The sequence below is a fragment of the Labrus mixtus genome, chromosome 18, assembly GCF_963584025.1.
Source record: "Labrus mixtus chromosome 18, fLabMix1.1, whole genome shotgun sequence".
Taxonomy (NCBI): domain Eukaryota; kingdom Metazoa; phylum Chordata; class Actinopteri; order Labriformes; family Labridae; genus Labrus; species Labrus mixtus.
In genome coordinates, this window is record NC_083629.1 from 661,122 (window position 1) to 733,210 (window position 72,089).

Sequence of the window (72,089 nt, forward strand, 5' to 3'; positions counted from 1 at the left end):
CAAACACGCTGCAAGTACAGAAACGAAACTTAAGTCAAAACACAAACAACCAGAAAACAACTGCAAACACAGAAACGCTGTAAGTTATTCCTTAAACTGAAGTGCTCCAGGCCTGTAGGGGCGCTGTGGATCTGTTTATTTCAGTTTATTTACGTGAGAGAGTAAGAGAGACAGCTAGGATCAGAAAGTTATGTTTAGATAGGGAAGTTGTATCGTTGAAAGACACAGAATAACTTCAATGTTACTGAAACGCGGAGATAAAGCGAGTCAGACCTGGATTTTGACATCGGGGACGAGAGCCGAGTGTGGGTCTGTGGCTGTTAGCCCCGGGATGCCTGGAGCGCTAGTGCTAGCTCTGGGGCTATGAGCTCCAGCTCCAACTCATCCGTCTGCACCCGCTTTCCCAGCCTGACACTTGAGGTCTTGTTGAGCGGTAGCTTTGCTAAGTTGGCTACCCGGCTACCGGCACCGTTGCCCAGCTTGAGTAGGCTACGGGACTTCCGTCTGCCAGGATTTTGAACTTGTCAGGCCCGGGGCAGAGGGCTCTCTGTGGATGAAGTGTCAGTGTTTGATGACAGGGAGAATGTTAAACTGTAGCAAAGAGATGAGTAGCAAGTTCAACCCGGAAAGCACAAAGTGTCAGGCTGGTAAATATGTCCTATCACAGGGGTATTCAGTGGGAGGAATGTGGAAAATAATGGAGCTTATAGACTTAGTGTATACTAGGTCTGATGTTTCTTCTTTGATGAGGGTAACTGTATAAGTGGGACAAAGTTAACTGTCACCTGTGTCCAGTTACTAAAGGTCAATGTGGGACCAAAACAGAAGAGTTGCTTCACAGAACAGCTGGGGGTCCATAGCTAATGTGTGAATGCAAACAGATGCATTTTTCACGGACTTTACCCGGAGTTTCTCCTCCAGACCCCTAGTATTTTATCCGTATTAGTATTTATGTCTGAACGTGGCAGCATATACTCCGGAGATTTCACCTCGAGCCAATAGAAAGAGAATGACGTTTATATAGTGACTGTTTAAAGTGTCTGCACGCGACCTCTACGATCTCCGTGCACGTAATTAAACGTCTGCATTCTGTTTTCTGTTCATCAGTATGTTGTTCTCCTCTCTTTTGTGGATGTTGTCATTCCATTGGATTACACATAGCATTGATAGAAAGGCTTCTCATGGACAACCAGCACTGATCAATAGTCAAATCATTATTCTGTCGACACAGATCCAACTTTAGAACAGAGGTGGATAATGTTGACTTTAAGATAAGCTTATCTGGATTTAAGTGCCATGTTGAAAACAGGTCAAACTTTAACCCTGATTTTTTAAAGATTTTTGCGCCTTTATTGGAGAGACAGGACAGTGGATAGAGTCGGAAATCAGGGAGAGAGAGAATGACATGTGGGAAAAGGAGCCACAGGTTGGACTTGAACCTTGGCTGGCCGCTCGGAGACACATGCACAAACCACTGCGCCACCAGCACCCCAGATTTTTTTATTTTAAAAGAAGGATTTTATTTCAACCCTGCTACCTTAACCTGCTTTTACATCAAGAGTTTATGGAAAACAGCTGCAGTGACCAAATTAGTTTAAATGATTCCTATGATTTCAGTGTCAGTTTCCATACAAACCTGCAATTATTTTTGGACAGAGCACTTGGGTTTGATGTTTTATTTTGAAAGTTTTCATGGGAAGTGCCATTCATGTTTTTTGCTGCCTTGCTGCTGCATAGGGAACCCAGTCTTCCAAATGAATCCGTCTTCTACCAGTAGGCAGGAGAGCTCAGCATGTGGCAAAAACAGGAGACGAGTGCCTGAGGGATCTATTTTATTTCCTCCTCAACCTCACCCCTTTTTTCATGTTTTTCTCTCAATCTGCACTGTGTGGCTTTAATTCAAGATCGGCTTTCATCCAATCCCCATGCCCCATATATTTCCCTTATTTAAATCACCAGTGACATATACTTCCCTGTAACTAAGTCACAGGGGACCCCAGACTCACATGTAGCATAATGAAGATGTGAAATGTGTGTCAGATTTTCTTCTTTACACATCTATCCTTGTGAGGACCAAATGTCCTCATTAAGACATCAAGGGGAGAAAAAAAGAAATCCTCGTAATTAGGAAAGTTTTCATGTTTTGACATATTGTTTTTGGGAGAATTAGGATCATGGGGAAACATTTGATTTATGTTGGGGTTATGATTAGGGAGATTAGGTTAGGCAGGAGTTGTGTTTTAATGCAACTGTAAATCTTAAAGGGAGGGTCAGTTAATTATAAGGCTGAATGTAAGTACGACATTAGCAGTGCAGAGCAATGAAATAGTATGGCAAGCCCTTTTAACATTAAAACAGTCTGGCTGACAAGTAGCAATTTAGTTTTCACTAGTGGAAATTACATTTTGACATGTTGAAATGTTAATTCAAGATATCTGTAAAACCATTTTTACACGTTACAAATATATTTCTACATGTAGAAACTGATTTGCAGATATCTTTAATTGAATTACAGATATCAGTAATTACTTTTTCACTAGTAAGAATAATTATTACAGATATCTACAATTTAATTTCCACATGTTGAATAGGGATTGTTACTAGTGGAAATGTAATTTCCCATTTCAGATATCAATAATTGCAGTTTCGGATATGTGGGCGTGACGGGCCATCATATTAGTAGTGTACCATACAGCCATTGGTCGACTTTTAAATAGTTCATGAATATTCAACAAATCTTAAAGAGGTTTGAAAATGCACCGCCATTGGCAGTGACGATCGCAGATGGCAGTGCTATTGGCTCGCGCTGTATGTGTTTTGAAGTGGAAGACCGTTATAGTTTACCTGACATTCGATGGGACAAGCATCTGGTAGGACCAAGGATGTCATTGTTACTCTGCAACAGCTCCTGTCTGGCTCGATTCGCCACATTAAAAATTCTGTCAAATGCAGAAACTGCGGTCTCAGTGTTTCCGTCTCGCTCCATTTTCAATCATCGTCTCCCAACTGTGTACATCAGATTCAGCGCGCTGCGTACGTGCGCGTAACAGGAGTGGAGTTGCCCAATGAACCAATCCTGAGAAGGCATCAGAGGCTGTAAATTAACATACTAATTTCGGATATGTGGTGTGTGATATGTCGTCCGAATTACCATATTCAATTTGGATATGTAACCTAATTACCATATTCATTTCGGATATGTCTGTACATAATTGAAGATATCTACAATGGCATTTTTACATGTGGAAATTAAATTTTTGATATCAACAATTACATTTTGACTAGTTAAAAAGAAAATTGTAGATATCTCTAATATAATTGTTACACGTAAGAATGTAATTACAGATATCTGGAATTGCATTCCAGATATCTGAAATGCAATTCCAGATATCTGTAATTACATTCTTACATGTAATAATTCCAGGTCAAGATATCAATAATGTAATTTTGACTAGTAAGAATTGCATTTTAGATATCTAGAATTAATTTATGATATCTGTAATGTTAGAATAATTGTAGATATCATAAATGGACTTTGTCACTAGTAAGAATAGAATTGTTGATATCAAGAATTAACATTTTTACTAGTGAGAATTGAGTTGTAGATATCATGAATTGGAATTGCGACATGTCAAAATGTCATTATGGATATGTCGACTTTGAATTACAACATGTAAAAATTGAATTACAGGTATTTGTAATTCAATTTGAATAGAAGTCAATGACACAAGTTGACTAGTTGTAATTAAGTTACAGATATCTACAATGACCATTTCCACTAGTGAAAAATTAATTGTAGGTATCTTTAATTAGAATTGTTACTAGTGAAAATGACATTGTGGATATGTCGGCTTGGAATTCTAACATGTCAAAAAGCAATTATTGATATCTACAATTGCTATTACCGCTAATACTTAAATGTTAAAAGGGCTTGCCATACTAGTAGAAGAAGAATTAGAAGCTGCATTTTACTTCACATCAAATCTGCTAAATCTTGATGGCCAAAAGGGTTTTGTCTCTACCTGTTATTAAACACTTGAAAAGACGAGGAAAATAGAGAAAAAAAAAACAGAAAAACGGTCAGCCTTGGCATAGTGACACTCCTACAGTATGGGGTCTTTGAGGCAGCTCCTTTAGGTGACCATAAGGATCCTCCATGTGACTGAGAGCAGACTTCTTTCAAAGTCTTTTTTTGTCAAGCATGTGAGAATTTGTACAAGTTATAATTCAGTATAAATGTGTTTTTGTGGTTTTGCATTATAAAAAAAAAACTTTAAATACTGGTATCAGTGATATAAATGTAGGCATATCATCTCACTCAACCATTTAGGTGACATATGTGTTTGTTGAAAAATCACAGGTAAAAAAGAAAAAAAAAAGGCAAATTTGGCCAAATGACTAGATGGCGCTGAATAAAGATCCTTTTGGGAGCCAGAAAAGCCTTTTTTTACTGAGCCAAGCCAAAAGATCTATCTCACCAAAAAGAGGCAGAAATCCAAACACTTTAAATCCTGGATTTGGCCTCATCAAACTGTCACACGAGTGGAATGGATCTTCTCTTTAACACTTTGCAAGAAAGCAAAGAAGTACATTGCCCAAACATGAAGACAGTAGGTCACTTCTTACAGCAACTAAAAAACACATTCTGGAAAAATATGGGAAAAGACACTAATGTATCAAAATATATGGACTCATATTTATTTTAGTACTTTAGGTACAGTGTTCTATAAAAAACCTGTTTATAATAGAGGTTGTCATTTTCTTTCAACAGTTGGATTGAGGACTTAATAAGGTCGAAGGAAGGTCCTCACAAGCATAGAAGAACCAAGGAACGTGTGTGTGTGTGTGTGTGTGTGTGTGTGTGTGTGTGTGTGTGTGTGTGTGTGTGTGTGTGTGTGTGTATGTGTGTGTGCTGCTGTGGGGAGGATGGCATATATATTGATTCCACAGTCTTCATTAGGATGTACCTGTGGGGCTCGTGTCTCTATGGGGTTCTGGCTAGACAAGCGAACACTCCTTTTCCCTCCCTGCGGTGAGAGGCTGGTTGGCCACTCCCCTCCTGTGCCTCCTGACACTTTGGACTGAGAAGGAGACTAAAATAGAAACAGTAAAGACAGAACCAGAGACCAAAGAGGAGCAGACACAGTTCTGGCATCTATAACAACCACGCTGAGGAAGAAATAAAGAATGACCTAAAATGTCTAGTGACTGCTCCATTATCCATCAGACTGCTATGACTCGCAAATATGTCCTAATGTCTTTGATGTATTGCTTCTCAGCTTCTGTGTTGTAAAATTTACTGTGATTACAATAACTTTTTATTTACTATGCTCCAAAAAAACATTTCATTTGAGGCACTGAACAATACTGGAACAGCCAAAGTTAAGACACTCCTTTGGTTTAGTTTTCAGATCTGAAATCAGTTTTCAGGAATTTGCAGGAAAACTATTTCTTTGAGTACAAGTTACCGGAAAAATAGTAACAAATCAGTTATTGTTTTTAATACTATTCTGATCACCTTTTCACAATTGCAGGCTCCCTGCCAAAAAGAAGAAGACGTTTTATTTGACTGATTGAAAATAATGACAGAGAGAAGGCTATAAATATAATCAACTTGCATTTTGACATTTGGGTTTGGTAAACAGGATATTTAATTCCACTGTAGTGATACCCCCAAGTGATTCAACACAGAACACCTGACATTTCAATTTGACTTGTTTTTTTCTAATCTAACTAGAAAGGTCAGATGAGGACACTGAATTTACTTTGAGACTGAGGAGGATACACAGCCGAATCTGGATGACAGTAAGTAAAACCTTCTGAAATAGAAGTCACTCTTACAGTCATCCTCATTTCCTCTGAATAAACAGTTCCTTTCTGTTTGCGTCTGGTCTCAGCAGACTCATTATTTGGGAGAGAAAAAAAAGGCATGAAGCTAATTAAGAAGCTAAAAAAAACATCTTGTATATATTTATTTATTGTGATATATGCCATCATTTTAAGTTGTCAAATAGGTGGTTATTAATGTGTGTACTGATTTCCATTACGGACTATTGGAAAAAATAGAAGAATATATTTTAAAAAGATATATAAGTGATACATGGTTCCAAACACTGGATGAGTCTGAATGTATGCCTGTCATTTTATGAGGGTAATAAGCAACATTAAAATCATCAATTCTGAGACAATGACTGTTGAACATAGTTTAAGAAAAAAGGCAGGGAATAAAAAATGTAGTATTTCTTTAGTGAATAAATAAAGCTGATGTAAAACAGCTTGAGGGAAAGTCGGCTGTAGGTCGATCTACAGGATTCTCTTCCACTGTCCCTTAGATACTTCTGTACCTCAGGGTAGCCACTCCAGCATCTGCCTGACATGGTAAGTATCACCTGTCCTCATGTATGGGCTGTGCAGAAAGGCAGAAACAACTGTGACAGAAGGTACACCATTTGGTTTCACCTCCAAATCTAGAAAAAAAAATACAACAATGCCATCTTGACTTCATCATGCCAAAGATTTTATTTGGCCAAATGAGCTCTGGGACACTGCTGGGTGTTTCATGTGAAGTGTCATAATGGTGCACACCATACATGGTTATCTGCTGGTATTAACAGGGAACACTTTGAGCACACCAGTGATGTGGACAGATCTGTTATAGCTCATAGGAACATTCCTTCTCTCGTGGTTACATCTTGTGGAAAGTGTCAATATGCATCACTGACTACATGCATCAAGGCTAAAAGTTGGCAAGTTACATAAAACTTCCCCTGTCAACAAGTCCATCTGCCCTCCATTTATGTAGAGGAGTGTCCCTAGCTGATTCCTGACCCCCTTCCTGCTGGTCTTGTAAGCGACAGGAGGGTTGCATAAGGCTTTCAGTGTTAGGTTGTGTGACAGCTTGCCTTTAATGTAAACAAGCAGCAGCTCCTCTCGGTGATGTGCTCTGCAGGGCTTCTGCTTCTGTCCAGTGGTCCCATTGTGTAGAGCCACTCTAAACGCTCAGGAATGTGATGTCATGCACAAAAGTAAATACAGACCAAATGTCTGGTTTGATTTGGCTTTTTTTTTATTTTTATCTTTATAATATGTCAAAAGTTATTTTACATTTAGAAATTGCTGTAATACAGGAGACTCTTTTTTAGATTTAGATCGAACCATGTGGTCAGCTTCTTCATGAAGAAATATTTTGACATTTTGGTATATATCAATTAATAAAACACCTCCAGATTAGTCAGGAACATGAAGGACCATGAAAACTGAAGATCAGTGTTCATATTTTAAGATGTAACAACACACTGGATATCACACTATTTCAAACAACAGTTAAAGTTAGCATTCAGCCACTTACTGTTATCATTATGATTAGGTAGTAGCTTACAGCTAATATTAAACCCTTTTCACACATATAGAAATCTCCTGAAAAACTCTGGAGATTAGTCTACCCAGAGGTTCTTTAGGCTATGTGTGAACGCAAACAGACGCATTTTTCACAGACTTTACCCGGAGTTTCTCCTCCAGACCCCTAGTATTTTATCCGTATTAGTATTTATGTCTGAACGTGGCAGCATATACTCCGGAGATTTCACCTCGAGCCAATAGAAAGAGAATGACGTTTATATAGTGACTGTCTGAAGTGTCTGCACGCGACCACTACAATCTCCGTGCACGCAATTAAACGTCTGCATTCTGTTTTCTGTTCGTCAGTATGTTGTTCTCCTCTCTTTTGTGGATGTTGTCATTCCATTGGATTACACATAGCATTGATAGAAAGACAAATATTCTCATTATAACATTGTGTAGCGGACTCTGTTGCTTCAGCCGCTACTTCCGTGTTGTTTTTTTACGTCAGCAGCCCTCCTGTGATTATCTAGATATTATCTGGAGTGCATATGTGTAAACTGCTTTACAGTTTCCTAGTTTTACACAACACAGTTGGAAGGGCTTCGTCCCCTATTAACTAATCAATCTATTTATCTATCAATCTTTATTTGTAACGTGCTTATTCATAATCTCAAGACACTATCCTTTGTTAGACTATTATTAAGACCCAACATTAGTCCACCATGAGCGCAGCACCATTCAGCAAGGTAACAGTAGCAGAGGTGACCAAAAACAGTAAAAGGTATTTGACACTGAGCGCTGAAAAAGCTGAACTGCATTGGTTTTGTAAAGAGAATGGGGTGAAGCCAGTGCAAAAAAAAAACGGCATTAGTGGACAAAGGCCCTTACTTTGAGATATGGCCACTTGCTTTTTCACTTTCAATTTTCAATATGACGTACAACCTGGGATACAGCAGTGAATATAAATGGTGACTTTTTAGATATGGTTAATAGTCAGCCAGTGAATTGAATTTATCTCTGAACAGAAACAGTTAGATGTCAAACAATCTGCTTAGGATACTCATCTCATTCACTTGTTGTATCTTGAAAAAAACAATAGTGCTAAAAATTCTCCTCATAAACATTTAAACATGTTCTCTATGTTTTATTAATGGTAGAATTTGCTATGGTCGTACAGCTTAAAATATCTCTTTTGTGCTACCTGTGGTTTGGTTTAGTTCTTCTCTTGCTCATTTTTAAGACTTAGATGCAGGATGTTGGAAGGTAGAAGATAAGTCTCTGGTTTGCATGCAGGAATATTAAGCAATTTATCACTGGCAGAGCACATTGTGAGAAAACAGCAGCTGCAAGTAACAATGCAACATCCATTTCTTTATCCTGTATTGTTGGAGGGGAATTGGTGACTGCCTCTAATAACATGCTGCTGGGTGTTCAACACAAGTAATACAACCATTTTACCACCAATATCCTGTAAATGAGAACACAGACTCAGTGGTCAGAGGATTAGGATTGAGGCCACAGAGCAATGAAAAGGTCATTAATGAAATGACATGAGGGCAAACAGGCTGATCTCATTGGTACAAAGATCATTTTCTGATAACTGGAACATTTAAAGAGTTTGAATATGTTTTAAGAAGAGACAGTGACAGATCTTTTCTTGATAACGCTACATTTCCTTTTCTACTGTAGCAAGGGAGATGAGTGTTTACTTGACTATTCATTATGCTGAGTTATGCTAGTCCCAGGATAATCTTGCAAAATTATTTTCTGTTTACGCCTCAGAGGAGCAATTATACAAAAAACAGAGATCATTCATCGTGAGCATCAAGTTAAATATTTTAATCCCTAATGCTGCACTTGTTTTGAAATAACTGAGAGATACCAACAGTGAGAGAAAGTGACAAGAGGCAAGGTGGGTGTTCGTGGGAGGCTGCACACTAACCACAGTGGTAGAAGTTGACTGCAAAGCACCAGAGGCATTAGCAAAAGGAGGTTAGCATGTTCAGATGTCAAGAAATGTTACCCCATAGTAAATTAATGCAAATTTACTCTATGGTCTGTTCTATTATGATCCCTCCTGTTGATAGCATGGCATGCAAGCTTTTTCTTTCCTCTCTGCCAGAAGGGTGAAACAATAAACTCTCTTAAGTAATGTAGGCCAGTTCTTGTGTGTTTGTGTATCCTCTTTCCAGGTCTCCATGGTGGAGAGGACATTGTGAAGTTCAGAGATAAATAGTTTGATGACATTGGAAAGTTACCTGACAGTCTCACTCTTCATATATGTTCTCAATCTCTCACCAATTTGACATCCTGATTTTCCATTCTTTAATTGTACCTGAAGGGATCCTCAAGACACACCACTCATGCAGATGAGAAAAGGGATACAAGGACAACATGCCCACAAGGAAAAATGAGGGACAAGAGAAGAGGCTGAATCTCCTAGAGAATGAAAATACAGATCCAAAACATCTGGAATGAGGAGGGATAAGATGTCCAGCGCAGAGAAGAAGCCTGATTTGTTTGGAAATAAAGGAAATAAAGAAATCGAGAGAGAGATATGGAAACAGATGGTGGTAAAGATGCTGTATCTTTCAGGAAGCTACAGTGATTGGTATTCTGGCTCTGTTGAGTGAGTCAGATCATTGGCAAAGCCCAGCATAAGAGCTGGCTCTTGGACCTCATTTTAATAGGCTAATTTTACTATTCTGTCTTGTATTAATTATCTAAAGTATGAAAGAAAATAAGATGGAGTCCTGCTCCCATTAGTTAGTTATGAAGTCATTGGAGTTATGATTTAAAGACCTAAACATTATTGACTGTTCTCTAAAACATATCTATTGCTTGTCTATTTTTTTAAAGGCTTTATATGTGACTTTTTGATCCAGCAGATGTCGCCCTTGAGCACCAGCATGAAACCAAAACAACTTGCGGTGCATTGCTGTGTTAGCATGCTAATGCTAGTGATCTTTATTATGCTCGTATCTTCACACTGCATGTAAATTTACCTGAAATGAGCGTGATCTAGAAACACAGTTAAGTAGTGAGTACAGTATGTTATTCTTCTTTTCTCTAGTCCCTCAATTAAACAACTTTTATACTCGAGGGGAGGAGTCAGCCGGCCGTGGTTGGGATAGGAAGCTCTGTATTTAATGATTTACTTTTCTTGTTTGTATTGTGTAAAATGGACAAAGTTTGCTAATACATTCTCCACAGAAACCTTATCAGGCAAAAATGTGTGAAAGTTGATCATTTAAGCGGGACATATTCTGAAAAATCCACTTGTACAGTGTTTCTGAACATATATCTGGGTAACCTGAGTGTCTACTGACCCACAAAATGTGAAATAAACCCATCCAGTCCTTTGTTTGTGGTCTGCATAAGTCTTACAACACAGAGAAAAATGCTCTGTTACAAATGTGCTCTTCTTGTGATGTCACAGTGGGATTCTGGTAAATAAAATCCCCTCCCCTCCTGTGTTGTCTCCGGCAGCCATGTTTTTCCCAGGGGGCACGCTGACGAGTTGCCATGGAAGCTCAAAACTGAACCTGTGTCGGTACAGGTCTGCACACCCCATGGGGTGAGGGGGGGCTCGTTGAATTTAAAGAGACACACACACACCAAAACGGAGCGTTCTGAGAGAGCTGGTTTATACAGGGTCACAAACCTCCTCTGGTGCTTGATTCATGTTATATTTTGACCAAAGCACAGAACAGACGTTTCATTTAGACCACAGGGGACTGTTTGAAAAGGTGGAGAAGGGGTATATTATGTCCTCTTTAATTAATGCAGCCATAAGTCCTTGCCTAATGAAAATCTGGAGGCCTTCCTCAGCACAGAAAGTAGTTGAAGTAACTTTTTAAAAAGTGATCTTAAAGCAGATTTTTCATATCATGTACAACATTCAACCCTATTATTTTAAATTAAGTGATGTTTTTTTCTCTCTCCAATAAATCACTATCAGCAAAGGCATTCACAATCCCTTTTTTTACCCTGAGCTTGGATTGTGAGTGAAACATAACAACATGTTGGTACGGTATACGTCAAGATATTATTCACCTCACTGAACAAACAGAGACAGCTCATTTAATATGTCTACAGGATGCCTCTTGCTCATTTGTCACATATGAGAGATGTGGGGAGTGCACAGCGGGCTTCTTAACCAGACAATTTAATAGAAGTTCATATGCAGATACCATGAAACACCACACAAGGTTATGCTAATTATCTTCAGTTTATGAACCCTGACAGTTATGACCTCACGATGCTCTCAAATGACTGCACAGCACAAATTAATGAGAAGCTAATTCTATTGATTGGAAATCTTCAAGCTGTTTCCAAAGTGCTCGGACTCATTGACTGACCCAATTCTTTTAGCAGCAAGAAGCTTTTGAGATTCTTTCTTAGCTTTCTTTTCCACACTGTGGGTTTTCCATTGTGGCATTTCACAGCCCTGCTGGTTTTTGCTATAGCCATCTAATTGAACCCTGCAATGCAAGGTAAATGTAATTAACTGCAATTACCACCTGGTAAGAGACTGTATGCCATGGGGACTTGGTTGAGAATCAGTGTATTAAAGAAACAGATCACTAAGCAAATGAACAAAATGCATACTAGACAGTTTTTCAATTAGGAAAGGAATGAAAAGGGCAAAGGGGTTTTTAAAACATGACAAAGGACCATGCAACAAAGCAGATTGTTGGGAAATTGCACAGTTGAGAGTTTAATGAGAAGATTGAGATCACTTTCATATTTGTCCTTTAATATGAAGAAACAGCAAAGAGATCATATCTTTACTCTGTGTCCGAAGCTATATGTCCCTAAAAAACATGTTAATCTACAATTTAGCTGGCTGTTTGTGTGTGTAAAACAAATAATATTCAGTGTGTTATTAGAGGTACTAGTTGGCATATATTATGTCAGCTCTGGACACAGCCATGCAGGCTACTTTTCCCACTGCTTCATCTTTGTGCTAAGCTAACTTCCCCTGTCTATAATTTCATGCAGCCTATAATCCAACGAGTGGAACCATCATTAATTTAATCTAACTTTCAGCAACAAAGAATTCTTACTTATTGTTCAGTTATTGTTACAGTGTTAAAGCAGACCCTGACTCAGAAATGTCCTCAAGGGACCAGAAAGCCCTATTAGCTCCTGCAGGATCTAACAGACAGAAGGATGAAAGTTAAGGGCCTCAAAGGTGATCGATAAAATGTTCAAATCAATTCTACGTGGCGTAGGGGATCCAGCAATGTGAAGCTATACCCCAGGGAGACACTGTGTTTTCTAAGTTGACTAGCCCAGACAGGTGTTAAGGGAGCTTTGATCAATACTGAAAACTCCACTTTGTGTACAATGTCTGTTTCCTGTTCTGCAGTCATATGTGTCTCCAGGGTCCTTATACGTATGTGTATATATGTGTTCAGGTTTTAAATGTAATCCAAGACTGATCACAAGACCACAAAGTAGTTTAACGGCCTCTCTGATTACCCTCTTCATTCATTTAATCTGGGGTAACAAATCCCACCATTGATTCTAATACTATAGGGAGAAAAATGAGTGCCAGAAGAGACCCTGGGGAAATTGATTATCCATCTAGTGAATGGTGAGCTGCTAAAGCATTGAGCTTCACAAGTGGAGTGGCTTTAGCTGTGCTACGTAATGTCCTAATTATAGCTAATGTCAACATACTCAATATGCCACATACATTTCTTTGATGTTAAATATTTAATCTCACTAGAATAAGCTGTTTCAATACATGACTTCTATGTAACATACTTGTAGTCATAGCAACACACAAAAGGGGTCCCTACATGATGTTTTATGCTTTTCCTGATTGTCTGAAATTCCCTCTTCACCTCAGCACACAAACAATATATTTTTCAGCTGGTGTTACTGCCAAAGTTAATTTCCTTTCCTCTGAATTGTGAGTTGCCATCATCTAAGCCCCAGATATAAGAAAAACCCAGACAGACAGACAAGACCACAGTGTAATCCGCAGAACACTGAGCCTCTAAATCACTGCCTCTTAAGATGAAAGCCTGCAGGATGCAGACTCAGGGCTGTAAACAAATCTATCCCTGTACTGCCTGCTGGCCTTACTAATACCACTTTTAAGTTAAATAGGGTTGCAGCTCCCTCCAGTGTAAAGTGATGGACAGAAGTGGAATTATTACCTATTAAAAACCTGCCGTGGGCCGAGGCATCATACCCAGTGCAGCCTAAAAACAAGTCAGTTGGATAAACATTCCAGAGTAATAACATTTTATGTCTTGAAGCTTTGTGCTTTTCTGCTTGATTCAGTCAGTTATACAAACTGATAACTGAGGGAATCTTTCTACTTTGGGAAGTCTAGCATGTTTCAAGCCATCATTTCGTATTTCCCCTCCTGGATTATGTCATTCTGTCCAATTGATGTGACCTGAAGTCTCACATCAGAGGCTTTGGGATTTTGATAAGTGCCTCCGATTGGAAAACAAGAAGGCTTTGCGGCTTCTTGTGCCAACTAGAGACCCCAAAACTCTGCTCAATTCAATTTACCACATTGATTGCGTTCATTTCTGCCAAGGTCGGTTTGTAGCCTCATTTTATAAAGTGTCCATGTCAGTGGCCTTGTGTACACCTGTCAGCACACACTGGTTCAATTCTATTCAAAATAGATGGAGTAGGGGCTAATGAGTGGAGGCTACAGTCCTCCAGGTGAGTATAGTTATGTTTATGCCCCTGTTCATTTGTATTCATTTAACTTGAGCACTTTTTAAAGACTTATGCTGTTGGCTATTTGGTGATTAAATCATTCATGTCATAGGGTATCTACTGTCTCTTACCTTTTCATCTTCATAACAGCATCAACATCAGTTCTGATGGATTTTACACAATGAAGTTTTAGTTTAGTATTTGATGAAGCTGTTGTGTTTAAGAACCCCTGACCTACCCAATCTTTATTTATTTGTTGTGCTTTTATTTTGTAGGTCTTTAGCTGCAGTGTAGTTTCAGATGTTAACTCTAAAAGGGTGAGCTAGTTCACGTCTAGAATCTGTGTGTGCTTTCAAAGCATCTTACATGATAAATAATCTGTCCTTTAAAGGTTACCACCACTTCAACAAGGACCAATTAAAGTTCTTAGTCACTGTATGCTTCATCAGCTCGAGAAGGATCTAGTTGGAGATGCTTTGCCTGCTGGCTTAAAGAATGCCAATCCTTGGGAACACGATGACATTTGTCATGTGGAAGTGACATTTTTAATGGTGGAAATGAGCAGTGATGGGAAGCCATGTTGCCCAAAGTAAGCTTTTGGTTTTTTTCATGTTCTTATACTGACATTTTAAGGAACCTCAGGATTAGGGTATGTGGGTTGTAGGGTATGAATTTGGAAGATGTCATACCAGCTATGGGGAACTGTAACCCCCTCAGCCACTTGGGAGATGAAGGTTACTGTTTCCTGTGATTGTTTTCTTTATACATAGGAACGCTAATCATCTATAGAATATTCCTGGACGCTCTGCTGTAGTAACTAAAATGTTTGTATCTACAGCCCAACTCGACTCAAATATACCAACTACAGCTTGCAAAGTAAATGACACACTTTAACCAGTTATAATTGCAAAACCAATGTTTTTAATTATATTAACACTCAAATGAATATGTCATGAAATACTTTAAAAATGTTGATTACGTGCAACAGTTCAAGGCAAAAAAAGGCATAAGACAAAAGTCTAACAATCTAATCATTTGCAGGAAAAATTAAAAATAAATTAAAAGTGTTTCATGTTTTTAAAGATTACAGAAAACCAATAATGCTGTTGAACACAGGAGAGAAATGTACATTGTTTTTCTCGCTTTTCAGGTTTCCCTGAATTAAAATAAAAATCAATACAAATTTCTGTAGTAGAGTATTGCACACTCTAAATCTCTTCACTATTAATACCTCTCATTGCTAGTGTTTTGTTCACATTCATCTGTTATCCATGGGGTTTCTCATGTACTTTAGGTCCTGGGCAGGTTATGGAAACATTTGGCACGTATAGTCTGGGTTGGATTTTTTTCTCCAGATTGCATTGCGCAGAGTCTTTGCAGCAAAGTAAACATATGCACCAACAACAAATAAGACAAGAAAATGAAAGAGGCACTTCGGGTATTTCTCAAACAACAAATTTGTTCTTGGTGGTTGAACCGCTCTTGGTAGCCGTGTCCGTGTGAGATTGGTAGCCAATAGTCATCTTAATGGGAAGCCCCAAGCGTTCTTTGTAAACTCGCCTGTTGACAGCATAACATAGTAAGAAGATGCAGAGTGTCATAACATGTATTTATATAGGTAAACATGAGGGAAACCAGCCTCACCCTATGTGTGTCACAGCTTCCCGATTCTCAAAATCTGATGTCCAGACAGCTATTTTGTCTCCTTTTGTGCGGATGTTGACCACAGCTCCACATATGTCATCACTGTAGCTGTCAAAGGCCTCTCCCACTAAGCACAGGAGCTGGCAGAGGAGTGGAAAAGAAAACAAGTGTTATAATATTTGAATTGTATTTTACTCAATATTTCTACAAAGATATAGTGAGGACTAATTATCCAAAGTCCTATTAGCCACAGGGTATTACATTCCCAATATGGCATTCTGATAATGTCAATTATTTAATTGTTTTTTTCTTGGTACAAACATGGATGGATGGCTGAATGTCACTAAGCTAATCAGCATGTCATCTTCAGCCTAAACTAGACATGACAATATGAGTCAGAGTCCAGGACTGTAAACTATGAATTACTGTGTATTGATATTTAACTTTGAAATATAAATATATAAATACACATATATTGGTAATCAGATGTGTTTGTTATGAGTGCCGGGAATACAAATTGTAAATCTTATAATCAAACTTCAACTTGGCATCTAACCCCAAATTGCTCGTGCTGCTACGTCAGCTTTGATGAATATGTATGAATGTACTGATGGATACTTTTACATAGCAGCCTCCACCATCAGTGTGTGGGTAGGTGTGACCTAAAAAGTGCTTTGAGTTGTCAGAATGGTAAAAAGCGCTACACAAGCTCAAGAAGATTTACCATTTGAAAAAGACGGTCACTGACATGTCCCAAATGATGCAGATATCCATACAGGCACTGGACCAGAGCTACATTTTAATCTAAGCAAAACTTCAACGACAATAACAATAACTGTTCTTTTTGAAACTGCCCATAATCATTGAATCTGTTGTTTCCAGCTTTGAATATGCTGAAAGAAAGCAGTGAGTGGTTTAAGCCCACAAACAGCATTGGATACAATTTTGACAATATAGTCAGAGCTGTTTGGTAACTGACGAGTCATGGCTTACTGGACGTCTGCGTTCCTGTCTGTGACCTTTAGAGCAGCTCCCCAGAACACTTTGTGGACTTCAGACTCCACATCTAACCAGTGTTCAGATGCTCTTATCTCAAGGTGTTGTGAGTAGTCCCCATCAGATCAGCATACAATCATGTATGATATCAAAGAATATTTTATTGTGCAGATGAAGTCAGCAAAAGAACATCCCGCCACGTTGCTCTTGCAAAGGGATGAAAATGTGTCATCATGACGCATATCGGCGGTGTGACAAGTGTAATGATCGAGTGGTACAACTAATTATGGCTGCCAGCAGGTAATAAATGTCCTGCTTTGGGGAGAGGCTGAAGAAATGATTAATAGAATCACTCATTCCAGTGACAACATTTAACAGGACACAGAGCAGTCAAACTTACAGTTTCCAGCCAGAAACGGTCCAGGTCTAATCTTCTCTGCTGCTTGTTGAGTGTGAGCAGCCAGCGGCCGCCACGCTTGTTCCTCTCATCCTCCCACATGGGTTCAATGCCGTCCTGAAGCAATAGTTCAAATTGTCAATACACATCCCAAACTACTGCAGCAAAACTTTAAATACCTTTTAAAAGTGAGGTTTCAGCATGATTTAACATCGCCTTCAAGAAAAAAGCATATTTTCCAAACTCTGCGATGATAACATCAGAAAAATCTTAAACCTCATCAGAGGGTTAGCAGCTGGAATGATGGTAACTCAACAAGGGCCAGGTGACGGCTGTATAATTGGGTCAAAATCTTTCTCTTAAAGGTGCACTGTGGAGTTTTGGTGGTGAAATGGGAAAGTTGGAGATGTTAAACAATTCTATTCTATATTTTCTGAACTGAAAACACAAACTTTATTCAAAGAACAAATGGGTCCCTGGAACACTGTTTGGAGCTAAAAAGCTACCTGGAGAGTTACGGTTTCACTGTTGAGGGCCCCCCACCATAACTTCTGCTCTTCTATACTAACTCTGTTAATATGTTAAAACTTACATAGCAGAGCGTTTCAAAAACTAGATATGAACTTTAAATGTTCTAAAACTTTAATTGTACAAGCACTGATAAACAAATACCCCTTCAGTGAATACAAGAGTACAAGTAGTTCACATCTTGTTTACACAGCTCTGGGTTGGGTAGACAGATTTTCTTTTCTCCCACTAGTGTCCATAATGATTATGTTTCCTGCTTGTGTTGATAATTCAGTTGGGTACTGTTCATTTTTTGGGGTATTTATTTGATTCTGTCTTCATAAAAATCTTCCAATTTAGCTAAATTGGTAGAGTGGTAATAAAAAAAGTTATTGATACATTCTCGTTTTATTGCCGAGTATTCTCACAAGCATTTCTAATTTTGAGAATGGACTCGGAGTAGTTCATATAACTGCATTAAATAACTTTTACTGCTTCAAGTGTAAATGATATCAACTGCCATATTGTCAGGCCTCCTGCCCCGAGACTCCGGCCTCGGAGAATAAGTGAAGCGTCTCACGATGATATAGGTATCACGATGTGATCCTCTAAATTGGGATAAAGATGTTTCATGACATTTTTTATTCATATTGATTTAGAAATGAAGTAAATTAAAACATCGATGTTCTTCTACATACTGCTGATGTGGACATTGGGATAAAATTATCTTGCCATTCTCTGCAAATACTGTCTCAATTCCATGCATAGTTAACTTCATCATTCATTTTGTACTTGTATATACCCCCAATTTTTATTTCTCTTATCTAATCTATTCTGTTTAATGTGTATTTTGACCTTACTTGTCTGTGCTGCTGCAACGCCCGAATTTCCCCTCTGGGGATCAATAAAGTATTATCCTATCCTATTCTAAAATGTTGAGACTGTTTTCAAACTCCTCACTCTCTGCATATGAATGATAATTCAGACTTACCTTAAATAGGGAGTAATCACAGCCTGACATGAGGTTGCTTGATAACTGGATGTGGTTGTAGAGACTGAAATGAGGAACGAGAAAACATGTCAATGAGTTGTTCTACCTCCTGTTGTAACATGGTTTGGGGTTTTGCAGGAACGGGGGAAAACACAGAGATGTATTGCTCTTACGCCCAGAAATCTTCAACAGTGTCAAATTTAGAGATGATTTGCAGGTTGGCCTGCCATGTTTTGCTCTTGTCATTCTTGAAGAACCACAGGGACCATCTGTTGGACAAAAGAAACAGAATAGGGTATGCATACATGTAACGTAAATAAACGTAATAAACGCCATAGAGCTTAGGCGCAAACAAGCGGCGTGTGACTGCCTTCACAAACCACTCGGTAAATCAGGCTATCGATGTCATGGTCCAATCCATTAGGTTTTTGGAAACTAGTTTGACACCGAGTTTTCTTTTGACTCAGCCACCCTCTTAAGCTCTCTAGAATGGGCTGACACTATTACAGAGCCAATAAAGCAGCTTGTCCATCAGTTTCATCACAGTCAACAACAAAGAATACTTGATAATAAAACTGTGTGTATCCCTTATTAACTTGTGTTCAAATATAATTGAAGGCCATATTTGGGGCAGCACATATTATATAGTCATATTTCATCAAGCCTGCCAAGTTCAGAATTGAAATAAACAGAAGATACTTCAGCCCTAATGAAAGGATAATAAGCCCTCAGTGAAGACACCCCTCATCCCAATGATGCCTCTATAATCCCTACAGATAAGTTACATAACATACCCCATGGCCCCATTCGCCCCTGCAACCAAAACAGCATGGCCACTTCCAACAGACCCAGGCGCCGTTGATGTGAGCTCCAGGTATTATCAACGGCAATACTACCTACCCTACCACATGGCCCCTTCTGGCCCCCACATCTCCACCGTGTACACCAATGGGCAGTAAGATTCAGGACATCACCGGGGTTGTGAAGTGGGAACCCACTACCCTACACCGGTGTTTTGTCCGATTAGTCCCATGAAACCTCGGGAAGGCTGCAGTGACCTCGATGCTAGCCATGCTAGCTCTCAGCGCACATCGTACCCACATATACATCTTCACCTACACGGCCATCGCAGCATTGTCAACTTTTTGACAATGTCAACAGACCCAGGTTCTGTTGATGCGCTCTCCAGGTATAGTGTCAACGCCGATACAACCTACCCTACCACCACTCATGATCTGAATGTCTGAAACTTGCAACTACTTGCAAGGTGCAGGTCTAGAGCTTCTGACAGTTGACACTAATGCGTCCAGACAAAAAAGTGCTTTGTCTGCTTAGACTCTCTCCTTTCCTCTAACTGCCTCCTTTAGATGACTTTTTTGCAACTAAAAATAAAATGTCTTTAAAAATGAATGAGGATAGGGCCAGTGAGTTACTTCCATACTTGCATTCAAGGTACTGATGAAAAGAATATCATAACAAAACAAAAACTAGCTGATTAAAACAGCATATCTCAGCAGCACAACACGGTAAATAGCCTACGATCATGCTATAATAACACCATTTTTATGATATATCCCATTACACAGGGGTGAGTATTTGTGCACAGTGATGACAGTTTGTAACTGACTTTACCAGCTGACTGGCTGTTAGAACAGGTGATGTGCCTTGTTTTCTAAAACGAGCCAGTGAAGACTTTAAAAGCTGATGCCATCTGTCAGATTGAGTTGAACTTGCAGTGGGCAGTTGACTGTAGTGAATCTTTTCCCTGCAGGGTTAAAAAAAATGGTTTCCTTTAATTGTGAGTCTTTGGTTTGAGCTGGCCTTAAATTGGCCTTTAAGTGAATCTTTGCCTTCTCATGCATACTCACACAATTACCTTGCATGGAATCAGGCAGGTCTTGGATCATTTTTTGATTGAAGGCTAAATAACTTAACTTACATTACTTAATAAGTAAGGTGCAAAACCATGCTTGGAATACCATATGTATTGACAACTACATTAAAACATAAAATCTACTTATTGTGCACTACTTTAATTAACAGCTAATTTACTCCAATCCAAGTTTCGTAAACCTCACAACTGAACTGTGAAGCCGCAGAGAAGTGCTTACTTTTCCTCTTAGCTGACTGGCTTTCTGTTTGGACTTTATATTTGACCCTTGCAGAGACAAATATTCTTGTGGAATTTAAATATACATAAAATATTCAATTGTTGCATATTTGTATTCAGCACAGAAGAGAGCGGGAACCTATCTGAGTATGGACTGAAAGAAAACACTGAAACACTTTGGACAGGTCAACAGACCATCACAGACAATCACAGTCTCACTGTGGGGAAATAAAGTCTCCAATCCATCAGACTGCATTTGTTTGGACTGTGAGGAAAACAAATCCACTTAAAGATTGGAAGAACATAAAAACAAACAAGTTACTCCTAACCACTGAGTCACTGTCTACTGAAACATAAATAATCATATTTACTACAGTCTCAGATATTGTTCAAGTATAGCTTGAAGAAGCCTATAATTTAAGATATTATCAAAATGCAAAATGCATCCCTCCATTATAATGTTGGAGGGTTGTATGTAATGTAAATAGTTCTCTTTTTTCAAATAATCTTCATGCTTAATGCTCCGGTCAGAAACTTCGGAGTTGGGTCGATTTTGTCACCCGCTGTGGACCAAGCAGCACCTCTTCTCTCTTTGCTGATTTTATACTGTACTTGTTTTTGATTAACACAAATATATTCCTGCTTTTATTAACAGTCAAATCACTCATTAACAATGGTTTCCATGGAAAGTGTATAAAAAGGCTGTTTCAGTAGTGTGCTGTCAAATAGAGGAAACAGTATTCATTTCAGTCCGTTCCAAAGTTCCACAATTTTATATCAGGCAAACATGTTGATTTATGGAGTAAAGAGTTGTTTCTTTTTTTTTATGAGTTTCAAAAACATGTTTTTACTTTGTACCGTGTACAAACGTCTTAGTTAATTGCTCAGCTTCCTCCTGGTAAACAAAGCATTCATTGTTTTTGTTGAACAGTCTATTTTTTTTCACTGCTGCCATTCAGATGTTTGGAGGAAGGGTCATCCAGTTTGTGAACTATGCCTTTCATTCAAACAACTGTGTGACAAGTAACTTAAGTATCTACATTTTTCTACAAGTTGATGACAACAACAAAACATTAGTATTAAAGACGTTATAACCCTACAGCTTGACAGCCTTGAAGTCATGTAACCCCAACATTTGTCAGATAAAACCTTATTTGAATTGGCAAACCAACACATTACCTGTCAACTGGCAGCTGATAAGTACCTGTTGGTCTATGAAAAGTTGAAAAATGTGTTCAGAAATTCCCTATTTTCTTATCCTTACACTGACCCCTGAAATATCTGTTTTTAATTCCTGTTTTATAACCTTACTTGTTCTGGAGGGGATGTTTGATGTAGGCCTCAGGGCTTACAATCTCCTGTCCACACTCCTCAGCTCCGTCCTCATCAGTCTGGGTTGGACTTGGGTTGCTTTCCTAAAAAAGCCGTAAGAAACACACAAGGGGCACAATATAGGAGTATTTTTAATATTTTTAAAGTCCAAGTAATTACTTGAGCAGAGGAAAACGTCCTGCAACATTAATACGACGTCCACACAACGCACAGACGTACCCGTCAGCCATGACAGCTGGATAGTTGTGTAATAAAACACAAGTCAATGTTAAGAAGAAAAAACCGTCGTAAAACTTGTTTATTTCGATTCTCAAAGAATTAAGAAATGTCATGAATAAATTGTATTTTTTTAAAATATTATTTTACGTAGCGTGACGCGTTCACTGGTGAAAGTTGAAATAAACATCTGTTACACTTCAGCTACTTTCACTTCTTGCACACATGACCCTCTACTGGTAACAAGAAGCATTATCACCATTATCACGTTTTGGCTTCACTATAAAGAAATGTTGTATGAGTGCCAAATATGTTCGTTATTGTACGCAAATAAACATCACGCGATTTAATCTATATTTGGTGAAACATTTCAAACAGTTTATACCCTCTCTTCAATTGAACACATCAAATCATGTTAATAACAGATACTGTCAACATTGACCCTGGAGCTTTCTTTACATCAAACTTTTGCTACATTAACGTCGACACCAATCGACACTAATCGTTGAGGTCAGCAGGTTAACTTCTGAACGGTCATTTGTATATTTAGTTAGTAATGTACACGTCGAATTTACTAGTATGTCATAACAATCAAATATGTCCTCAATAACTATTTCTCGGGCTTTGTAGAAACGCATAGCTCCGGGAAAGTCATTTATATTGTAATGGGACTTGGAGTAGGTCTCACCATAAAGGTGAATGGCACGTCGGCTAGCCATGACGTCAGCCTTAAAGTTTGGAGCACTCACGAGCTCTCCTCTTAGAAGCCTAGGTCGTGGCACGAGTCAGGACAGCACGTGTGATTGTAACAACCATCGTTTTACTTTAAACGACTATAAATAAGAGTTGAGCATTAACTTTGAATGTGATCTGTCCCTGTAATAACAGCCAATAGCCTCACACTTATTCTAATATTTTCTTTAAAGAAAGTGCTCACCGGTTCGGCGGTCGCCATCTTACAAATCTGTGTAAGGAAAGTCTCTGTTGATTGGATCAGAAAGTCACACGTGACGGCCCGGCTGCGGACATGCGCAGTGTGCCGTCACTGGCTGGCTCGTTGCGCTGCGACTCCACCCCTCCTGCAGACGAAGGCATGGCGAGCACCGAGGCTAGAAGAGAGTGTGAGACAGAGGGCTGCAGCAAGGACGCTAAACTCCAGTGCCCTACCTGTATCAAGCTTGGTATCCAAGGCTCATACTTCTGTTCACAGGTACTGCTGCTTTCTCGCCTTGTCCAGTTTCAGAGTAGGCTGTAGCAACAAACCGGGGCCCGGCGTTTCATCCCGCGGCTGCTAGCTGTCAAGCTAGCTACACATGTGTGGGTGCTTGGTTAACCGTTATAACACCAATACTTCACGGAAAGTAATGCGGTACATTTTTGTGAAAGTACACAGATTGCCGAGGATAAATAATGTCATCGGTGACTGTAATAGAAGCTATCCCCGAACACAAAGCCCAAAGAAAACGCTTTGCTAGCTTTAGCCAAGCTATTCGCAGGTTTGCTCGAGTGAAATTCATCGTCCCTGGTCGTTTGAATTGACTAGGTGTTAAAATATCCTGTCAGCGTTTATCTTTTGTTCTTGTAATGTTGAACTTCTTGTGTGCAGCAGGTAACCTGTGATGCAAAAGGATGCAAGTAATGTTAATTCAGTTTAAATTATTGATAAAAGAAGAGTTGATGCTGCATGTGTGATCTCTTGACTTTTACCCTCGTCATGGGCCTTCTTCAACCTGAACTAGCCCCCCTTATGAATCTGTCATCTGCATTTCATTCATTCATTCCAACAAGACCTCATACTTGACTGAATGCAGCCTTTTAAATTATTAATATAACTGGTTAATAAGCCGAGCAGAATTTTGTAAAACAGTATGACAACTTTGACAGACACTTAATAAAATAAATATACTTTCCTGAAATAGTTATGGTGCTTGTAAAAAATTATGAGTGACGTTAGAGTTCATATAGGGTTTTAAAGTCTGGCTTTTTTAAATCTTTTAGTAGCGAGTACATTGGGTCTGCAATTGCAGGTACTTAACATTAATCCACAGTCATGTTTGTGTCATGTTTGTGTCATGGGGAGCTCTGTTTTGCATGAATGTATAAATAGTTTTGGCCATATTAGAGCCTACAGGTTCCAATTGCAGTCTTAGCTTTGCAACCTGGCAGTGGTGATCAGAGGGCCTTTTGGGGCCCTAGGCAAAGAAATTCATAGGGGGCCCCTCCGACCAGCTTTCATCAGCATTATGTTATAAGTATCCTGACACAGTAAACGTTACAGTAAAAATGGCATAGGCAGAGACCCTGTTTATTTCGGTAACTCCCAGACGGATTGCTCCTTCGTTTTCCTTCTGTGACTTTAATTTACAAGGGGGCCCTCTTAGGAAGGTTTCCTACTACCTAATGGCTTGGGGCCCCAAGCAGTTGCCTGTCTTGCCTGTTGATAAGCAGCGCCTCTGCAACCTGGCACTGGTGTTTATATTCCTTGTTGCTCTCTGTTGAATTGATTCACAAAGGCCATTCACTTTCAAATACATGTTTAAGTGATACATGCAGAGACCGATCTGTTCTGTAGATCCAGCTCATCCTTTTGTTTAGGTTACAATGGGCCATGCATCAGCACAAAGTCATTGATCTAACATAAAGTAATTGTTCTTTTGACTAAATGTGCTTTGATTATAATACATTTCTGAGAGTCAGTTTGTATCCTTGTTTACATTGATTTTGTCTGTGTTTTTATTTTCAGGAATGTTTCAAAGGGAGCTGGGTGTCTCACAAGTTGCTGCACAAAAAAGCAAGTATGTAATACGGATCACTGTCAGCTCTGTGTTTTTATGGGCTTGACTCGTTCAAAGTATATCATTAAGTTATGTTATTTTGTCAACAGTATTGAATGAAAAGTTGTGCCTTTAGAATCCAACACCAACCTAGAGACAATGTGCCACTGCAGCCTGTTACATTATACCCATTACTGTTTACCAGCAGCATGGTGCTCAATGCTTTAGAGATGATCTGTTTATTTTTTAGAAGAGGACCAGAACCAGAATGAATCCAAGAACTGTGTGGAGAAGGACATCAACACAGACCCATGGCCGGGCTACCGCTACACTGGAAAACTACGCCCTTACTACCCCCTGGTAAGCTCTTGTCAATCAAAAAACTCAAATAACTTAACATATTCTTAATGTTTGTTGCCTCAGTTCAACAAGCACCAGAGGGAACAAATGCCTTAGATGTTTTACATGCTCATACGCTTTGTGCAAGACAGGAACTGTTAAAAAAAAAATAGAATCATTTTATCAAAAGATATACCAATTAAAAAGGTTTAATTAATCCAGAGATGCTTGTTTTCCTTATTTTTTTTTATTTTTTTATGTTACCGTGCTAAAGAGTGTTTAAGTCAGATTAATGAGTGTGATGCAGATGTTGTCGAATCATATTGTTTAATAAACTAAATTAAACTAAATTAACAATTCCCTCATTCTGTAGACTCCTATGAGGCCTGTGCCAAGTGACATCCAAAGACCTGACTACTCCGATCATCCCAGAGGTAACCATGCTACTTTCTTTAATTAAAAAAAAAGGCTTGATCTTGGTGGCTCATTTTCCAAAAAGATCTAGTGTTTGTGAAACTAGAAAAATGTATTACAAATATTTGAATTGAGCTTTTATGAAATGGCAGATGCTTTGTCTTACATAAAATCCACGACTATACAGATAAGACATTATTCCTACATTATTCCACTGGCAATGTTGCCCTGTGACATTCACACTGTAGTGTTGGTCAGTATTCTGTTTGTTTTTCTGTCCCCAAGAACTATATTGTCATGGAATTTCTTGTGTTTTTTGCTGTTTTGCTGAAAACTTGAATTGATACTCCTACCTGTGATCTGAAATCAATTGCCACCCCTGTCCTAAATCCAGTTAGGCATCGGCATAATGTTAATAACTAGCTTTATGAGTTTTGTTATGATAAATAAAAAATAATAATTTGATGTTAATAAATCTATTCCAAATTTTAGTGGAATTTCAAAATGTCTTTCTTATACAAAATGTGTCTCACCCTACCTTCCACCTCTTATAAATAATCAACCTTTATTAGTGTAGCTCCAATTCATGTCAAATGTTGTTTTATTTTTGACTTTTTGTTACAAAAAGAGCAAGTCTAGACCGTCTTTAAAAAATTTGTGATAAATTCAAAATGGACAAAGTTTTCTCAAAACAATTACATCTCTCAGATTTAACATTTCACATCAATGCAGCAGAGATGAAGTCGTGTTGTCGTCAGCCTTATAACATTACACCTATAATATGTGACCTGGCATATTTACATCTTTATCTCTGGGCAAGTCATTCCACGTGCAACCATGGCAACCTCTACATCCTTGTCATCTGACTGCATAGATCCATGCTCAGGTAGTCATGGTTACAGTCTCCTTTTATTCTCCAGTGATGCCTTCCCAGGGACAGAAGCACACATTTTACAGGCTAATATACTTCTTATTTTAGGAATGTAATAAAGCTGAAGTGAAATCCAGAGCATCTTTATATAACATATTGAATAGTGATAATCATCACTCAAAAGCACATTAGGAAAAGGACACTACAGTTATGAAGGCATTTAATGGACACCTACTATCTTTTCTCAGACATTGCTTCTTTTCTGAGCAGTGGTATCAATATATGAATATGTTAAATTGATTATCTCAGTCATACTGGAGGCTCCTCCGGTCTTAAGGAAGGCTGTCTTTGACGTGTACACAATCTTTACCGTCTGTGTTGCTAGGCAACTGTCCATGTTCATTCAGTAGTCCTGTTCTTGAGATGATAAATTATAGATCAGCAAATTGTTGATGACACAGGGGCTTTGACCAACATGTATTTAAGATGTGTTTTTGTAGTCCAAAAATAATGTTGTGATCTTGTTAAATCTGTAGTTTAATTACAGGAAGTCTATTCTGTTGCTTAGCTAAATGCAGTGACACCTGTGCCTCTGTTCTTCATCTAACCGAAACAGATCTCCTTTGTTCCTCATGATTCAACAGTGTGAGTGTCACTTGAGTCTGCCTCCGCTCAGATGCTTATTCTGTAGTTTATTTCATGTAGGAGCAGCTCATTTACCCATTATAACATTGAACTAAGAGATCTGCTCATGTTTGTTTTTTAGATATTGAAGCTTTAAGTTGAAGAATTTCATATCAAAATATTTTTTCCCATTTTGTGACGTGTCAATGCTAACTGTGATACCTGCTTTTATGTACGCTTTTTAGAAAATGCAAAGTATTCTGGTTAAAATTGCTCAAGTTAATGTGTTACTGCAAGACGATAGTCAAGATGAAAAAGTCTTGTTTCTTCTTAGTGTTTAAATCCAGCTGTGATGGTCCAAGCCGTGTCTAAGAATTGGTAGACCTAGGACAGCTGCTTTGCAGGTTCCCTTATAAGTCAGCTCATCAGCTTCATTTGTTTCCTGCGTATGAATGATGACAGTTGTCTGTCTCCGTTTCCCTCACACAGGGATATCTGAGTCTGAGCAGTTTCTGAAGGGGACTTCACAAATCAAGGTCCTTTCTCCTGAAGACATTGAGGGGATGAGAGTAGTGTGTGAGGTAAGAATTGACTGTTGCTGCTGTTAAGGTGTTCCCAAAGTAGTTTTTCTATTTGATGCATTCCTGTATTGCCATGTGTTTTTTTTTTTGCAGCTGGCACGAGAAGTCCTGGACATTGCAGCATTGATGGTGAAACCAGGTGTTACAACAGAAGAAATCGACCACGCTGTGCATCTGGTAAAACTCAACACAAGCCAGTTATAAAGGCGTGGGTGGATTTGTCCAGTCTTGCACAACGTGCAGTAACATTTGGTGTATAAGAAGCACTTTTAATACCTATTCTTATATAAAATGCTGAGAGGTGTTGTAAGGACCGCAAATATGGCCGCCACACGTTACCCGATTCATTTGAACATGCCCCCATTCACTGCGTATTGGAAGTGGATGCTTTTCTGACCTGCGCTGTACAGATTACCCATGCTATGTGCACCTGTGGGCATGTAGCGTGCACAAAATGTGCTCAAATACAGAACATAGCAAGGCGGAGCAGGCTGGTGGTGTATTTTTTCTCCATCATTAGGTCATAATTATTTTGAAAATGGTTGTATTCTGTTTAGAAAGTAAACCTTGTGAAGAGCTGGTTTGTTAGAAATGACAAGTGTGTGCACATCCAATGAAATTGCATACAGGTGCTGGGAAAAAAAAGATATAAACTGCAGAAAAAAACTTGAACGTGAACTTTGCTGAAAGTGGAAATGGTCATGCTGGAAGAAAGTTGAACACTTTATTTCCCTCTGGGAGACCTCCACCCAAAAAACAGATTGCACCTTATATACCGGTGCGACTTGTGTGCTGATTTATTGTAGTCCTCATACAAACACACAATATTTTTCCCTGTTGTTAATTCAGAGCTGTCCTGTGCTCGTTACCAAATTTTGGAAACTTCTGAGATTGGCTACCATGTAGCGCCAAGTACTTCACGTTATGCTGCTAACATGAAAACTTCAGATGATGAAAATGATAAACGTCATACCCTCCAAAACATTTTGCATGATTAAATATGTTTCAATACCAACAGAAGCATTTAGTAATTAATCCAACAGATGTTATTTAAAGCCAGCCTTAGGAATATTGTACAGCACTTTAATTTCTGTATTATCTGAAACATTCAACACACAGGATATTATATTACTGTAGAATAAATGTGTACACAGGGATCCGTCATCTTCATTACATACAGCCTATTAATCGTCTTTAATGCTTGTGGCGTCACTGTCTTTTTATGTCCAGGCTTGTACAGCGAGAAACTGCTACCCTTCACCTCTCAACTACTACAACTTCCCCAAGTCCTGCTGCACATCTGTCAATGAAGTCATCTGCCACGGCATCCCAGACAGAAGAGAACTACAAGATGGGGACATCCTCAATGGTATGCTTGTTGCACCACACATGACATGATTGTGGGTCTATTTTACATATTTAATGTGTGACCGATACTAAATGAAGTACCAGATTTTTCTTTAAAACAACACTTTTCAAACACAAGTTATGTAGCCACTGTTGTATTCTCAATGTCAAACCAAGTTTTAGGAATGGTAAAGTTTGGATGTGGGGCAATGTTTTATTTAAGGGCAAGGGGGAAGAGAAGATTTGTACTCCATGACAAATGGTTGTACCAGCATCCTCAAATGGCATCAGCAGGAGTTTGGCCAATTTTAGCCTCTTTATGAATATTCCTGCTCAAGCGATGTCTTCCATCCGCCACTCCCCTCAGAGTGTCTGATGGACTTCTTTCCAACAACTCATCTCTCACTGCATGGTCCTTCAAGACAAATTGTTTCATTAGCCTCTAACAGCAGGGAATTGCTAGTCAAAGTCTCGACTCTCTTTATTTCTCCTTAAGTCTGAAAAATCTCAGTTCACCAACCTTCAATTCTGAGTTCATCAGCAGTATTTTTAACTCCTTATTTTCTTTGGACTTAACCCTCATGCATCACTATGGACATTTTTGTCCATTTGGTCAAATGTTTCCTCTTCATCTGTCCATTATTTTGTCTGTGTTAGTGCATATGGCACACATTTTTTGTAAGAAAGTCTCTCTCTTGACACATTTTGGAATGCACATTGTATTTTTTTAATAGATCAATAGAACACTGTGAAACATGTTTACTACCCTCTTAAGTCACTAAGGACAAACATATCCACTTACAAAAAACTGCTATAAAAATAAAACAGATTGATATTTTTTTCTACTTTTTTCTGCATAAATCTCTTAAACAACTCCAGCCCTGCTCAAAACTGTCAAACATTCAATAATTTTTTGGAATTCAACCCTTTAAATGCCGGTTTGATTAGTTGATGTCACTGTTGTTATTTATGAAAGAAAACACACAAAAATTAGTTATTTTCCATAAAACTAATATTTACAAAAACTGCTATAAAAATAAAACAGATTGATATTTCTTTCCACTTTTTTTTTTTTTTTTTGGCATAAATCTCTTAAAAGACTCCAGCCCTGCTCAAAACTATCAAATATTGAATAATTATCAGGAATTTAACCTTTTAAATGCCAGTTTGATTACATGGTTCTGGCAATGAAAATATCAATCTGTTTTTTTTTTTATAGCAGTTTTTTGGAATTGGACACTAGGGTATTAAATTAAACTGATGCCTCAGGGTTAAAACTGGGTGGATGTGTACAAAGTTAACATAGATTTTTATGAAACAATACACATTTTTAGATTACTCACAAATAGTTATTCTGTTGATTTGATTGTAAGAGTGTTGTATGTAATCTAACTGATATATTTTTCTTACTCTTTCAAAGTGGACATCACTATATACCACAATGGTTTCCATGGGGACCTCAATGAAACCTTCTTTGTTGGAGACGTGGAGGAAGAAGCAAAGAAACTGGTTCTGACTACATATGAATGCCTTATGCAATCCATCGACTCCGGTAAGAACTCCAGCTCAATTTTATTTTGTATTTTTGTGTGCTTAGAGAACACTACATTTTCATGGAGGTGGAAGTTATGTAACTTCACTTTAGTCAAGCCAACAGGATATCTCTATTAGGCTAGGAGTGAATGTCAGATATCCGTATTAGCATTTATTTTGACCTTTGCTCTTGGCCCTTGAAACGTACCGTACCTATCTTAACTTTTAATAACTAGAATAGAATAAAGATGCCTCTTGTCTTAGATAGCTGAGGTTAAACGTCTTGGTAAACTGTTAAACTGTTTGGTAAGGTTGTGAAAAACCTACACACACTATAAACCCATTTTTAAACTCGTAGATAGACTCAAGCGGCAACCTCCTGCGTTGAAAAATGAAGCCAAAGCGGCAGTGTTTAAAAGGGTAGTCCCTCGAGTTGTCCACTAGAGGCTGGCTGCAAAATCCTCAGAAGTCCTCTAAACAGCCACGTTCATTAAAATGAAAGAAGAAATTAACATGTAAACAGCCTGCTTCTAGATTATTTTAGTATCAATAGCGCCTGTCTGTATTAGATCACACTGCACAGGTGGTGATTTTATTTAGTTACTCATCCACTTTGATTAAATGAAGGCTCAGAGTTATGTATAGTAGTTATGCTTACTGCCTCAGCTCATCGTCTTTGCCTGTTGCTAGGTTGACCAAAAGTAAGTTTGAGACAACATTTCCAACATGGAGAGCACCATTATGTGGCTTTAAAAGTCAGTTTGAGAAACCATTGGTTAATGTCACAGAGACTGTCCCATGTTGTCTCCAGTCATTGAATAGACTCAATATAAAACACATGTATGCTTACTCCTGTGCTTTTCTCCTCTTACAGTGAAGCCTGGTATTCGCTACAGAGAATTAGGAAACATCATTCAAAAACACGCTCAGGCCAATGGCTACTCTGTGGTGCGCAGCTACTGCGGCCACGGCATCCACAGACTTTTCCACACTGCTCCAAATGTGCCACATTATGCCAGTGAGTAGTGCCATCCTGCTGATGAACATGTTTCAGAGTGTCTTTACAGACTGTGACGAGACAATGATTCCTTTATTGATTTCTCAGAAAACAAAGCAGTTGGAGTCATGAAGCCTGGCCATGTGTTCACCATTGAGCCCATGATATGTGAAGGTGAGTGTAACTGTCTCTGGATGTAAACACTATAAAGGATAGTTATTGATACTAACCTGGAACAATTCTATAAGACAAAGGGGGCGGCAGTAGTTCAGTCTGTAGGGACTTAGGTTGGGAACCGGAGGGTCGCCGGTTCAAGTCCCGTTGCGGACCAAATCTGGAAGTTGGTCTGGTAGCTGGAGAGGTGCCAGGGCAGTGCTGAGGTGCCCTTGAGCAAGGCACCGAACCCCCAACTGCTCTGGTGTGCTCCCTGCATGTCCACAGCAGGCGTGTCTCACCCGTGGGTGTTGTGGGTGTTGCGACACCCACACTTTCACTGAAACGTATTTCCATCCCCCACACTTTTTACCAGTGGAGTCATTGATGAAAACTTATTGGTCAAGTAAGATTTATTAAGTGACAGTTAAGCCAATCATAGCTGTTCGGTTAGAGTTGAAGCACAGTAAAGTTACGTGCATTTAATCCTCCTGTCACTCATCACTGGCTGAGTCAGAGCTAACAAATGGATACATCCACAACATGTAGCATCCTTCTGAAAGAGAGTTAGTCACCCAAACATGTTTTTAGTTTAACATTTTCTCCTCTTGGTTGTTCTTTTAGCTGTATTTATTTACTCCCGTAACTTTACGATGTAGCAGAAGTCCCCTTTGCAGTTTTTCAAAATAAAAGCACATTTTATATGAAGACCGGAAATAAAGAGACTGAGGCATGAGGCAATAAGAAAAGCAAAATAAAAGCATCACAAAGAGCAGTTTTGAATCTGTTTTTTTTTTTTAGAGCTAACTGGGTTACTTACAATGGATGTTCATAAAGTTAGTGTCTAATTATCTTCTGTAACTTTGTCTTTTTGTATGATGTGTCAGCTAACATTAGTTATTGAACATTAAATGAAACAGAATGTGGTGATTTGCTAGAGGGTGGTAATATACTAGCATTAGAACACCCGCACTTTTAAAATCACTGCTCCACCCCTTGTCCACAGGTCCTGTTTGTGCATGTGTGTGATTTGGGCCTTTGCGTGTGAGAAACATGTCCCTATAAATAACAGTGTAAAACTGAATTTCCCTCAGGGATCATAAAGGATATCAAAATCAAATCAAAAAGACGAGATAATTGAGAAATATTAACTATTTAAACTATACATGAGCCGATACAGTTTTTTCACATTTCTCTAAATGTTCCTCTTAACCTTTGGGTCAATGAATGGCTTAACTGGCTTATCTACCTATAAAGGAAGATTTAATCTTTTCACTCTATCTGACCAAATTTGGAGATAAACGGACTAGACAGAGAAAATGTTCTGTCTTGTACCAAGTTTGTCAAATAAAGAATAATTGAGCCAAAACTATGGGAACTCTTCTCACAGTATTTCACAAAGCTTTGGGTTCACTGCCTCACAAGGTGTTCAATGGATAATTGGTGGTGTGTAAGCCAAAGCCTCAAATGTATTTGTGTTTGATGTCTCAGGTGGCTGGCAAGATGAGACGTGGCCTGACGGATGGACAGCGGTGACCAGAGACGGGAAGCGGTCAGCTCAGTTCGAACACACCCTGCTAGTGACGGAGACTGGCTGTGAGATCCTCACCCGCCGCATGGAGGAAAACGGCCGAGCTCATTTCCTCAGCCAAATGTAGGCTAGAGCTACACCAAGGACTGGACTTCCCAGACACAGACGACCCAGCACACCTGGGTCTCAGACACACACACACACACACACACACACACACACACACACACACACACACACACACACACACACACACACACACACACACACACACACACACTCACACACTCACACAGAAACACACACACACACACACACACAAGAGGCCCCACTCCTAGAGCTCAAGCTCTCATTGTTCTTTGAATTAAATATCGGTTCCTCAAATGAAATGGAAGTACTTGAATGTGTCTTACATGAAACACAGATCACTTTTTTTTAGTGAAATCTATATCCTCTGAAGGATATCTGAAAGTATTTATTAGGTTCTGGCTTTGCTTAGTGGTTGGGCTTGAAATCAGGCCTGTTTTGACCTCTGGTTGATGTTGGCCAGAATGTCTACCAGCTGGTTAGTCGTTGTCTGTGGTGTGTGGAGCTCAGGGCAAATCCAACTAGCATGCCGTGCTTCGCTTCTTTTCTCTCAGCCTCTGCTAACCTAATTAGACTTTATTAAATATATCCCAGAGATGAATGAAAAGAACTAGCAAGTCTAGAGACCAAGGGAGCATTCCTAGAAACTGGGTCAACAAGTCTCACAACAGTGACAACTAGCCACTCAAAACAAACATTTAAAATGTGGAGCATAATAGAAGGCTAAAAAATGAACCTGCATTCTAAGTTTACAAATCATCCACCGGCAGCTTCTTGAATTCTTACACAGCAGAAGAGTTAAAATGCAGCAATTCAAGGGAGTTGTTTGGTGATTCTGGAAATATGCTTGGTTGAAAAAATGTGTAAAAGATAAGAAACACTGTCATATTGCTCCCTTCAGTTTGATGCTTCATTCACTAGATTGTTTGCTTGGCAAGAGGGGAGCAGTCAAAATGTCAATAGTTGACATGGAATATGTAACATGTTTATTAAGTACAAAAAATGAACAGCATAAAGGACAATATTGGTTCAAAGGAACAAGATAAATAGCACATAAAGAAATCTAATGAGGTTCTGATAGTTGGTTTTGGACAAAGCCTGGCTAGCTGTCTTTAATTAGAAAAAAAAGGCAAAGCTTGGATGATCCTCTCCTTACTGAAGCTTTATATTTAAAGGTCAAGCAATTAAGAGCAATGGGTCCATAGGCAGAGTTTTCAGGAGACCTGGCATAACATACTCATAGTTACTTAATAGGTATATCAAATTAAAAAGTGATCATTTGTTAGAATAAGCAGGGAGATAAAATGTATTGTAACATGGCCTTTAACATTGTAGTAGTTTTGCAGCCACCACAGAGAGGGGAAGTGGTTATCTGTTAGTTGCAAACTATAACTTCACCACTAGGTGCCTCTAAATCCTACTCTGCTCTTCTAATCCACAGAGAGCTGTATGAACCTTTTTATCCAACTTCAAAAGCAAAATTAGGGAAATTCTCAAATTGTGAATTGGTATGTAAACATGCAAAGTTTCACTGTCTTATTTATGTGTTGATGTAGTGTAATATCCTGATACCTAAACAATTTCACATAGTGGATGTTAGACATGACTAACGGGGATTGTGTTTAAACCACAGAACATCTACACAGGTTAAGATTATAAACATGCTGAGCTTGTTAATCCTGCTTTGAGGAATACTCTCTAAGTCTCTCCTGTTTACTAAAAACCCTGGTGTAGCAAAGTGAGCCTTACGTGTGAATCTAGAAATTTAAACCCTGCCAGGTATAATTAAGGCACATTAAGTCAACAGTCACCAAAGTACATTGATGTGGGGATTGTCCTGGTGCAAGCAGCATTCATTTCTACATTTTCAGAGGACTTATGTGATTTGCAGTTTCTCTGCCATCTTTGTATTTCTTCTAATGGAGTAATAAATGACTCTTCTGTATCTGTGTGAGTTTGCACTTCAATAGATTGGGAATCTGTATCCCAAAAGTGTTTCATTTCAAAATGTGTCAATAGAAATCACTTTTACTATGTGCTGAATTTGATGTCTGGTTTTTACTCCATTTTTTTTATTTAGGCTGCACTAATGTGATTACATCAGTAAACATGTCAGTTGGTAAAGATACATTTAAGATGTCTTTCTTTATGCCTCTATAAGCATTACTTTTTCAGAACTGTGTGTGCAGTCAGCTGTGACTAATACAAAGTAATTCATGTAAAATGAATTATGGTCATTTTAAGTTTTCATAATTTCATAAATCACTTCACATTATTTAGATAGTCAGTGTATCAATGAAAACAGCATTTTATCTAAAGTTTTTGATGCAAAAAACTTGTGTTATATTCATTTAAAAAAATGTATGTATTACTATCCTCATAATACGAGCACCTCGTAAACACAGGTTTGATACTTCTGTTCTGACTGAACAGCCAGAAGGGTCCTGAGAGCATTAATGTTATTGTAAGACTCTGCTCTGCACCACAGACGTACTTGGTATGGTATTGGAAAGGAACAACCAAAAGGAATTTCTCCATTTTGATTGCTGTCAAGAAGGTTTGTTGGAGCATTAAAGAACCCATATTCTGCCCTTTTTGGGGTTCGTATATTTAATCTATGTACCTACTTTTGTACGTTCACAATAGATAAAGTCTGAAAAAAGTGTCTGTTTTCATGTACTGCTCCTCCTTGCTCCCTCTCCGCTCTGAGTCCGTCAGCTACACTCTGCTGAGCCCACACTGTTAGACCCCACGTGGGCCAAGTCTGCTCTGATTGGTCTGCCGATCTGCTCTGTCGTTATTGGTCAGTTGCTCAGCACGCTTCTCGGAAATTTCAACATGAGCTGCAGGGCTTGCCACAACGAGCCAATGGGCTTAGATCAGTGATCTCACACTGACAATGACGTCGGACTGACAAATTTTTATCGAGGGGGGCTAGAACCGAGCGTTACATGCGGCTAATGCTACAGCTAACAGGAGGACGTAGGAGAAGCCGCGTTTCCGCGGACTTTGAATTTTTGCACATAGATGTGCCTAAACATGCACAGGACACTTGGAAAACACACTAAAGAGCATATAAAACCAGAAAAAGAAGAATATGGGACCTTTAAACAAAGTTGGTTAGATGTCAAACGCCCTCTGGTACAAACAGAGACGTGACCAGACTTTAGGACTCGGGTGGCACTGACTCATGTAGGGGGGTTCTGAAGTGTGCGCACCAACCAAGCAGCAACCTCCGGTCTTGAAAAATGAAGTCAATACGGAAGTGCAAAATCCTGCAGTTCCTCGAGTGTTTACTTGAGGCTGGCTCACACTGTAAAAACAGCCAAACGGCTCCATTTTGATTTTATGAACGACATGTGTTATCCATAGTTAGATGTGTTTTTGAGGTGGCACCTGGGGTAGCCAATCAGATTTCATAGGGGGGCATGCTACACCCCAGGGCATTACAGTATTAACTTCACCTAACAATCATTTCAATGGTTCAAGGAATGATTCAACAATTTGGGACGCTCAGTTACTTTCTAATGACAAGTTCTACTAGAGAAAAGTAAAAATCAGCACCAGAGTTTTTACTTAGTGTAGTATTAAGAATGTTCAGATGAATATTAGGTTCTATCTACAATCAAAGTTTTAGTATGATCATTTTATGTTTAAGATACAATAACAGTTGTTTCACTTCACTATATACAGAATCTTATGATAAAATCGATTACTATGTGACAATGTATCGCCTCATTTAATGCAATCAAAGCAACTGATACATTTTTTGTCCTGGATCATTCAACTGTCAGAGTTTTGATAGTTCCCTGCCATAAGCACAACTGCACCTCAAAGTTTGCACAGATCCAGATGTTTAAATTGGCACAACCTCCATACAGACACTGCTGCAGATCAATTCTACTGTGCAGCTGTAAAGGCCTTTTGCGGGGGTTTCATTTCATTTTTGTACAAATTAACATACAGAAGGGAAAGAGGGCAGCAGGAGTTGTTAGATGTTGTGTTTCATCCATCCATCCATCTCTCCCTCTCTCTCTCTCTCTCTCTCTCTCTCTCTCTCTCAATTCAATTCAAATGAGCTTTATTAACATGACAGATCAACAATCTATGTTGCCAAAGCAGTACAGAAAACATTTTGAACAACAAGTGATTACAATATATACAGTAAACAAATACAACAAATATGAATAAAAGACATTAACAATAACATGAATTATTTTTACAGTGTATTTCTATGAAACATTAAGTGTATTTTGTCTCAGTTTGTGACAATCATGAACATATTTAGTAGCTCGTACTGCACACAGACTTTTCTCTCCACAGAGATAGAGCAGCTTCTGAGGATCAGGGAGATGGAGAAAGTCAGAATATTTATTATCAATGTAATCAAAGAGAGTCTCTCTTAAATCTTTATACATGTCACAGTGTAGGAGGAAGTGAGATTGTGATGGCAGAGTAACCACAGCCTGGCCTTTCTGGGTAACCAGTTCTGTCTGTGACGGCCTGTTTCTATGGTCAGACTGTGTCCACTCAGTCTGTACATCGTCATGGTTTTCCTTAGTTTCACATCCCTCACTGTGCTCAGGTACTCTGCCAGCTTGTACTCTCTGTTTAGGCTCAAATAGAATTCTAATTTACTTTGTGATTTGGTACTTTCCTTCCAATATTTCATATAATTGTCTTTTTGTTTTGAGATAATTTGGTTGGGCCAGATTGTTTGGGGTGTGTCCTGAAGCCCTGGTGTTTGAGGGCGGAGCTTCAGGATCAGCTGGCAGAGGGGACTCTTATCTGGGTTCAACTCTTGGCACTGAAGGGTTTTGAACTGGTAGGAGTGGGGGTCACTGGATTAGAGGTGTTTATAGAATGTGATGTTAATGATTAAAGGGTATTGGCTGAGTTCTGCCCTGCATGCATTACTGGCCGTGTGTCTGTGGACTCAGGATGTTTCTACACAGTTCTGCATGCAGGGCTTCCAGCGGGTGTTTTTCCCATTTGGGGAAGTCTTGGTTGGTTAATGGGCCCCATACTTCACTACCATATAAAATGATTGAGTCTATTATTGAATTGAGAATTTTGAGCCAGGTCCTAATTGGAATGTCAATCTGAATTTTTTTTTTTGATGGCATAAAAAGTCCTTCTTCCTCTCTCTTTCAGCTCATTCACAGCCATGCCAACATGTCCAGTGGGAGTGATGACTAAGCCTAAATATTTGTATTGTTTGGTGTGCTGGATTTCTATGTTTCCTAATGTGAATGTGTTTCTCTGAGAGTTGGATCTGCTTTGGAAGGTCATTATTTTGGTCTTGTTCATATTGACAGTAAGTGAACTTGTGGAGGATGTCCAGGCTCTGCTGTAAACCCTCTGGGGAGGGAGACAGGAGAACCAGGTCATCAGCAAACATCAGACATTTGACCTCTGTGTCCTGCAGGGTCACACCAGGAGCTGTGGACTTCTGCAGTTCTTCTGTGAATGTGTTAATATATATGTTAAAGAGGGTTGGGCTCATGTTGCAGCCCTGTTGCACCCCACGGTACTGCCTGAAATAATTTGTTTTTTTGTTTCCAATTTTAATTGCACGTGTTATTTACATACATGGTTTTAATGAAGTCATAGGTTTTCCCCCCTATGCCATTTTCTAGTAATCTGTCCTTCATGCCAAATGGAGTCAAAGGCCTTCCTGAAGTCTACAAAACAAGCATACATTTTCTTTTGGTGTACATGGTGGTTAATGAGAGTGCTGAGGGTGAAGATATGATCTGATGTGTGATGGTGAGGCATGAATCCAATCTGACTTTTATACAGGACGTTGTGTTCTTTTAAGAAGTCAACGATCCGGGAGTTTATGATGCTGCAGAGCACTTTGCCCAAACAGCTGGTGACACATAGCGAGCAGCACCTGAGCAGAGCAGCGAGCAGCACCTGAGCAGAGCAGCGTACTACGGTGAGCGTATTGCATCATTTCCTGTTCTGTTCTCCTCTGTACTGTGTTACTGTGTACCTACTCTTAGCTTAGCTTAGCAGTTAGCTTTATAATGGCTTCTTTTTCCGTCTCTCCCTCTCCTGCTCTCTCCTGCTCTACGTGTCAGATGTTAAGTTACTCCTCGTCCTCCTTTAGTGATAATGATACATGTAAGAAATGTAGTTTATTTTTAGCTTTGGAGGCGAGGGTGTCTGAGTTAGAGAGACGGCTCCGCACCATTGAGTCAGAGTCATTGTATGCAGCAGTAGTTAGCCAGCCACCTGTAGCCGGTGCGGGCCGACATAGCTTGGCTTCCCCCTCGGTAGCTCCCGAGCAGCCGGGAGGCAGTGGCTGGGTTACTGTCCGAGGGAAGCATAGTCGAAAATCGAAGCACACGGTTCCCCACCAACCACTTCACGTTTCAAACAAATTTTCCCCACTCAGCGACACACCTGCTGAGAATAAAACTCTGATTATTGGAGACTCCATAGTCCGAAACGTGAAGCTAGCTAAGTCAGCGGGCATAGTTAGGTGTATACCTGGGGCCAGAGTGGGCGACATCGCATCTCATTTAAAGTTGCTGACAAAGACTAAAGGTAGATTTGATACAATCGTAATTCATGTCGGCACTAATGACTCCCGCCTACGCCAGTCGGAAGTCACTAAGGTTAATGTGGAGTCGGTGTGTACTTTTGCTAAGATGATGTCGGACTCCGTAGTGTTCTCTGGTCCCCTCCCAAATCAGACCAGTGATGACATGTATAGCCGCATGTCATCACTCAACCGCTGGCTGTCGAGGTGGTGTCCAGCACACGATGTGGGCTTCATAGATAACTGGCAGTCTTTTTGGGGAAAACCTGGTCTGCTAGCTAGAGACGGCATCCATCCCACTTTGGACGGTGCAGCTCTATTATCTAGAAACATAGCAGAGGTTATTAGTCCAAAACCCTGACAACAACACAGAGTTCAGACCAGGAGGCAGAGCTGCAGTCTTACACGCTTCTCTGCGCCTCCCTTAGATCTGTCTCCCAGTCACTATAGCTGTAATTCTGAATCGAACTGTAGTTATACTATAGGTACTGTGTCTGTCCCCCGGCCCAGACCCGTTTTTATAAGTCATCCAAACGGCGTAAATCGTCAAAATCTCATTAGAATCAGAACTACAAATACGATTTTGCTAAAAAATCAGAAAATTCACTGCAGACTTTTGAACATTAGGTCCTTAACATCCAAATCTCTTTTAGTGAATGATCTGATATCAGATCAGCATATTGATCTACTTTTTTTGACTGAAACCTGGCTGTGTCGAGATGAATATGTTAGTTTGAATGAATCCACTCCTCCCAGTCATTTTAGTACTCATATACCTTGAGACACCGGACGAGGTGGTGGAGTAGCAGCTATTTTTAATTCCAGTCTTTTAGTTAACCCTCGACCAAAGCTGAACTTTTCTTCTTTTGAAAGCCTTGTTCTTAGTCTTCCACATCCAGTCTCAAGAACCTTTCAGCCAGTTCTAGTTGTTGTAGTTTACCGCCCTCCTGGCCCATATTCTGAGTTTCTATCTGAATTTGCTGAATTTCTATCAGATTTAGTCCTTAGCAGTGATAGAATAATTGTTGTAGTTGACTTCAATATCCATGTGGATGTTGATAATGATAGCCTTAGCACAGCTTTCATGTCACTATTGGACTCTATTGGTTTCACCCAGGGTGTAAACGAACCTACTCATCGTTTTAACCACACCCTGGATCTTGTTTTAGCTTATGGCATTGAAATCCATAACCTTACAGTTTTCCTAGAAAATCCTCTTCTATCAGACCATTTCCTTATTACATTCGACTTTGTCCTGCCAGAATTATCTCTGCTTAATAAAAATGTGCTCTCTAGAAGTTTGTCTGATAGTGCTGTGGCTAGATTTAAGGAAGCTATTTCAGCTGCTTTTGATTCAGTACCGTGTTTCAACCCAGTTGGAAACTCTTATGATAGCTTTAGTCCCTCTCAGCTAGATCAGTTTGTTGATAGTGCAGTGGATTCGCTGAGAGTTACTCTTGATTCGATTGCTCCCCTGGAACAGAGGGTTGTCAAGCGGCGGAGAGTGGCTCCATGGTTCAACTCAGAAACCCGTACTCTGAAACAATCGTCGCGGAATTTTGAAAGAATATGGCGCTCGAACAAAACGGCAGAATCTTGTTTATTCTGGCAGGATAGCCATAGAAAATATATGAAGGCTCTACGTCACGCTCGAGCTGCCTACTACTCCTCTCTAATCGAGGAAAACAAAGGCAATCCTAGACACCTTTTCAGCACTGTAGCCAGGCTGACAGAGAGTCATGGCTCCATTGAGCCTTGTAGTCCTTTAGCCCTCAGCAGTAATGATTTCCTGAGCTTTTTCAACAACAAAGTTCTAGACATCAGAGACAAAATTGGTAACCTCCTGCCCTTACCTGGTGCAGATACGTCTGATATGGCAGAGACAGTTCCAGGACCAGATATTAGTCTCGACTGTTTTTCTCCAATCGACCTTTCAGAGCTATATTCCATTTTTCCCTCCCTATACAGTCTAGAATAAAATTCAAGATCCTTCTTCTCACTTACAAAGCTCTAAATGGCCAGGCACCATCTTATCTTCAGGAGCTATTAGTGCCGTACTGCCCCTCGAGAATATTACGGTCCCAGAATGCAGGCCTACTAGTGGTACCTACAGTCTCTAAGTGTACTATGGGGGGTAAAGCCTTCAGTTATCAGGCTCCTCTCCTCTGGAATCGCCTTCCAGCCGGGGTCCGGGAGGCAGACACAGTCTGTATTTTTAAGAATAGACTTAAAACTTTCCTTTTTGATAAATCTTATAGTTAGGGCTGGTGCTGGTGTAGACCAGCTCTTAGTTATGCTGCTATAGGCTTAGACTACCGGGGGAACTGGCACCCTGAGCTCCTCTCTCTCTCTATCTCTCTCTCTCTCTCTCTCTGTGCATATACAGTACATCATATTACTGCATGTATCTATCTATAAATCTCAGTCACTAACCATCTACTTTCCTGGGAGCTCTTGAGCTCTCCTAGGCTCCTCACGATCGTCGGTTGACGGCCTGCCAGAACAATGAATGAGTTGACGCTATACAAATAAAAATGTATTGATTGATTGATTGACATATCCCTCTGTAGTTCTGAGGGTCACTTTTGTCACCACTTTTAAATATCGGTGTAATAAGACCTTGACTCCAACTCTCGGGGGAATATCCCACACTCAGAATTAAATTGAATAATTTGAGAATAGCCAATTGGAATTTTTCTGTGCTGTATTTTAGCATTTCGTTCAATATGCCATCAGGGCCACATGCTTTTTTGTTTTTGAGGGTCTTTAATTTAGTTTTCAGGTGGTTCAAATTAACGGGGAGCTCTAGGGGGTTTTGGTAGTCTTTGATGACCAGTTCCATATTTTGTAGTTTTTCTAGTATTTGAATGGTTTCAGAGTCAGTTCCTGGTGGTTTAGGTCCAAATAAGGGCTGGAAATGTTCAGTCCATATGTCTCCGTCCTGTATGACCAGCTCTTCAGGCTCAGACTGACAGACAGACTTCCACTGGTCCCAGAAAGAGTTCGACTCGATGCTCTCTTCAAGTCTCTCTAATTGTTTCTGTGTACGGTGGATCTTTTTGTTTCTCATTGTATGTTTATAAGTTTGAAGTGTTTCAAAGTACTGAAGGCGTAGTTGAGTGTTTGAAGGTTCTCTGTGTTTAAGATTTGATAATTTTCTGACTTCTTTTCTCAGATTTTGACACTCTTTGTCAAACCACTGGTTCTTTTTGGTTGTTTTCCTTTTGTTTGTTCGTACTTTCATTTCAGCTTTTTTTGCTGTTCTTTCAAAGATAAAACTCATATTTTGGACAGTGATGTGGATTCCCTTGTTGTTGATATGCTTGATGATGAAGAAATTCGCCGTTGACACTGACTTGCTTACATAATGATCATTTTATTGACAAACAAGTTACAGCATCGCCAGGCTCGCCATGGTTCGACCTGGGAGAGACACAGCCAAAAGTGATCTCTCCCGAACATACACTGAGAGTGCTATTTATAGACAATGTTACAGGGCACATGAGGACATCTGTTTATCTGTTTGTTTTTTAGGACAACCCCTCCTACTTCAACAGCAGCAGGGGTCTCTGCAATTATATGTATGTCATAAACTTAAAGGCCAACACAGGTCACAGGTACAATCTCCTGTCTAGATGTCCCTGGGAAACCCTCTGGACATAAGGGTCCATTTGTTCACATTCCACTGTGGGGGATCCTAGCTTTGCTCTAAACATTTCCTGACACTCATAACTCATCCTGCGAACCACACCTCTAAACAAACTTTCCACTGAAGGAAACCCCTTTAACAGATGTGTGCAGTATACACTTAAAGATCACTATAATATCTCTGTCCTAGATATTTAAGACACTTCATATTTCCCCCCTTCGAGAAGATAATCTCGCAAACCAGAAAAACATACAATCATGATGTTAATTGGCCTCATAAGAATCACTTCTATCCATGCTTAACCTCAGCAATATAGTAAAATATTTGTTTGTTCTAGAGTGTGAGAGCGAAAAACCCATCTGGCAGCTATCTTTCTTTTTTATCCATCAAACAATCTAGACAGGAAAACTCTCTCACGGTCCCTCTGCCCCAGGCAACCACATATAGTACTCCAAACCAATCAAATCAAAAAGAAAAAGGTTATAAAAACTTTATAGGATGATATAGAAATGCACACATTTAAACCCTCAGAAATAAAATCAAAAAAGTTGTCCAAAGTCAGGCTGGTCGACCCATCGCACCTTTCAATGGACCTTTCCCTATCTAACACCAGTTTCCCTAAGGATCGATAAAGAAAGAAAACACCTGAGGTCCCAATATATGCATCTCATACAGTTCCTGAAAACTCCAATACTAATCCCAATAATATGTTTAACTAAAAATATCTACTATAGAGTAAAAAGTACATTATAATAACCAATAATACAAATTACATTGTAATGAAGAAAATCCAATACTATAAAAACATACATAAAACATACATAAAACATACATATATATCAAAACTGTTGCTTTTTAGCAGCATCAGCTTCTACTGTAATAACCCCTCAATGATTTTTCAATCGAAACCCCTCATCATGATGTCCTCATTCAGGTTTCCACTGTCCATGTCCATCCTCCATTGTCCTAAGTTTAGTTGTTCAAGTCCATTAGGCTGGAAAGATCTCTGGACAATTAGCCACCCTCACTTTGGTCTCCCAAATATTGTCCTAGGAAGAAAAATCAACAACCAGTATCTTTGCACATACAAAAACATCAAATATATATTCATTTTTGTATCATACTTTCACATTATTCCACTACATGATTAACATATACATGATTAACATATTCAATTTTCCCCCCTTTTATCCATTCACTTCTTTGTTCAAAATAATAGGGAGTCAATGATGAAGTCAGATATTCAAAATCGATATTTCTCTACCAGCTCTATGACCTCCTCATCTTCACTCAGATCATTACCACTCAGTAGTATCAGAATCTGAACCACTATAGCTCCTACTGGTCCTAATTGTTATTGCATCCAAGCATTTGCAGACCATCCTGCTCCTTCTGATGGACCAAATGAATTCCTTATGAGTTTCAATGCATCTATGACACTAGTCATATTGTCAGTAGCATCAGGATCAAAGTATAATAGTCACCTCCAGTTAAATTTAAACTTTTACCTCTAAGTGGCTTTAATCAAAACACCATTAACACCAACAGAAACACCTTCATCAAATTCAGACCTATGTGTTGGCAGATTTTAACAATACATTTTTTAACACATCATTCATTTTTTCACAAACACCTTGGATTCGCAGATGATAGACAACTCCTAGACGTTATTTAATTTCTAATTTTTCAATATTAGTCTTACTGTTTTATTCACAAACTCTTTCCCATTATCCGAAGATATGCAGTCTGGGAGACCCCACCTGCTTATAACCTCACAACACAAAAACTTTCTTGGCAGCAGACTGAGCATCTTTCCGCTTAGTTGGACAGGCCTCAGGCCATCTTGAAAATCTATCCACAACAACTAGCATATATCTTTTACCTCCTACCGGTCTTATCATATCAACAAAATCCACAACTAACTCACACATAGGACCTATTGGTGTCCTGACATTGTTTTTAGACAAATTGTACACCTGCCTATGACATAATCAATCTGCTCAAGCAAATACAGTACCCAAAAACCATACTCTTTCTTAATCTTTCTCCTAACTCCCCCCTTGCACATGAGCTAAACCATGTGCTTCCTAAAGCATCAGACCTAACAGGTCTAACAATTTAATTATCTGAGCATTCACTTATCTCTCTACTTCCTGAACCTTCACTATTCTACCTTACAATTCCTTCAACATAAATCTAACTCCTTGACCTTTCCTGTAAACAACAGAAAAGTCCTCTCCAACCTCAGCATCTATCTATACTCCTCTGAAACTTCCTCTATTCTTCCTCTTTTCTGTAACATTCACAAGCAAAGTGGCTTAGCTGTCCACAATTATGACACATTCCTAAAGACTGTTGGAAATTTCCTCCTCTACCTCTTCCTAAACTTCCTATCTGTGGTTGATCAAAAACTGACTGTGGAAAAGGTACATTGGGAATCACTGATAACAGCTGAGGTAGCTGAAACTGAATCTGTTCATGCTGCGATTGTGGTGGTAATTGATTTGGTTGAGGTTGACTCTGCATAACCACAGCTTGTTTCTTCTCTTTCTTATTGTCCACCAGCTGTAGTTGGTTAAGTTTTCTAAGAGTCTCCTGGTCCTGTTCTTTCAGGTCATGCTCCTTTTTCCGGTATAGATCAACTTGATGTGCTATGTGATCTGTACACACACCTTTTGCCATGCTTCCAAGACCAACTACCTCTGCCAACTTGCTCCGCACTGGTAGGGGCAACCCCTTCTGTATCTTAGCTCTCAAAATTGATTGCTCCATTTGATTTAAGTCTGGGTCATTTCCTGTGACATTTCTCCACACTTGATGAGCCCTAGACACATAAGCTCTTGGGTTTTCCTGTGGGCCTAATGATTCAATGAGAATATTATCAGGGTGTACGTTTGTTGGAAACGTATCTCTCAATGCTCTCCACATCCGACCTCTACTTGCAGCTAACAATTCTGGATCATATACTGCAGTCGCCACATATCTATTAAGGCCTGCTGCTTGCAGAATCTCCTCCATCGCTGGGACCCCAATGAGACTAGCCAAAAGTCTCTTAATGTCTCCCATGGCAGGCTGTGTTCCCACCAAAACCTCTTCTAACTTTGAAATCCATGGATGTGCTCCATCCTGAAGAGTGGGTAACTTTTCAAGTATGTTTGACATATCTGTACTTTGCCAAGGTTTATACTCTAAATTTTTACCTCGCACAATTACTGGACAGATTTTATCAAGTCTCTTTTCTTTTCTTGGACGTAATACATACCCCAAAGTGTCAGACTTTTGAGACTTCTTCTGTATTTTCTTCTGTGTCATTTGCAGTTCCTGTAATTGCTTTCCCAATACTCGCTGAGTTTCTGGACTGGTAGAGTCACTTACGTTCACAAGACATCTATTTATAGTTCTCCCAACCTCTCTTAAAGTCCTGCATCCATCATCTTCCACCCCTGCACTGGCTGCTAGCAGTGAAGATATGTAGAACCTTCTCTCTCTAAGTCTCCATCACTATCACTCTCATCTGTGATGTGATAGTTGCCCTCCTGTCTAATCACTGGGAGCTGAGGATAAACATCAGTAAACTTCACTTCCTTCTCATAAGGTGGGGGCTTCTTTGCTAATGCAGTATGTGAAAAGGATGTGTTAACCTTTTCCATTAACTTTCCTGCTGCCTTATCATTTTTCTGTATTTCTTGCATACTGTGGTCTCTTTTTTCTCTCGCAGCTTCTAACAATTTCTGGCCCTCATTTTCAAACAACTGCAGAATGCCAAGTTCAGTTTGTCTTTTCTCCTTATGTCTTGTTCCCATTTTACCTTTCTTCTGATTTACCTTATATGTAGACACAAGCACCTGTATTGTTTTGATCACATCCGGGTTCAAAGTCCCCTCTACTGGCCAAGGCTGTTCAATGTCAGGCCAACGCTTGCTCCATTTTTCCCCTCTATTTTTGGAATATTTTTAACTAGAGGATTCGTCTTCTGTACTACATCAACAGGAGTGATTGCTTTTTTAATTTTGGTGTCCATCTTTGACATTACAATGACCCTATTAGTTCCTTGTATTGTAAATCGAACTGAAATAGTTAAAAACTATTTTAGAAAGTACCGTGTTACCACACTTGAAAGTGAATAAATTTGCCAACCCCAAAGGAGACCAAAGGCTTCTTACTATGAAAGCAAAAGCACTTGTTTATTACCTAATACATCTAATCACACCTATTTATCTTAAATTATGGCAATAATGTCAATCTTCCATCTCAAAATAGCCCCAAATCAAGATAAATCATACTCAGATAATGAAACCAGCATTCACAGCATTTGAATCAAATCAACTTCTCCAAAAATGATCAATCAACTCATCAATACCCCATTAATTAACCAAATGCTTCAATTAGTCAGTCTGTTGCCAAGATTTCCTCCTAAATAATTGCAATGTGATGTATCAGAAGAAATACTATAAGCCCCATATGTGAAAACAAACTAAGCATATGTCAAAAATGTTGACTATATAGAAATGTATACACATATAGAGAAATGCAGGTGTTTGTTGAAAGAGTTTGTGGATAAAACCGCACTGGCCTTGATCAAGCTGGATTCAGGATCCCTACGTGCTGTCATCTGCTCACTTCCAGTGTTTGTGAAATAATGCCAGGTTTCTCATCATCTGCCTTTTGGACTGATCCAATTCAGACACTCCATCTCCTCCAGTTCTCGCACAACATAGTAAAAACAGAGAAGACAAAAGAAAGAAACAAAACAAAAGTTTAGTGTCTTAGGGTCGCTCTGAATTTGTATACACAATGCAATAACAATTCAGTAAAATATGCACACATTATCTGTCATTCATTTTTTTTTCTATCTGTGGCAAAAGCTGTCTCCCTGCTGGGGGTGTGTTTTCCTTCCCTCTGTGTCCCCCAGAGAGAAGAAGAGAGGAGCAATCTAATTGGCTCTCTATTTGAGGCAACGCCTCTTGGACCGCCTCCTAAATTTCTCAGGAGCTTCCAGTATGAACTGACTGTCAAAGACTTAACATCATCTCCAAACCCAGTGCAGTTAATGCATAGAGTCTACAGACACACAAAAACCAACACAATATTCTCCCAATCAACAGCTAAATACAAAATGTATCCTCTGAAAAACTAACTTCTCCACCTATTTTAAAGAAGACTATTCATTCTTTTGAACAGACAAAATTCACAGCATAATGTGGTCACATACACACACACAAACAGACAAAAAGAGGAGAAAAATTCACACTCCAATCAGCCAGCAGTTTTAACTTTCTCAGACGATTTTCTTTTCACTATTCCTATTCCCTGAATATGTACAGACTATCCTCACTGCACTCTCCGCTTCTGTTAAAAACAGATACTATATATATTTATCTATAAACGTCCTTTATTAGGCTCATTAGTATTTATCAGATTATATAAACATCCTCTGAGGGGCTCATATTTTATCAAGTCGTATATATAAACGTCCCCTGAATCAAAGGGCTCATAGGTATTTTAACACTGATGAAGATCAGATTAAATAAACGTCCTCTGGAACAAAGGCTCATAGGTATTTTAACACTTATGAAACAAAAAAATGTCCCCTTATCAGTTACTAAATCACCTTTAACCAATCACCTGCTTATATGCCTATTTAATAATACATCTATTCTATTTATCAATCACACACAAACAAGAACATTTCCGGATCAAACACACATAGCTTCACAGATCTCTCAAAAACATCCAAATCACAGCGCAACAAGACTGTCCAGCAGCCTTTAGACACACACACACACACACCTCAAAAAACGAGAGGTGATGGAGAAATGCTCCCACTGAAACTCTCATCCACTGCAGAAGGCCCCAACTGATCCTGTTCGTGACGCCAAAATTGATGTGGATTCCCTTGTTGTTGATATGCTTGATGATGAAGAAATTCGCCGTTGACACTGACTTGCTTACATAATGATCATTTTATTGACAAACAAGTTACAGCATCGCCAGGCTCGCCATGGTTCGACCTGGGAGAGACACAGCCAAAAGTGATCTCTCCCGAACATACACTGAGAGTGCTATTTATAGACAATGTTACAGGGCACATGAGGACATCTGTTTATCTGTTTGTTTTTTAGGACAACCCCTCCTACTTCAACAGCAGCAGGGGTCTCTGCAATTATATGTATGTCATAAACTTAAAGGCCAACACAGGTCACAGGTACAATCTTCTGTCTAGATGTCCCTGGGAAACCCTCTGGACATAAGGGTCCATTTGTTCACATTCCACTGCGGGGGATCCTAGCTTTGCTCTAAACATTTCCTGACACTCATAACTCATCCTGCGAACCACACCTCTAAACAAACTTTCCACTGAAGGAAACCCCTTTAACAGATGTGCGCAGTATACACTTAAAGATCACTATAATATCTCTGTCCTAGATATTTAAGACACTTCAACAGCCTTACATATGCCTTCAGTAGTGGGGGGGTAGGGGTAATCTATAAAGTCTTGTACTAATGATTGGATCTCTTCACTATGGCCTTTTGGTATTGCTCAGTGCTGTCGGGGCTCCATCTATACGTCCTGGGGATGTTGAACAGTTGGCCTGGTTTGGTCTGTGTCATATTGTTCTGTTTGAGGAACAGGGTGATTTGGTTGTGGTCTGCTAGAGGGGTCTGGGTCTTGACTGTGAATGCACTGAAAGAGAGGGGGAATCTACAGTGCTGTTGCCAAGAGTTGAACAATAAGTGAACCTTCCCAAAGAGTCGCCTCTTATCCGCCCGTTGATGATGTACAGACCGAGGCTTCTGCACAGCTGTAACAGCTCCTTCCCGTTCCTGTTGATCGCCCGGTCAAAGTTGTTTCTAGGAGGCAGGTGGAGGTGGTCAGTAGGAGCTTGTTGGATTATAAAACTGTCTCCTTGACTATTAATGACTTCAGAAAGTGTACCAGTCCGAGCATTCAAATCCCTGCAGATGATGATATTTCCCTAGTCCTGGTAGTGAAATATCTCTGACTCAAGGCAGGGAAATATGTCATCAGAGAAGTAAGGAGACTCAGAGGGGGGGGGATGTAGACTGCATATACATGTATATCTTTCTGTGTCGGGATAAGATCTCTTTAGATTTTTAGCCAAATGTAATTTTTTTCTATTTTGAGAATCTGTATTGAATTGTGTAACTGTGACTTGTACCATATAATGAGTCCTCCTGAGTCTCTGCCTTGATTAACAGTCGATCGTTTTTGGGAAGGAGCGATAACCTCTCTGTAGTTTGGGGGGCAGTGGGTGGGTACATCAGCTCTACACCATGTTTCTGATAGGATAATTATATCATTACTATTTACACTATTTACAAAATAAGAGGTTTTACTCTTCAAGCCAACGAGTGAGGAGTAAAGACCTTGGGTATTCCAACAGCTTATTTTAAATGAACTCATTGAGATTCTGAACCAAGGATGAAATTAAACATAGACAAACACAGAAATAATCTGAACCCAGGTTACCTGGATAAACTATTAAACTGAAATATATGATGTAAAATATAATATAAAATATAATAAATTAATATCTATAAATATATGTATATTTAAATGATTACTTATTAAGTCAGGATTTGTTTCATTTTCTCTGAATGTTTAAAATAGTCATTTTAGTTTGATTATAAATATATACATAAGTGATAGAAAAAAAAAACAGATTAAACCAAACAATATTACTAATATATTATTATAAATGGTGGACCCCAGGAAGAGTAGCTGTTGCCTACTGTAATAGTTCATGGGGATCCTGATCAAATAAAAACATGGATGACTATCTTACTAGAAGTCCGCTGCACAGACAGTGAACAGAGTTCAGTTGTTATTAGAACACCAAGTACAGCTTGGAGAGTGTCAACTGTTCTTCCTGATATCTGCAAGGATGTTTGGTAGACTTGTTGTCTGCTCCAGTGTTATAGACGTCACAGTTTAGTCTAGGTGGGTCAATGTGACATGACCCTGATAATGATAATGTCTTTTTGGATACATGCGATGCCTTTCGAGAAGTTCTGCAGATGTGATTGAGCAAGACACGAGTACAGAAGTGGGATGTTGAATCATGTCTCCTCATGAGTATTCTTCTGATGTATAAACTTTCATCAATGTAAGCCATCTGAGTCAACTGAGTCTTATTGTGACGAGTCTTAGTAATTTCCTCAACACTAAATAATGATTGTTATTGGTCAATTTGAACTGAAATAGACTTTTAAGGGTGTAAAATCCAATGATATTCAAGCGAGTTTGTTACCACGGCAACAGAAAGAAAGTCCCAGGTGCCTCCTGCACACCGTCCTAAGTTTCAGAACGGTCAAGAATCTGACTGAATCTGTGAATTCAAACTTCACTCTCTGATACTTTGGATCATTTTATTTTCTTTATCGTCGCCTCCTCTGGTCCTATTTTCATTCTATTTCATACGTTCTTATATTTGATGTTCACCCTTTAAAGATATTTCACACAGTGACGATCTTCAATTTAACCGTAATTATTTAAGTTATGAATAATTGACAACCTGCACCTTTAATGTCGATGTATGTCAGGTAGTCAGATCATCATTTATGTGGTATTTTTCAGACGATGAGATTCCTGTCTTCAACAACATGCTCGTCTTAGTCCTCAGATTCTCTACTTTTACTCTGAAGGCAAATTATCATCCCTTCCTGCCTGTACCCGGATGTACCACCTGCCGTAAAATACAGAACAACAAAGTTAACAGATTTCCTCTTTGGGCATACTAGACTGGCGGGCGGCTGTGGCTCAGTTGGTAGAGTCGACTCAATCCCCAGCTGAGCAACGTGTCCTTGGGCAAGACACTTTACCCTGAATTGCTCCCGCTGCTTCAGTGGTGGTGTATGAATGGGATTAGTTACTTCTGATGGATACATAGCGATCACTACCATCAGTGTGTGAATGGGTGGGTGTGACATGTGGTGTAAAAGTGCTTTGAGTAGTTGGAAGACTAGAAAAGCGCTATATAAGCTCAAGTCCATTTACCATTTACTGGACTGAGGATGTCAGATCCCCGGACGGTTCAGACTCAGCTCTGATGTCCTTTAGAGGATATTATAAATTAATATTAATGACTTTGTACACTTTGTCAGTTTTTAGAGTAGAAAAACTGACACACATTATTTATTACAATGTAAAAACTACAGCTTACAAAGAAAGGCAGAATTTAAACAATGATCTGACGTGAGGATATCTTCTTCTTCAGAATGAAGTAGTTCCTGTCTTCTACCTGCGGAGTGTCTAAACTGCCGGAATAATTACAAGAAGAAGAAGAATTGTAAAAGATAAACAAAGAAACAGGGACAGTACTTGATCATCAAGTACAGATGGTTTCTTCCACCCTGTGCCTCTGCAGCGTGGGCTCACATTAAGGTCTGGAGTTTTGATGACGTGTGTGCAGGTCGACTTTAGAGTCCATTGGGGGGCCGTCCAACCAGCGCTCATCTCCGTCATGTCCGGTCAAACAGCTGTTTGTTTGTACTTCTTGTGGCTGTGTCCTCGGTCCTGTTGTTCTACTCTCTGATGTTGGTCTCTTTGGATTAAAGCGTCTGATTGATTAACTTTAGGTCATGAAGCTTCTCATGTCACAGTATGTGTTCAGTCTGGAAGCCTTTAATTCTACTTCCTGTTTACTGGTGAGGTCATAGGGGGTGGAGCATCAGACGAGACAACAAAAAAACGAGCTCGTAACAGTTGAATGTTTAAATATTTGTTTAATCTGTTAAAAAGTCACCTGATACAAACTTTCCCTGAAAACGACATTTAAAAATAATTACACCAACAACCAAAAAAAACACACGAAGCTAACGTCAAGTCATCGGTCAGTAAGAGGGTCGCTCTCTTTCACGGCTAAATCTAAAGTCCAATCACACGATGCAAAGATAAAAACTCTTCATACCAACGAAACAATCTGTCATTCCAGTGATCGACAGAATCAAACAGCTTGAATAAACGCCTTCATCAGACAGCGAAGGCGAGGAAGGAGGCCATCGAAAGTGGCGAGTAAACTGCTGCATACCGTTTAGATTTCAACAACATGTTGGCAACGTCTGGGACAATATGTCAACAAACGTGTTTGTGCAATTTAGAACGTGTACAGCAGTTTACCTGCAACTATTGCTAATCAAAAACAACTCGTTGTTGCCATGGTAACACACAGATGTTAATCTAATGAGATTGTATAGAATCATATCAAAGTTTAAAAGTTTCAATCTATTGACCCAACAGTCTGTGAACCTGAGAGACTTCATTCAGGTTACAGCGAGGCCCATCAGCGTTAACCTCTTCAACACCGTTCAATAACGGTGTTACCGTTCCTTTGAGCTGTTTGACCTCACTTTGGGATCCCTAACCACTTCCTGTTTCTGGGCTTAACTTCCTGTCCTAACCTTCCATCTACAGGAAGGGCCTTACTTTATTTCAAAATAAAAGCACACAGCGAGTAAAGTTCTCTCAGCTCAAGACAGGACAAACCTTCAAAATAAAAGCCCAACTATTTTTAAATGTGAAAAAATGGAATTCAAACATGCTAATCGCATGATTACTATAGTTTAGCAGTTAATGGTGATTCAAATGTTTAACGGTTTGACAGGCCTAGCTATGACGTTCAGATACCTTTAATAAAAAAGTAGTAAGATTTATTTACAGAGAACTGGAATGTTATTCAGAGCATCAAAAAAGCCTTCAAACTCATTAAAAAATATAAAAATGTTTAAATTTGGAAACCCTTCATTCAGTGAGTGCTGAGAGCGTGGTTGCTCTGCTGTCAGCAGGCCTCTTTAAAAAGACAGCTGAGATATCCTCGGCTCGTGTCACCGCGCCCACACTCGTGTAGTGCTTCAGGAGTTTTCTCCAGGCTCTGCTGGAGCTCAGCAGCTCCTGATTCCCTGTGAGACGACACAAAGCATTATGAAGCTCCACGTGAGCTTTACTTTGAAAGGAAGGTTTTTTTATTCAGGACGTCACAGTCTTACCGATGATGCACAGGCCCTCCTTGGCCCGGGTGATGGCAACATTTATCTGGTTGGGGTCGCCCACGAAGCCCAGATGTTTGGACAGCCAGGCTCCGTCTGGTTCGCTCTCGATCTCTTCGCTCGACAGAGAACACACTGTGGATATGATCACGTAACGCCACTCACTTCCTACAAGACAGAGTCACATGATGAGCCGCTGCTTATTAACACCATGCAGGTTTTTAGTGGGACCGACACGAGATGAACCTTTATACCACCGGAGTGACTTTCAAAGGTGGAAAACTGCAGCGACTTCAACAGGTTTCATTAAAGCACATCAAGAGGCGATGTGCCTCATGAAACATGTCAACAGAAATAAGATGTAAAATGGGAATATGGAGGAACAGTATGAAGGCCTTTCATTAGAAACAGGATTTTATAAGAGTCACTGTTACAGTTAAAGGACCAATATGTAACTCTGACCCCTAGTGCTTAAAATGGGTACTGCAGTCTAAAACATCATAAAGAGCTGTCTCCCCCCTGACCCCTCCTCTCTAGAGTGGATGCACACACAGGTCACCATGTGGTGGACACTGAAGCTTCAGTGTTTATCCAGCTCTGCATGGGTCTGTAAACCTTTCTGCGTTCTAACCTCTCTCCATTTTTCAAAAGCATCTCCAATATTGATCCTAGTTTGAGCACGTTTCTGCTCGTGGAGCTTATTAGAAACATGCAGAGGCTTTTTAGGTCGGGTACAATCACTTCTATCTGAACCACTTCTCTTGCCCGCTTCCATCACTGCAACACCTGTTGGTTTGACCTGATAACTGCTCTCATATCTGGCAAACCGAGGGGTGTCCAAAACGGCCGTGTGCCTTAAAACCGACTACCTTCTCTGGTCCAAACAAATCCAGAGCATTCAGGATCAGAATCTAAAGTTAGAAGGAGGACATACTGGCTGCTGCATTGTTGTCAGAGAAGCCAGCACTTCAACATAGCATGTTTCCTTAATGTCTGATCATGTAGTAAGCTCACTTTATCATTTCACTCTCTACACATCTCACTGACTGATCCTTTAGGTGAAATATATCCGTATGTAATACTTTAAATATTACACATTAAATTACTGTTTCGATGTGAAGACTTCTGAGAGGAGCAGAGTGACAGGTCACCTTGGCTTTTAGTGATTGTCGTCGCAGTGATCTTGTCCAGTTTCGTCTTCTTCAGTTGTTGTTTGATCTCAGTAACTTGTGCGTTATACGGCGAAAGAATCGCAATATCTTGCTGTTTGATTTTGGCTTTGTTCACCAGCTCTTCAGCGATGCCAATCTGCAAAAGAACCAAACCAAGAGGCTCAGATTAAACCACGGGTCAGGGTTAGGGTTAGCCCAACCCACGGTCATTAACAACAAAAAGAAAAAGTAGGGGGATCGATACAGTACCACTCTGTTTCTCTCCTGCTCGTTAGCTTTCGAGTTCTCGTTGCCCTTTGCCGTGTTGACAACTAGACTGACAGTTGTTCCTTTGCAGTCCCCGAAAACGATCTTCATTGGCTTTTGTCCCACACGCAGGACGCTGCTCGGCGGATCCACCCCGGTTTGGAGCTTTCCCTCATAATATTCTTTAGATGGGAACTCACAGATATCAGGATGCTTCAATGGAACAAAATAATAGTTAGTGAAGACTTTTTAAAACGTCTAGAAGTCAGCAAAGTCAAATCTCAACAAACATACCAAACGTCTACTGAACCTCATTTAGTGCTAATAACACAATAAGATGCTAAATCAGGTAAAGGTCCATCGTGGATACTAAACAAAGACATGCAGTACAGTTAAAAGGTACAAACATAAATATACAATGTGCTGTATATAATACACACTGTTTATGTGCTCACCATTCTGTACTGTATGTGCAGCATCACTGCTTTGCTCTCTGGCATCGTGTAGAAGCGTTCAAACAGAGACTTGGCCATCCCCAGCTTCCTCACATGCTCGTTCCTCACAACGGGCCGCAGCTGTTTGTGGTCACCGATCAGAACGATCTGAACGTTATAGAGAAGACGACATGTGAGCAGTACTGAACAACGATACAACCAGTGACAAAAACTCCACACACATCAGACTGAGGTGAGAAGCTCAACGTTTAGCTGGTTATTGGAACCTGGAGAACCCCTAACCCAATGGGAAAGCTGGATCCTGTTGGGAACCTGATCCCAGTATTTCTCCACCCTGTTGAAATCAGCCCCAAGCTGTCATTGGGCGAGAGGCGGGCTTACATCCTGGGCAGGTCGTCAGCCAATCACAGGGCTGACATATAGAGACAGACAACCAGCCACACTCACATTCACACCTACGGACAATTTAGAGTCACCAGTCAGAGTAACCTAACGAGCATGTCTTTGGACTGGATAACCTCCTCACAGAGAGGCTCCTGTCAGACGGGGATTCAAACCAGGAACCTCCACACAGAGAGGCTCCTGACAGACAGGGATTCAAACCAGGAACCTCCTCACAGAGAGGCTCCTGACAGACGGGGATTCAAACCAGGAACCTCCTCACAGAGAGGCTCCTGTCAGACGGGGATTCAAACCAGGAACCTCCTCACAGAGAGACTCCTGTCAGGACTCAGACACATTAAGGAGTGTTAGCTAAAAGCTCAGGCAGGTTTAAAGGAAACCACACCTTCTCTGGTTTGTTGCAGACTAATGGAATCAGAGTCTGGGATTCAGTGGCCATCAAACTTTCATCGATGAGGATCTGACGAGTGCTCACTGTCTTCAGCAAGTTCCGAGAGGAAGACTGCGTACATGTGCACAGCAAGATGTCATGGCTTTCAAGCTCATTTGTCCGAGCATCTCTGAGGAGTCTCTTGTACCTGAGATGAAACACAAACAAACACAAACAGTTCCTCAAATTCAAACTGAGGCTGAACACTGAAGATCCCTCACTTTTTTCAAATCTGACATTAATGCAAATATGCAAAACTCCACTTTGAATCACAACATAAAAACAATTTCCACATAGTCCCTGTGCACTCTATTCCATCAGCACCACAGTTTTGCTCTGTCTGACAGCGGACGTCTGTATGTTTAGTTTTATTTTGAAATTGACCGGATGCTCTGTGCATTTTCTTGTCTGACTTCCTGTCCGTGTCGTTCTATTCTGTACAGCTTGGCTCGTGCCTGCAGCGTACTCTGTTGGAAATAGAATCACAGCGTATTTGAAACTGAGCAGAGCGTAGTGGTGCTGCTGGCACGCTCCAGAGACGGATTGCGGCACTTGCTGTGGAAACAGAAGCATTGACTTGAGTGGCAGCGAATGGTGGCGTAGTGTGCAGCACTGACAGACAGTGGCGTGTACAGAGAATGTGGAAATTGACAGTAAATGGAGCATAATTGAGTAAATGGACTTCATGATGTGTTGGAGAATACCTGAAACTAAAGACTGAGAACTGATCAGGAGAATGTTTACTGTGGGAATAAATCAACAGACAAGTAGGAAGACTTTCTTATAAACTTCTAAACTATCAGACTGCTTCTTACAGCCTATGACGCCCCCTACTGGACATCAGAGTATTTGTATCATTGTTTGAAAAACAAAGAGTGCATCTGAACTTACTCTTTCACCTCTTCATCACTCAGCTGGTCTGACTTGTTCTTTGTCCTACGGGCGACTTCGATTCGCTTGTCAAACTTGTTTATTTCTTTTGAGTAGGGGTTTTGGTCCTCTCACATGTGGTGATGAAGAGTGATGCTCCTAAAACCAGGTGAAATATGCCAGGATCAGTTTGGAGTTCTTTCATTACTAACAGGGTGAGTATGTGTGTTTACAGTACCTGAGCTCTGGTTTGGCACGTGTTTGGAGTGTACTACGGGGAAACTGAAGGGTGCCGTCTGGATAAGGGTAATCCAGCATCTCCACTTGTTGGCCATACACCCTGAGCGGTTTTATTTTGCCCCCAAATCTTACCAGGTACTCTGTGTAACAACAGTAAACACACATACATGAAGTCGGGTAAGAAAAAACACAACGTCATGCGGGGGTTACTTCAGTAGAGACACAGAGGAACTTGCCTGCGACAACATCAACAAACTTGTTGGACGGGCCGCAGTAGAGAATAATTTCATTCTTGTCAACAATGTACAGCTGAAGAAGAAATTGTGTATCGACAATTAACCTCAATGTCAGAGTCAAAAACTCTTAACTCATACGTCAGGCAGGGGCTTTGGGATGATTTCCACTGTAAAAGTAGTGTTCTTCTAAAACACACAGTAAGGAATTGTCTCCATTGGCAGGTGGTTGATGTCAAACTCCACTTTACTTCCTTCATATGGAGGTTTGTTCAGATCCACTTTTCATGTTACACCGTGGGCCACCCATGTGAACTCTTTTGGGTCCACCAGTGCAGAATGTTCTGGAGTTGAAGTCAACTTCAGACCTCTTTTGCGTATGCACAGAAAACACTGTGAAAGGTCACACTCAATGGCCCATTTATCAATCCATGCCTGCGGTAAGAAGAAGCTCCCTGATAGGGTTCCTCTCTGCAGTTGTTTGAAGGTTAACACCAGGTTCTCGATGACGATGCTGTCCTCTTCTTTCACTGCATTGGCAGCAGATTCCATCTCACACAGTGGTATCCAGATCTGTACATACTCCTCAATGTTTCTGTAATAATTCTTTGACGGATCAGCTGCAGATCTGGAGAAGCATGTGATAGGACTGTGGACGTGTTCCACACAAATCTCAAACTTTGGTTTAATACGCACCAACTGAACAGTAGGCATGTGGTAACCTCTTTTTAGCTCTGAAGTCATTTGGATCTGAAGGGTGTCACCTGCACTAAGGTCAAGGTTGATCTCCACCTCATGCCCACTTTGTGCCTCTTTCTCCTCCAAGCTGTCTGTGTCAGACTCTGAATCATGTTTCTGCGATGGCTGAGGCAGAGTATTATTTTCTTGTAGCTAACCTTTCATTATGAGATCCTTTGTAAGTTTCCAATCTTCTTTGTCAAGTGCTTCAACAGTGTCTTTCCATAGTGTCAGAGGAAGCTCAACACAGGGACCACAGTCTGGCCTTTTTAACTCTTCTTGGATTTCCATGTCGCCAGCTGCATAGATCCGCCTTTTCCATGTAAGTCTGACACTTGCATCAACATTGTTTGGTTGGTCCCACAACTGCAAATCCCTGTACATAATTGAGAAACTCTCTCTAAATATGTTCTTGTTAAAAGGAAATGACACTGCAAAGCTTTCTTTGGAAGAATCCACACTGACAACAAAGGCTACCTTGGAGGTACTTTGTTTTTTCATGTTCACGGCATATAAGAGCTGCTCAGCCTTTTGGTCACGCTCCTTGAGCTCAAATTCATTGCAAAGACTCATTATCTCCTCTTCAGTGTACTAGACAACACTGCTGCTTATGACAGAATGCAAAAGTCTCTGCAAAACGATGTCCATGTAGCGCCTTATCGGTGATGATGCTTGTGTGTAAAACGGTACACTCAGAGTGTAATGTCCAACCTGGGATTCGGAGGAACCAAAGGGGGCGACAAAAGCTTTACCAGAGGACCTTCTGAACTCATCAATGACTGGTTGGAGAAGAGGGTGGATGTCATCTGCAGCAATCAGGTCAACCATTTTGTCTACATCATCAGCTTCAGCAGCTGATTGGATATTGTTCCACACTTCAGTGAGTATGGGGAAGTTTTCACAGTTTGGGGCTCTTCCATTATGTTCCACTTTGTGCCGCACAGCAGAGGACAGCGGGATCAATCCTCCACATTTCTCTTTGAATTCTTTTATCTTTTCGGGATCCGGTTCTTCCTGGCAGCGCAGGGGAGTGCAGCACTTGCTTCTGTCTGAACTAATCAAAGTCATTGATGCATGTGTGTTGTATAACACACTCAGCTCCTCGATCATCAGATGGGCTTTACGCTTCCCGGGAACTCTATGTTCATCAGGCTGGGAGTAGGCCCAATCCACAAGTCTTTTCTTCCTCTGAGCTTTTGCAAAACAGTACGCCACGCTCACACAGTCTTCTACTGTTTTAAATTCAGGTCCTGTTCCACGTCTCTTAGTGATCTCTTCTTCTGCCTCACTATAGGACAGCTTCTGATTCGAGTTGATTATCGACAGCTGGAATTTGGGCTTTCCAATGATCTCATTTGTTTGCTTGTTTACTTGGATCATTAATGAGACCACCCTGCGATCTTCACCCTTGAGAAGACTTAAATGTCCAGTGCTCAGGTTTTCAGGGAACATGTGATTAGGTTTCTCATCGTTACAGTAAAAACTGGTACCACGCTTTTTTGCAAACACATCTGATTTACTGCCTGGCTGCACATAGCTTGCAACATCTGCAATATGGATTCCCAATTCATACTGGTCTCCCATTTCCCTGACACTAATGGCATCATCCAAGTCCTCTGCTTCTTCAGGATCAACAGTGAAAGTGATCTGATCACGTATGCATGTCCTGTCTTCATTGTCCTTTGAGAGATCATCATCTGATGTTAACACATTGGTTTCAACTTTGAATTCCTCATTCAGGATCCGTAGTCCATCAGTCAAAGATGTGCTGACTGGAATTATTTCGATGACCTTCTCCAAAGGGAAATGATAAGGTTCTCTCCAGCCAATCACTTGCACCATGAACACATGATTCTGCCTGAGCTTTCCATTTATTCGTTCATATGCCACAGGTTTTCCCAGTTGCATATTTCGATCCCATATTGGCAAAAAGTTTCTTATTTTTTTGGTGATCAGTATGCGTATTCTGGGCTCAGATCTTTTAATAGGAATCATCAACCTTTTGACAAAATTATCTTCAGTATTTTGTCTTGGTTTGCTGTAATCCTCATCCTCAAGCAAGCACACAAGTAGAGAGGCTGATTCTGCCTCCTTCATGATGCTGACCACTTTTGTTGATTGTAAGAACACTTCGTCTCCAGTAAAGACATTACCCATGTTGGCCCTTCCTTTAATGAAAAAATGTCTGGCAGGGTTATGAAATAGAATGACATTACCTCTGTTAGATGACTCCCTGAACACCTTCCCCTGTGTGTACTCCTCTGGTTGATTGTTACATGACTCCAACAGGTCTTTCCCACCATCGATCTTACTGTACGATGATCTGAACTTTTGGTGATTGATGTCTTTTCCTTGGACTGTGTCTTCATTTAAACTGTATTCTGATTCCAGTTTCTCATCTTTCTGCTCTTGAAGTATTGTGTCATTGAGACCGTCACTCTCTTCTGCATGTTCAGTCTTCTGAAACCTTGTCGTTTCCATTACGTCTTTTTCAAAGAAGTCTTTGGTGAAATGCTTTGGTTCAACACTGTTGTTGCTGATGCAATGGTCTATGTAGCTCTTCCAGACTCCAGAGCATTTCCCAAAGCAACAGAGTGCAGCGGAATCTCCAACCACTACCACCTGGGACTGAGCCCTGGTCATTGCAGTGTTTAACAAACGGGCATCATTGAACAGCTCCAGACCAGCAAGGTGAGACGTCTTCAGGCTGTCACGTGTTTGAACAGCTGTTATTACCACTGCCCTGAACTGTTTGCCTGTTAACAAATGAAGACAATGTTGATGCTAAAATGACAATAAAATATATGAACAGTTATATAAATATAACATGACTTCAGCAATCCTTTCTAACCAACATAATGGGATAATCACGCAGGAGATTTTGGAGAGCTGCATTGTAACTACCTTGCACATTTGTAAGATTCTCAACACAGACTCCATGAATGCGATACGGCTTTCCAAATTTTCTGTATCTTTGAACAATAAAAAAACAACAGAGATGATTAAAACTGACTGTATCTAACAGGCAGTTTCATTTTGGCAGAAATATACATTATATTATGATGATATTCCATCTTTTGACAACTCTAACGTTTACCTGAATTCCCTCTGACAGGACACAGATTGAGTCTGGGTCTTTGGCCCCCCAGGTCGATGGCCACTGTTTGAGAATCTCTTCCACTGCTTCAACCACTTTGGTTACCTCTTCTTTGTTGTACCAAGACAAAGACACCATGTCCAAGAGACACTCTCCCCTCACATGGTAAAATTTGAGGGCATGGCCGTTGGCAGGAGCTGGGATATTTCCAACAGCTTTGATGACATCATTCTTACCCACATAGAAATAAGTGGACACAAACTCCACAATCTCTGACGTTGAGCGGTAGTTTTCACTGAAAATGATAGTAGTGGAACAAGCGATTGAGGAGCGTTTGATTTGAATGGTGATGGTCATCGACTGAGAAAAGCTTTGGCCACATTTGCATGTGGTCTCCAGCCAAAACCACTCTAGTGTCCGGTCCAGCAAGACCAAGGGCCAACAGAGCTTCACACTCCAGCATCTGAGAGGCCTCATCAATAAGGATGTGGGTGAAGTATCCCTCTGGGAGCTTTAGGTCTACGAAACGTCTTGCCATTGATGTCGTGGTTATGACTATTTTGTGGCGATCTAGAGCAGCTTCCGTCAGTGGCAAAAAACACTGTCCATCCTCAGAAAGGAGGCAGTATTTCAGAGTTATTGCATCTGTGGCAAACAGAGCCTTCCCATATTTGTTTGTTGCAGTTACATTCTGTACACTATAACTGGCTTCTCATGCAGCCCTGTGATTTATATTGAAAAGTAAAAGAAAATGACACCAGATAAATGCAATGTTTATGAGGTAGCAGTCTGTATATGTGGTCACAGCGTTAACAAGCAACGAGACGAGGAGCTGCTGATAGAGAGAATACACTCATTTTAATCTGTGATTGAGCATCTCTGTTGAGCATCATGCTGGTGTATCTATGACGGCAGCACCATGGCCTGTAGTCTGGACATTATGACATGCAGGGACTACTGATGGTGATATCAGCCATACTTTTACTAGAGTCATGAAAACCAGAAAACTGGCAGTTTGGGTTTTCATCAAACATCAGAAAAGTGTAAAACGATGAATCTAAAGTCATCACTGGGATGTTTTACCTGTTGGTGTAGATGCAAATCAGCACTTTGCTGTGAGGCTGCTTACACAGCTCTCTGGCTGCAGTAGCGAGGGTGAACGTTTTCCAAGTTCCAAACGGTCCATAAATGAGGAGCGGTGCCACATTTCTGGGGACAGTGGAGTTCCCCGTGATGAAGCTGATTGCTGACTGCTGCTTTGGGTTCAGCTTCTTGTGGAGAATATCACTTTGAGGAACTGCACAATCTTTGAGGTCTGGTAGCACTCTTTTGGTATCAGGAAGGAGGTCTACGGCCTTGTGCATGATGCAGAAGCTGAAGCAGTCCAGCTGAAACTGTACCTCCATTTGATACGTTTGATTTCCCTCGAGTGACAGATCAGAGCAGCATCTTTTAGACAGCTGCAAATACATTTTGTTCTCACTTGTTTTGTCATGCAGGATGATGGCTTCGTAGACCTTTGAGTTTGTCCCATCTGAAGATATTGGGGCGATTAGGCCGGACTGGATGCTGCGCTTTAGAACCTGTCCTTCAGGGGTGTCTGGAGTGAGGTTAGGTAGAAGGTAAAAAAGGTATCGAGACTGCACAGTAGAGTTGTCCTGGAGGAGCTATCATAATGCCAAATTGTGTGCTCGTCAAAGTATCCAGAGTTATGATTTCACCACGAACATTTAGTCTAAAGGAAATATAGGAAAGGGTTGAGAATTGATTCATAAATATTTATAAATTCGATGTTTGTAAAGGAAAAGAAGGATTTAAGTGTCTTACCTTGAAACAACCTGGTCCTCTGCTCGTTCCTCATCATAAAGGAAGTGGTGCATTCTCTCTCTGTAGTTTTCATGATTCAGAGGGGTCTGGTTGGTTCTGGAGGATTTATACAGGAAGTTAATCTGCAGAGGTTTGTACTCCTTCAACAGCTCCTCCTGCTCTTCTGTCCTGGACGAACCTGGAATAATGACTCTGTTCCTTCGATGCCAACGCTCAGCAGTTTGAAAGGTGGCTCTTTGGTTTACAGCTGGGTCTTCGGTTTCATCCAAGACCAGCTGCTGTCCTACTCTTACTCTGAACTTCTGAACAGGTCTCTCTCAAAATCCAGCACTAACCATTGTTCGTACAATCCAGGGTTGATGGATGTAAAAGACACGGTGATGTGGTAGGTCGTGTCCTCTACAAGAAAGTGTTTTCCTGTCAAGTAGATGCAGGGACTAGAACTCATGTTACCGAGGCTGAATGAAACGCCTGGTTCTTGCTTCAGGAGTACAACATGCACAAGTTGTCTCTGTAAAGACAAGTGGCGATTAGTAGCTTGTCTGACAGTTTTTAACTTCAAATCAGTCTTCCCCAATGATGTTGTTGGTATCCATAATGCTGCAGCCATGTTTGTTTCCTATGTTGTGTTTACCTGTTACTTAACCCACACCTGTTCCCCGAGTGTACGATGAGTCCTGTTCAGGTCTACAAGGCTCCGAACTGACCCATACAATTTGTTGCCATACCGTCATTTCTGGTGTAAACACAGATCAGGTCGTAGTGCACGCTGGAGGTAACACTGATTGTTCGGTGACTGAAAATCATTTGATTGGTGCAAAAAACAGAGTCAATAAACTACATATCCCACATTCCATTGAAAATGATCCCTCTTCTTCTTAATGTAACTTTAGTCGTTGTAATCTTGTTACATGGGTAGTATAGTTATTTTCCCCGACATCGTGAATAAACTGTGTTGTTCTTAAGGGTCGATATCAGACGAATTTGTGTCTCCACAGGAACAGAAACCAACGTTTCACACTCAGGTAGCTCCTGGTCAGTCTAACTGTGATGGTTATGACATCATGGCGAATAATAAAATCCATTATGGAGATAATAAATGGGATATTTACTTCCTAAACCAAACAGTAGAGCTCTTTACCAGGTAGTCTGTTTGGTGCTGCAGAGAGCGCCTCTACTGTCTTATGAAAATGTTTCTGCGACTGAACTTAACTGTACATGAGCAAAGTTACACAGCTAATATAAAAACTTCTGATGCTAGCTGTCCAAGTTTTACCTCTGTTTCCACCTGGAAGTGCCACTGCAGTGTTCCATCGGCCTGTTCACGCTGAACGCTTAAATCTTCATCACAGGAGATGCTGACGTCGTCAACTTGTTCTGATATCTGTTCAACAGTGACAGTTACATTCTCTCAAATGAGATTGTTGTGTATAAAAATCAGATATATTAATTATTCCTAAATATTATCTCTGCATGTGATACACACTGTAGGGATGAAGGCCAGTAACGCACACGACAAGCTAAAGGGGCCGACTTGAGCCTGATTCTCTCCTTCTGACAGTCCAGATGTTTAAACGATTCTGAAGATTATCTCGCCAGATGTTCCTGTGCTGTGAGGCAGTGGCGTCACTAGGCTGTTTTATTAAAAGGATATTATTTAATTAGCCCCGAATATAATTTTTTTGAAAAAAAATAAAAAATACAACTTTACGACGGTCCTTGAACGCCCCTCGTTTACCGCACGACAACAGAGCAACACAATCTCTGTATTCAACCGTGGAATTTATGGACATGATATCTGATATGAGTTTACACATCCGAGAAAATACAGCCTCTATGCACCGTTAGCCTACTGGTACTATATTGTCAGCTAAAGTAACGACGCTAACTGCTGGTCAGCCGTTAATACTAACCTTAGCTGTGTAAACTGAGTGACACTAGAAAGAAACATGGGGATTCCAGGGGCATCTCAAAATAAAGTAGCCTAGTCCTTCTAGATAGTCCTTCTGGCAAGAGAATAAACGGTTTAAAAACATAACCAGACTGTTTACCACCTCAAGTGAATTAACCTATCCTATCCCCAGTCAGATCCATATAGGTAATGGAAGGTCTGTCTCACTTGTATTCATTTTACTCTGAAATAACTTGAATGGAACTTTAGATGTCTGGGGATAAGCAGCACAGCAGTCAGGTAGTTATTTAAAGCTATAATAAACTGCATATTTTGTTTATTTAGGTAAAGCATTATGAAAATTTTTGCATGCGCAATAAAGCATACAAATTTTTTTGCCATTTCCCTCTGGGCTAAGCCCCGGATGTTTCAGGAACCTAGAAACGCCCCTGCTGTGAGGTATTAGCAGTGATCTGATCAGTTCAGAAGGAAGTTATTGTTAAAGGTCACATATCCTCCTCTTCTTCAGTTTAAATAAGTCTCAGAGCTCCTCAAAACATGTGTGTGAAGTTTCTTGATCTAAATCCAGTCCGATCCTGTATTTGATCATGTCTATAAACCCCTCTATTTCAGCCCTGCTCAGAACAGGCTGTTTCTGTGTCTGTACCTTTAAATATGTAAATGAGCTGTGTCTGCCCACGCCCCCTCTCTGGAAGGGCTTGGGTGTACTCGGTCTTTCTCGCTCTATGTTCTATTGTTTACGGTGAGAAGGCAGACTCAGAGGGCAGAACAAACACCTAGCTGTGGGAGTGTCACCCACCTGGGGGAGGGGCTACTGCCCTTTGTGATGTCATGAAGGGAAAATCTCCAAACGGCCTGTTTGAGCACACATTTTCTGAAAAGTGGAGCAGGCTAAAGACGGAGAGGATGGACTTTTCTCATCATTGGGGGGTCTGTAGACGGACTAGAGACACATGTTAGAGTTAGAGGAACATGGAGAAGAGGATTTAAAGAAACTATAACCTTTAATATCAAACATGTCAAATATTTAGGATCTCATCTCCTGTTGTGTGGGGGGAACCCTGAGGACAACAGAGCTCACTCTCTGTGGATTTTCACGTGAACAAAACAATAGCCAATCAGGAAGTGAGCTGACTGAAGGAGGAAAATCAATATTTATTCTCCTCGCTCTGTAACATGTTCACACCGTCTTTATCTTTAACTATCTAACTTTATACAGAATTTTTAATCATGTAGAATTCAAAGATAGACAGGATAACAGCGTGGTACTCACGATGTGCACCTCGTTACTGCTGTTTCTGTACTCCTCCAGGAGCTTTTCATTATAGCACATGAGACCCTGAGCATCCATATTGTCTCTGATCTCCTTCTCCTCTGCAGCTCGCATCATCCACTCCTGCAGCTCCTCCACAGAATGAGCTTTGGGGCACTTGCTGCCATACTCACATGTCAGGGCTCTAAAGGATGGATGACTCATCAATCAATCAATCAATCAATCAATTTTTATTTGTATAGCGTAAGTGTTATCAGGAGACACTTTTACAGCAGGTAAAAGACCTTACTTATTGTTATGTTAAAAAAAGCAGGTAAAAGACCTTACTTATTGTTATGTTACAAAAAGCAGGTAAAAGACCTTACTCATTGTTATGTTTCAAAAAGCAGGTAAAAGACCTTACTTATTGTTATGTTACAAAAAGCAGGTAAAAGACCTTACTCATTGTTATGTTACAAAAGCAGGTAAAAGACCTTACTCATTGTTATGTTACAAAAAGCAGGTAAAAGACCTCACTCATTGTATGCATCCAAAGTTGCTTTCACAAAACTCTTCTACGCTGAAAGTGGTCATGGTTACAGTCAGTAACTTCACAAAAGAGGTAGGCTAAACAAAAACGGGCAAAACCGTAAACCAAATTACCTCTAAGGTAATCAATACAAAATAGCCTTACCTACACAACAAATGACCAGCTAACAGGTAGTTTACCGGACAGGAACAGAGATCCACCACGCTACTCTGCAAGGCGCTTAACCGAAGTGCACAGCCTTCACAGGGCTACTGCTTATGTTATACAAACAAAGCACAACCGACAACTTTGAAGCAACAATTACTTCCAAAACCAGTATCCGCAAAGCCAAACAACACAAATAAATATCCTTCCCGTGCAAGTCACAACACGTAAAAGTTTGTTTACTTCACCCTATAGCTAGCTTCGTTTTACATACATACACAAACATTTGTATTGGTGAGAAGGTAGCACCTTGCAGCTAACCTGCCCGTAGCTACGCGCCCAAACCTATTTCTAAACCTAGCGACATGTAGCTTTTCCCGAGCTGAATACAACTCAATTGTGCCTTTTCTCACAAAAAAATGTTTGGATGTAACTAGCTACCTAATAAGCCGGTTCGATCAAGGATCACTGACGCAGGTCATTAATCCTCAAAAAGATCCTGGACGAGCCCCCAATTATGTTACGAGCTAGCACCGGCTACACATATACATACAGCAAAACTAGCCCTAACCTGAAGTGTGACAGAGAAGTCAAGAGATGACAGGTACGGAAAGGACTGATTCTCACACAGGGAAAAAATAAGGTTAGGTCAGCTCACCTGTATGCGGGTCTGCCGGGGCACCGGCGGCCTGATCGCACCGGATGGCTTTTAGAGCGACGAGCCCAAGCTTCGTGTATGAGTTCAGTTTTGTTTGTTGTAGTTGGATCACCTAAGATACGGCTGGTTTCTAAAACAAGTTCATGGGAGTGGGTCATCTGTTAGGTCCGACAGCTTCCAATTTGGCATCCATACGGGTCCTCCGTCAGCTGCCACTTCACCTGTCGTATTACGTCATTTAAAGCGACAGAGCACCGCTCTGAGCGCACCTCAGGAATTGTGCGTTCAAGACTATCGGACAAACCAGTAAACACAGCTTAAACCCATTCTCTATTCTCCCCATGAAAACCAGTCCAAAGTAATTAACAAAACAGACAGATAAGGATAAAGAAGAAGAACCTTACTGATTCCTAACATCATATTACAAAAAGCAGGTAAAAGACCTTACTTATTGTTATGTTAAAAAAAGCAGGTAAAAGACCTTACTTATTGTTATGTTACAAAAAGCAGGTAAAAGACCTCACTCATTGTTATGTTACAAAAAGCAGGTAAAAGACCTTACTTATTGTTATGTTACAAAAAGCAGGTAAAAGACCTCACTCATTGTTATGTTACAAAAAGCAGGTAAAAAGACCTTACTTGTTATGTTACAAAAAGCAGGTAAAAGACCTTACTTATTGCTAATTCAAACAGCTGATCCAGCACGATGCTTCACAACATTGACAGCACTCTGACACTCACCTCTGAACATCTGTACACATTTTGGATGGACCACACTGGTGTTCAAAGAATACAATGTCTACATTTTTAAACCCATAATCCCTAACGATAAGGATTTAATGGAAACCCTGCAACCAATTAGATCCCAGTGTCAGACGTTAAAACAGGTGTATGAAGCTGTTGGTGTTAAACAATCTGGCTCACAGTGAGATAGAGCGCACGAGTGTTTGACGTGTAAATCAGTCGTGTGGTTTACCTCTCGCACAGCCAGAAGTCAGCTCGCTGGCCATGTGGTGGCCGCCGCCCTCTCCATCTGGTGGTGGTGTCCTCAGACAGTGACTGAGCATGCTCCAGAGAGGAGCAATGCTTGTAGAAGTTCTCGGGGGAGGACAGGACCAGCAGGCAGACTTTGCAGTACATTGACTGATCCTTCTGGCTCAGCTGAAGAAGATGAGGCCGGATGGACAGCCCGTCATGCTCCGCCCTCCACACCAACATCTCCACCTCGTTCTGGGCAGAGCGGCAGTGACCGGCAGGGTGCCAGCACGGCTTCCCCTGCCTGACGTGGCTGCAGAAGTCGAAGGGACAGTTTGGTGGAATAGGGCGCACCTGGCTGTAGATCTTCCCGCCGTTCTCTGACAGGTGATGGAGTAAGACGGGCTCCCGGTTGTGCGCTGCGTCTGCTGAACAGGTGGCGTTCCACCTTTTGCCTGACAGTTTTTTGTCTTGGAAGCAGTCTTGACACAGCTCGATGAATACCCCTGGAAACTGTTGGAGGATGCTTTGAGCTGCGTGTTCAGGAGTTGTAGCTGCCTCAGACTCTATGATGAGTCTCATGAACTCGTCTCTGTCCTGGTCTCTGACATGGTTCCATACCGTCGCCTCCTCAAGGCTTCGAGCAAAGGTGCAATTCTCTCCGTGTTGAGAGCATCCAAAGCCCTCGTTGAAGTACATACACTCTTTGTAGAAAACATTCCGACCAAACTGTCCGGATGTGGGACACTCAGAGACGGGACGCCACTGCTGTGAGGATTTGAATTTGGCTAAAAACAGATTTCTTCTACACTTGTGACCTACTGACTGAACTGTGTACGTGATTTCTTTGTCTTTGGTACAACACAGCTCACAGGCAGCCTTCAGATCCAGAGTTTTCAGGATGTCAGGTTGGTTGGCGTTGGATGGATCAGACGCTCTCTCAGTCTGAGCGATCAGCTGACAGAGAAGAAAATGATCCACTCTGTGTTGCTTCTCAAACGTCCACACGGCAGCTTCCTCTTTGCTCCTGGCAAAGGTGCAGCGGTTCTTGTGTTCCCTGCATCCAGAGCCCTCCTTGAAGTAGTGACACATCTCATAGCGGCTCGGGTTGGGGATCTTGGGACGCCTGGAAACTGGCATCCCAGTGCCATCCCTGGCTTTGCAGAGCAGCAGGCTGCGCTCACACTGATGCTGCACTGACGTCAACGAGTACGTTATTTCTTGCTCCTGGACGGAACATTGAGGACACACCAGTCTGAGGGAATGTGTGGATAACAGAGGAGCAAGTTTGGACTCGCTGGCTGACATGATGAAACTCTCATAATGTAAAAGAGAGCAGATGAACGCAGGCGAGAGGGGGGGCCGCCCTGCAGACTGAAACCCCCCCACATCCCCTCCCCTCCCCACCGGATTGCTGATGGATGGTCTACCTCCCCCCACCCCCTTGCTCTCTATCCCTCTTCCTGCATCTTATCCCATCTCTCCCCCTATCCCTTTCCAAGCCCGGCGCAGTCTAGGCCTGTGAAGACTGTTTCGTCATGAGCCGGGGATCCGGCCGAAGATTTCTGCCTTTTAATAAGGCAGTTTTTTCTTACCACTGTAACTTTTGCTGCTTTGCTAAAGTGCTCATGATGGATAGGCCGGATCTTTGTAACATAGCAATGAGTAAGGTCTCTTTCGCGTGAAAAACTAAAACTGATTTGGGAAACTTCAACTAGGACGGTTCGTGTGTTCATGGAGACACTCCCATTCAAGGTCCGTCAGTACTACCCTGCACTCTGCAGGGCTCTGCAGGAAGAATATTCAGTCTACACAGACTCAGCAGCAGCTACCCTTGGAGCTTTCAGTGTTGTGCATAAGAAGCAGGAGGCCCCCAAGGAGTACTACAGGCGCCGAAGGGCTGCCTACTTCCAAGGAAGAAGATCAAGCCTTCAAAGCGTTGTTCACACACAACCTGCACGACAGCGTGCGATACGATGTCACCATGCATTGTAGAGACCGTAGCCTAACTATGCAGGAAATGAGGAGATACGTGCAAGTAGTGTGGGAAACACGTCTGCGCCCGGAGTCCAGGAAGCCAGAGAGCAGCCACAGGGTCCTGGAAATCACAACACCAGAAGGCGACTCGCTAGCACTTGAGGGCGACGAACTACCGTGCCCCAAGACGATAACCAAACCACAATACTCGGGACCGCCTCGCCCAC

At 40.6% G+C, this 72,089-nt stretch overlaps 3 protein-coding genes across 3 annotated transcripts; 1 reads left to right on the plus strand and 2 right to left on the minus strand.

The window, feature by feature from the left end:
- Nucleotides 1-14,932: 14,932 nt before the first annotated feature.
- Nucleotides 14,933-23,290, minus strand: eif4eb (eukaryotic translation initiation factor 4eb). Its single transcript, XM_061063880.1, has 7 exons — nt 23,165-23,290; nt 21,991-22,094; nt 18,743-18,838; nt 18,570-18,633; nt 17,075-17,188; nt 15,679-15,818; nt 14,933-15,594 (listed from the first exon to the last, which is right to left on the minus strand). The coding sequence occupies exons 1-7, from the start codon at nt 23,180-23,182 to the stop codon at nt 15,480-15,482; spliced, it is 651 nt and encodes a 216-aa protein (XP_060919863.1). The 5' UTR covers nt 23,183-23,290; the 3' UTR covers nt 14,933-15,479.
- metap1 (methionyl aminopeptidase 1) lies at nt 23,240-35,423 on the plus strand. The gene is made up of 11 exons (XM_061063879.1): nt 23,240-23,437; nt 24,971-25,022; nt 25,252-25,361; nt 25,714-25,774; nt 27,739-27,830; nt 27,924-28,007; nt 29,061-29,199; nt 30,598-30,729; nt 31,585-31,728; nt 31,816-31,881; nt 33,352-35,423. Exons 1-11 carry the CDS (start codon nt 23,255-23,257, stop codon nt 33,516-33,518), a joined length of 1,230 nt encoding a protein of 409 aa, XP_060919862.1. The 5' UTR covers nt 23,240-23,254; the 3' UTR covers nt 33,519-35,423.
- A 17,990-nt stretch (nt 35,424-53,413) lies between these two features.
- Nucleotides 53,414-71,204, minus strand: LOC132993617 (helicase with zinc finger domain 2-like). The gene is given in 21 exon segments (XM_061063550.1): nt 53,414-54,597; nt 54,685-54,852; nt 55,836-55,992; nt 56,106-56,315; nt 56,558-56,704; nt 57,345-57,537; nt 58,281-58,418; nt 58,498-58,639; nt 58,736-58,844; nt 58,877-62,226; nt 62,375-62,442; nt 62,584-62,871; nt 62,873-63,275; nt 63,526-63,545; nt 63,651-64,180; nt 64,182-64,302; nt 64,395-64,713; nt 64,716-64,905; nt 65,671-65,778; nt 67,580-67,763; nt 69,887-71,204. Coding segments are annotated over 21 exon segments (8,310 nt in total). The 5' UTR covers nt 71,194-71,204; the 3' UTR covers nt 53,414-54,439.
- Nucleotides 71,205-72,089: the final 885 nt, after the last annotated feature.

Excerpts from the sequence above, each read along its gene's own strand:
- eif4eb (XM_061063880.1), bottom strand. Across the intron at positions 18,839-21,990 it reads AAACATCCCCTCCAGAACAA|ATGGTCCCTGTGGTTCTTCA; the intron begins GTAAGGTTATAA and ends TTTGTCCAACAG. Across the intron at positions 18,634-18,742 it reads ACTGTTGAAGATTTCTGGGC|TCTCTACAACCACATCCAGT; the intron begins GTAAGAGCAATA and ends TCCTCATTTCAG.
- metap1 (XM_061063879.1), top strand. The coding sequence starts at position 23,255 with ATGCGCAGTGTGCCGTCACTGGCTGGCTCGTTGCGCTGCGACTCCACC. Across the intron at positions 29,200-30,597 it reads AGATGGGGACATCCTCAATG|TGGACATCACTATATACCAC; the intron begins GTATGCTTGTTG and ends ACTCTTTCAAAG. Across the intron at positions 31,729-31,815 it reads AAATGTGCCACATTATGCCA|AAAACAAAGCAGTTGGAGTC; the intron begins GTGAGTAGTGCC and ends TTGATTTCTCAG.